The sequence below is a fragment of the Bufo gargarizans genome, chromosome 2 (assembly GCF_014858855.1).
Source record: "Bufo gargarizans isolate SCDJY-AF-19 chromosome 2, ASM1485885v1, whole genome shotgun sequence".
Classification (NCBI taxonomy): domain Eukaryota; kingdom Metazoa; phylum Chordata; class Amphibia; order Anura; family Bufonidae; genus Bufo; species Bufo gargarizans.
In genome coordinates, this window is record NC_058081.1 from 6,806,577 (window position 1) to 6,878,665 (window position 72,089).

The window sequence follows — 72,089 nt, forward strand, 5'->3', positions numbered from 1 at the left end:
GTCATAGCAGAGAATGAGGCTTCACGTCAGCCACCACTGCAACAGTCCATTGGCATATATTTAGGCACAGCACCCAGGCAGAGGAGAGAGGTCCCGTAACAGAGGATCTGGCTTCATGTCAGCAGAGAATCAGTCTGCATGTCATAGCAGAAAATCAGGCTTCACGTCAGCCACCACTGCAACAGTCCATTGTCAGATATTTAGGCCCAGCACCCAGGCAGAGGAGAGAGGTCCCGTAACAAAGGATCTGGCTTCATGTCAGCAGAGAATTAGTCTGCAAGTCATAGCAGAGAATCAGGCTTCACGTCACCCAACATTGGAACAGTCCATTGGCATATATTTAGGCCCCGGCACCCAGACAGAGGAGAGGTTCATTCAACTTTGGGTAGCCTCGCAATATAATGGTAAAATGAAAATAAAAATAGGATTGAATGAGGAAGTGCCCTGGAGTACAATAATATATGGTTAAGGGGAGGTAGTTAATGTCTGATCTGGACAAGGGACGGACAGGTCCTGTGGGATCCATGCCTGGTTCATTTTTTTGAACGTCAGCTTGTCCACATTGGCTGTAGACAGGCGGCTGCGTTTGTCTGTAATGACGCCCCCTGCCGTGCTGAATACACGTTCAGACAAAACGCTGGCCGCCGGGCAGGCCAGCACCTCCAAGGCATAAAAGGCTAGCTCTGGCCACGTGGACAATTTAGAGACCAAGAAGTTGAATGGGGCCGAACCATCAGTCAGTACGTGGAGGGGTGTGCACACGTACTGTTCCACCATGTTAGTGAAATGTTGCCTCCTGCTAACACGTTGCGTATCAGGTGTTGGTGCAGTTAGCTGTGGCGTGGTGACAAAAGTTTTCCACATCTCTGCCATGCTAACCCTGCCCTCAGAGGAGCTGGCCGTGACACAGCTGCCTTGGCGACCTCTTTCTCCTCCTCTGCCTTGGCCTTGGGCTTCCACTTGTTCCCCTGTGACATTTGGGAATGCTCTCAGTAGCGCGTCTACCAACGTGCGCTTGTACTCGCGCATCTTCCTATCACGCTCCAGTGCAGGAAGTAAGGTGGGCACATTGTCTTTGTAGCGTGGATCCAGCAGGGTGGCAACCCAGTAGTCCGCACACGTTAAAATGTGGGCAACTCTGCTGTCGTTGCGCAGGCACTGCAGCATGTAGTCGCTCATGTGTGCCAGGCTGCCCAGGGGTAAGGACAAGCTGTCCTCTGTGGGAGGCGTATCGTCATCGTCCTGCCTTTCCCCCCAGCCACGCACCAGTGATGGACCCGAGCTGCGTTGGGTGCCAACCCGCTGTGACCATGCTTCATCCTCATCCTCCTCCACCTCCTCCTCGTCCTCCTCGTCCTCCAGTAGTGGGCTTTGGCTGGCCACATTTGTACCTGGCCTCTGCTGTTGCCAAAAACCTCCCTCTGAGTCACTTCGAAGAGACTGGCCTGAAAGTGCTAAAAATGACCCCTCTTCCTCCTCCTCCCCCTCCTCCTCCTCCTGGGCCACCTCCTCTTCCATCATCGCCCTAAGTGTTTTCTCAAGGAGACATAGAAGTGGTATTGTAACGCTGATAACGGCGTCATCGCCACTGGCCATGTTGGTGGAGTACTCGAAACAGCGCAACAGGGCACACAGGTCTCGCATGGAGGCCCAGTCATTGGTGGTGAAGTGGTGCTGTTCTGTAGTGCGACTGACCCGTGCGTGCTGCAGCTGAAACTCCACTATGGCCTGCTGCTGCTCGCACAGTCTGTCCAGCATGTGCAAGGTGGAGTTCCACCTGGTGGGCACGTCGCATATGAGGCGGTGAGCGGGAAGGCCGAAGTTACGCTGTAGCGCAGACAGGCGAGCAGCAGCAGGATGTGAATGCCGGAAGCGCGAACAGACGGCCCCACTTTATGCAGCAGCTCTGACATGTCGGGGTAGTTGTGAATGAACTTCTGCACCACCAAATTCAGCACATGTGCCAAGCAAGGGATGTGCGTCAAATTGGCTAGTCCCAGAGCTGCAATGAGATTTCGCCCATTATCACACACCACCAGGCCGGGCTTGAGGCTCACCGGCAGCAACCACTCGTCGGTCTGTTGTTCTATACCCCGCCACAACTCCTGTGCGGTGTGGGGCCTGTCCCCCAAACATATGAGTTTCAGAATGGCCTGCTAACGTTTACCCCGGGCTGTGCTGAAGTTGGTGGTGAAGGTGTGTGGCTGACTGGATGAGCAGGTAGAAGAAGAGGAGGAGGAAGCCGAGAAGGAGGAGGTGGCAACAGGAGGCAAAGAATGTTGCCCTGCGATCCATGGCGACGGAAGGACGTGCGCTAAACAGCTGCCACTACATTTACCCATTGTGCAGTTAGGGAGATATAGCGTCCCTGGCCGTGCTTACTGGTCCACGCATCTGTGGTTAGGTGGACCTTGCTACAGATGGCGTTGCGCAGTGCACACTTGATTTTATCGGATACTTGGTTGTGCAGGGAAGGCACGGCTCTCTTGGAGAAGTAGTGCCGGCTGTGAACAACATACTGTGGGACAGCAAGCGACATGAGCTGTTTGAAGCTGTCTGTGTCCACCAGCCTAAATGACAGCATTTCATAGGCCAGTAGTTTAGAAATGCTGGCATTCAGGGCCAGGGATCGAGGGTGGCTAGGTGGGAATTTACGCTTTCTCTCAAATGTTTGTGAGATGGAGAGCTGAACGCTGCCGTGTGACATGGTTGAGACGCTTGGTGACGGAGGTGGTGGTGGTGTTGGTGGTACATCCCCTGTTTGCTGGGCGGCAGGTGCCAACGTTCCTCCAGAGGCAGAGGAAGAGGCCGAGGCGGCAGCAGCAGAAGAGGTAGCAGGGGGAGCCTGAGTGACTTCCTTGTTTTTAAGGTGTTTGCTCCACTGCAGTTCATGCTTTGCATGCAGGTGCCTGGTCATGCAGGTTGTGCTCAGGTTCAGAACGTTAATGTCTCGCTTCAGGCTCTGATGGCACAGCGTGCAAACCACTCGGGTCTTGTCGTCAGCACATTGTTTGAAGAAGTGCCATGCCAGGGAACTCCTTGAAGCAGCCTTTGGGGTGCTCGGTCCCAGATGGCGGCGGTCAGTAGCAGGCGGAGTCTCTTGGCGGCGGGTGTTCTGCTTTTGCCCACTGCTCTCTCTTTTGCTACGCTGTTGGCTCGGTCTCACCACTGCCTCTTCCTCCGAACTGTGAAAGTCAGTGGCACGACCTTCATTCCATGTGGGGTCTAGGACCTCATCGTCCCCTGCATCGTCTTCCACCCAGTCTTGATCCCTGACCTCCTGTTCAGTCTGCACACTGCAGAAAGACGCAGCAGTTGGCACCTGTGTTTCGTCATCATCAGAGACATGCTGAGGTGGTATTCCCATGTCCTCATCATCAGGAAACATAAGTGGTTGTGCGTCAGTGCAGTCTATGTCTTCCACCGCTGGGGAAGGGCTAGGTGAATGCCCTTGGGAAACCCTGCCAGCGGAGTCTTCAAACAGCATAAGAGACTGCTGCATAACTTGAGGCTGAGACAGTTTCCCTGGTATGCATGGGGGTGATGTGACAGACTGATGGGGTTGGTTTTCAGGCGCCATCTGTGCGCTTTCTGCAGAAGACTGGGTGGGAGATAATGTGAACGTGCTGGATCCACTGTCGGCCACCTAATTGACTAATGCCTGTACCTGCTCAGGCCTTACCATCCTTAGAACGGCATTGGGCCCCACCATATATCGCTGTAAATTCTGGCGGCTACTGGGACCTGAGGTAGTTGGTACACTAGGACGTGTGGATGTGGCAGAATGGCCACGTCCTCTCCCAGCACCAGAGGGTCCACTAACACCACTACGACCATGTCCACGTCCGCGTCCCTTACTAGATGTTTTCCTCATTGTTATGGTTCACCACAACAACAAAAATATTATTTGGCCCAATGTATTGTATTCAAATTCAGCTGAATATAAATTTGAGGCCTAGTATTTAGGCGCTGGGTGACCGGTATGGATTTAGTGACAGAATTAGACTTGGAAATGCACAGTAGCGTGTGTGTGAAGTTATTCTGAATGACCCTATGTGCACCTTGAATATTATATACCCTTTTAGGGATAGATTTCAAATAGCTCTGATACAGCAGGAACCACTAAATTATGAAATTGCTAAATTGGGAATTGTATTTCAACCCAGAACAAAAAATGTGCTTTGACGGACACTAAATAACTTGCCCATCCACAACAGGACAGCGGTAACGACAGATTTAGCGGGATATAAATTTGAGGCCTAGTATTTAGGCGCTGGGTGACCGGTATGGATTTAGTGACAGAATTAGACTGGGATATGGCCAAAAAATAACCACACTATTGCTGGTTAAATGCACTTGGTGTGACAGCTTGACCAACCACACTACTGAGGGTTAAATGCACTTGGTGACGGGCGCAGCTTGCCCCTGATGTAGTATATGGCCAAAAAATAAACAGACTATTGCTGGTTAAATGCACTTGGTGTGACAGCTTCACCCTGATGTAGGCTTTAGCCAAAAAACAACCACACCATTGAGGGTTAAATGCACTTGGTGACAGGCGCAGCTTGCCCCTGATTTTGTATATGGCCAAAAAATGAACAGACTATTGCTGGTTAAATGCACTTGGTGTGACAGCTTCACCCTGATGTAGGCTTTAGCCAAAAAACAACCACACCATTGAGGGTTAAATGCACTTGGTCGCAGCTTGGATGCACTTGGTCGCAGCACCGCACAAGACACAAAATGGCCGCCGATCACCCCAGAAAAAAGTAACTGACAAACGGTCTGGGCAGCCTAAAAACAGTGAGCAATTGAATTTCAGCAGCTCAATGATCCACAGCTGCAGATCGATCGATTAATCAAGTCCTTTGGAGGAGTTAATCTGCCTAATCTCGCCCTATCGTCACGGCTGCAACCTCTCCCTACGCTAATCAGAGCAGAGTGACGGGCGGCGCTATGTGACTCCAGCTTAAATAGAGGCTGGGTCACATGGTGCTCTGGCCAATCACAGCCTTGCCAATAGTAGGCATGGCTGTGACGGCCTCTTGGGGCAAGTAGTATGACGCTTGTTGATTGGCTGCTTTGCAGCCTTTCAAAAAGCGCCAAGAAAGCGTCACAAAAGCGCCAAGAAAGCGACGAACACCGAACCCGAACCCGGACTTTTACGAAAATGTCCGGGTTCGGGTCCGTGTCACGGACACCCCAAAATTCAGTACGAACCCGAACTATACAGTTCGAGTTCGCTCATCCCTAGTTAGTATATAAAATGAGAATGCTCAGACTGGGAGAAAACATCTGTATGTGGGTAAGTAACTGGCTGAGTGATAGAAAACAGAGGGTGGTTATTAACGGTACACACTCAGATTGGGTCACTGTCACTAGTGGGGTACCTCAGGGGTCAGTATTGGGCCCTATTCTCTTCAATATATTTATTAATGATCTTGTAGAAGGCTTGCATAGTAAAGTATCAATTTTCGCAGATGACACTAAACTGTGTAAAGTAATTAACACTGAAGAGGACAGTATACTGTATATATACTACAGAGGACAGTATACTGTATATATACTACAGAGGACAGTATACTGTATATATACTACAGAGGACAGTATACTGTATATATACTACAGAGGACAGTATACTACTACAGAGGGATCTGGATAGATTGGAGGCTTGGGCAGAGAAGTGGCAGATGAGGTTTAACACTGACAAATGTAAGGTTATGCACATGGGAAGGAATAATGCAAGTCACCGTACATACTAAATGGTAAAACACTCGGTAACACTGACATGGAAAAGGACCTAGGAATTTTAATAAACAGCAAACTAAGCTGCAAAAGACAGTGTCAGGCAGCTGCTGCCAAGGCCAATAAGATAATGGGTTGCATCAAAAGGGTGATGAGAACATAGTCCTACCACTTTACAAATCATTAGTCAGACCACACATGGAGTACTGTGTACAGTTCTGGGCTCCAGTGAACAAAGCAGACATAGCAGAGCTGGAGAGGGTCCAGAGGAGGGCAACTAAAGTAATAACTGGAATGGGGCAACTACAGTACCCTGAAAGATTATCAAAATTAGGGTTATTCACTTTAGAAAAAAGACGACTGAGAGGAGATCTAATTACTATGTATAAATATATCAGGGGTCAGTACAGAGATCACTCCCATCATCTTTTCATTTCCAGGACGGTGACTGTGACGAGGGGACATCCTCTGCGTCTGGAGGAAAGAAGGTTTGTACACAAACATAGAAGAGGATTCTTTACGGTAAGAGCAGTGAGACTATGGAACTCTCTGCCTGAGGAGGTGGTGATGGTGAGTACAATACAGGAATTCAGGAGGGGCCTGGATGTATTTCTGGAGTGTAATAATATTACAGGCTATAGCTACTAGAGAGGGGTCGTTGATCCAGGGAGTTATTCTGATGCCTGATTGGAGTCGGGAAGGAATTTTTATTCCCCTAAAGTGAGGAAAATTGGCTTCTACCTCACAGGGTTGTTTTGCCTTCCTCTGGATCAACTTGCAGGATGACAGGCCGAACTGGATGGACAAATGTCTTTTTTCGGCCTTATGTACTATGTTACTATGTTACTATGTTACCCCCTGCTTTGTAACTGGAAAAAAATATTGAAATGGAAAATCTGGCAAAAAAATTAAATTTTGAAATTGTATCTCTATTTTCCATTAATTCTTGTGGAACACCTAAAGGGTTAACAAAGTTTGTAAAATCTGTTTTGAATACCTTGATGGGTTTTGTTTCTAAAATGGGGTCACTTTTTTGTAATTTCTACTCTAGGGGTGCATCAGGGAGGCTTCAAATGCAACATGGTGTCAAAAAACCAGTCCAGAAAAATCTGCCTTCCAAAAACCGTATGGCATTCCTTTCCTTCTGTGCCCTGCCGTGTGCCCATACAGCTGTTTACAACCACATATGAGGTGTTTCTGTAAACTACAGAATCAGGGCCATAAATACTGAGTTTTGTTTGGCTGTTAACCCTTGCTTTGTAACTGGAAAAAAAATATTAAAATGGAAAATCTGGCAAAAAAAAGTGATATTTTGAAATTGTATCTCTATTTTCCATTAATTCTTGTGGAACACCTAAAGTTTTAACAAAGTTTGTAAAATCAGTTTTGAAAAACTTGAGGGGAGTAGTTTATAGAATGGGGTGATTTTTGGGTGGTTTCTATTTTGAAAGCCTCACAAAGTGACTTCAGACATGAACGAGTCCTTAAAAAGTGGGTTTTAGAAAAATTTTGAAAAAATTCAAGATTTGCTTCTAAACTTCTAAGCCTTGTAACATCCCCAAAAAATAAAATATACCAAATATGTTTGCTTTTCTATTTATTTATTTTTTACAATTTTATGTGGGGTCTTTTTGGGAAAGGGGCGTTTTTTTATTTTTATTTTTTTACTTTATTTTACTTTTTTTTTTGTCCCACTCTGAAACTTAAACTTCTGTGGTTCTGATACCCTCTGCAATGCATTACAATACAACCTGTATTGTAATGCATTGCATGTTAGCTTGTATGCTGACAGCCTGCCTGTGAGACCCAGCCTATGGAAGGCATCGGGCTACCTTCTCTGCATCGGGTCAGAGGAGGGCACTCAAACCCTCCGCAAACTCCGTGCATGCTGCGGTGAGCTATGACCGTGGCAGACAAGGGGTTAATATGTCGGCATCGGTGTTTTCACCGATGCCGGCGTATGCAGCAGGGGTCCGGCTGTCAGCAACTGCCACACCCCTGCTGCTGATCAGGCGGACGCAGCACCTGCACCTGCCATATCAGCCCGCCGCACATGTACATCGCTAATACTTAAGTCACGTCCACCAGCGCCGTACATGACCTTAAGGGGTTAATGGGAATCAGAGGATCAGAAAAGCCAAAAGCTATTAGTCAACTAATTGTTTCTTTAATGGCTTTCATAATGTCCTTATTTCTCATACTGTATATTATGGGGTTTATGAAAGGAGTCACCACAGTGTATATCAGAGATAGGACTTTACTGATGGTCGATGATTGTCCACTTGTTGGAACAACATAGACACTGAACAAAGTGCAATAAAATATGGAGACCACAATGAGGTGGGAGCTACAGGTGGAGAAGGCTTTTTGTCTACTGATATTGGATGGAATGTTATATATTGTGACAATAATATTACTATATGACACTATTATTATTATGAGTGGGATACAAAGTACAGGGGGTCCTAGTGCAGAAACTTCTAACTCCACAAACTGAGTACCTGAACAGGCAATTTCTAGCAATGGAACAAGATCACAGAAAAAATGGTCAATAACATTTTTTCTACAAAACTTTAGCATTAATAATGTTACAGTGTCCATAGCTGCTATGAACAAAACTGCCAACCAACAGGATATAAGTAGTTTTACACAAAATTCACTTGTCATGATAGAGGAGTAACGGAGGGGATTACAGATGGCCACATATCTGTCATAAGACATCACCGTAAGGAGTAGACATTCAAATGCTTCCGAAGTGCAGAAAAAATAAAATTGAATGATACAATCAGTAAAACCAATGGTCCCCCCATTGTTCAGTAGAATGTGGAGCATAAAGGGGACAATAACTGTTGTCAATAACATGTCATTGATGGACAGCTGTGAGATGAAGAAGTACATTGGAGTGTGGAGGTTCTTGCTGGTGGACACCAGGGTGATGATCAGGAAGTTTCCACATAGTGTGCAACAGTTAACCCAGAGAAGTAGACAAAAAAGCAAAATTCTTAAATCTTGGCTGACTTGAAATCCCAAGAGGGAAAATTCTGTGATGGCAGTAACATTGTTCTCCTGCAAGAAGATCAAAACGTATTGAAAACTGAGCTGATGCCAAATTAACCCATTTTTTTTTAAAAATTGCATTCCAAGAGCTAGAACTTTTTGTTTTTTTTTATAAATGTACTTGTATGAGGTCTTATTTTTTGCAGAACAAGTTATAGTTTTTAATGCACAATTTTAAGTGCATGTAATGATTGATTAAAGCCAGCCATTTAGCTAAAACCCCCTTTGTTTATGTCAGTAAAAACACATATGGGTGGTCACTAAGGGGTTAAATTCTTATACATTATAGGGGTTGTTCTGTCTCAAAATCCTCTTCACTGTTGATTTCTGACTTCACTGCTGACTTCTGATTTTGTGTGGTAAGAGTCGACAATCTGTCATTCTTCCCCAACCCTTTTCCTGTATTGCATCAGAGGAAACATTTGGGAAAAGGGGGGATCTGAGACAACAAGGTGCAATCAGAAGCTATAGCATTTTTTGCTTTGGAAAGGGGGAGACAAAATGTCACTCATGAGCTCAGTTACTAAACAGACACACTGAAGGAGGAGGAATACGTGGTGGAGTAGCAGAAGGCTGATGATGATGATAACACCGGTCATGATGAACAGTCATTTTAGTGAAAGGCAGAGCTGGAAAGAACTGGGTCCTTGGGCACGCAGGCCCGAATGGCAAGCTGATTGCTTGCTTGATTACTTAATGACCGCTGTGTCCTTACCGTCAAGCAATCTGATGAATACCCAATAGCATGCTTTAGACCCTCGCCATCAAAGCAAAATGGGGGAATGTTTCCATGTTGCCAAAACGGAGGCCAAATAAATGTATTACCAGGGAACACTGGGTAAATAGATTCCTGCCATCTCTGCTTCCATAAGCAGCAGAAGCAGCAGCAGAAAGTTTAGTATTATGAACATGATGGGATTATTTTATTTTTATGTGCCGCACCATGTTGGTGCAAATCTGGAAACACTCAGGTACAGTCCTACCTAGACTCTGGCCTTTCACAAGTGCATACTGTGTTTCTTGACCCCATGGGCATCTGGGCAGGCAGATTGAAACAGTGGCCTGAACTGGCTCAGAATGCTCTCTCTGTTCTCTCTTGGCTTCCAGTGTCATCTCAGAGAGGGTTTTCAGAGCTGCAGATGCCATTGTGAAATGGATCCGTGAAGACTTTCACACTTCTCCAGCTGAGGCCAATGAATAGATCTGCCCTTGCTGACATATTCTACGGTCGCTGTCTGCCTACCTGCCATCATGTTCTGTACCATATGTTTGCTCCTGCTGCCATCATGTTACTGCCGCCGTTTGATTGCCTACCATCATGCTCCATAATGTATGGCTACTACTGCTGCCGCCACCACTGCAGCTGCTACTCCCACTTCCATTACTGCTACACAGCCACCACTACTACTATTACTAGGAAATTAGGTGCTGGGGTAGAGTTTGACGAGATGTCTGACGGATTGGTATGCCTCAGTGTCTTTATTATCTTATTTAACACTCTGTCTAAGACTTTGGTAAAAAGTTATCATTTTGTCAAATTGAGAGAAAATAGGAGAATTAAGTGTAATTACACAAACTTTTACATAGCACGCTAGTGTCCCCTTGTGGTGGTGGTGAGTAAGAGAGAAGTGGCAAAGTGAGGCACTATGATCTCATTAGTCACGTGAAAGACCAAACCAAGCCCGTATTATGAATAAATATTTCTATGGCTAATTAGTTGCCTAATATACAAACAGAAATGTATATTACACCAGAAATTCAGGATTTATCTGTCTGGAAGAAATCAGTGTCAAGGTTCAGAAATGAAGTAAGATCAGTTCCTATGTTTCCTCTGATCTCTCCTCCTTTCTCTTGTGTGTCTCTATCGTCTTGTTGTGGCCTTCTGGATTGATCTCATATCCCCCTTGCTGGCTCCTGCTAACTTTTATCCCCCCCTGGAAGGTGGGCTTGTTTTTTTTCTTTATTTTTTGCTTTTATCCCCCATAAAAGTTGTTTGCCCTATCCCATCACAAACATCTAAAGTATAATTACTGTACATAGTGAGTCGATTATCTTAGTTTATATCACTCTATATGAATATACATCTAGAATAATGTTTTACTTACCTTGTAGAATCCTGGTATTCCACACTGAGTATTCTAGGAGGCTTATGGCCTTCCTTGTGATCCTTGTTTCTGCAACTCTGTCCATCCTGGAATTTCCAACCTACACACGTATAAGGCCTTATTCACACAGTCTTTGTTCGGTCAGTGATTTCCATCAGTGATTTTGAGCCAGGTGCAGCTCTAAAGACAGAACAGGTGCAGATCTTTCCCTTATACCTTGTGTCTGTGGAGTCTCCGATCCTGGTTTTGGCTCACAATCACTGACCAAATACTAACGTGTTAATAAGGCCTTAATGTGAGTTCTCAACTAGTTTTCAGCATTTAATTTGCCCTCTCTCTCCCAGTATACCTTTAGTAATGATTATATTTTTTCATCAACGGGATTGTGGCAATGAGAGATAGGAATCTCAATATACCATACAAACCATATTATTAACATTAGTGGTACACCGGCGCTTGCACTACGATTGAACTAACGCAGCAGTACTGCAACGGTATCGCCCCCGTTGAAGATCAAATAAATGACGTGTAATATATATGTGTTCGATACTGCGCGACGTATACCCCTTTTATGCTCTCCCTGCCTGTTCAGTACTATAAAGGCCCACAGTATATGATACAGTAACTCCCAGAGTAATAGAATACCTTATCTTTGATGTTTCAGCTGCAGAGCCTGTTCCTCTGTGTCCTTCTTGTTTTTTCTTTTTTCTGTCTTTTCTTCTTTTAGGTGCCGTCCAGGATGGGGAAAGGTTTGAGGGGTTAAACCCTAATTGTTATTTGTGTTTTTTTTTTGTTTTTTATATAAAATTTTATATAAAAAAAAACAAAAAACACAAATAACAATTAGGGTTTAACCCCTCAAACCTTTCCCCATCCTGGACGGCACCTAAAAGAAGAAAAGACAGAAAAAAGAAAAAAACAAGAAGGACACAGAGGAACAGGCTCTGCAGCTGAAACATCAAAGATAAGGTATTCTATTACTCTGGGAGTTACTGTATCATATACTGTGGGCCTTTATAGTACTGAACAGGCAGGGAGAGCATAAAAGGGGTATACGTCGCGCAGTATCGAACACATACAAAATTTTAACATGTCTTATATTGCATATCGAAGGTACATCTGAGGGTTCCATGAAGTTCTCCACCTCCTTGTTTAACATAACCCCAATGGACTTTATCTGCTTCTTGATGCCTTGTTCCACCAATACAGACGTCCTCTAGTTAGTTTTACGTATGTATTTCTTATATATGTTTTTGTAATATGCATTATACACCACTATCGTATGTATGGCATTTCACATTGTCCCCTGATGAACCATTGCCTAATGTGTTGGGACTTTGGAGTAGGGTACTCAAAATTTCTGTAGATTTCTGTAGATTTACTGCAAGCACCCAATCACCATGTTACTTGTAGTTATTGTGGTTTATATATTAAATGTATACTAAAATAAATGTGCCCCAGTGTCCCAAAAACATGGAAACATGGGTCTGTGAAAACCATTGACAGGGCACAGATTGCATTCATGTTCTGTCCGTGGTTCTCACTGACCATTGGTAGGAGATGCACTGTAAATCAATATCCAGCCTAGCAGTGCACATGGACTAGGGATTGTCACAGTGGACTATGTCATTTTCATATGATTTTGTATATATATCTTGTCAATGTGTTTCTTCTATTAGTCAGTGTGTGTTGTATTACATAGTGGGGGTTGTAGTGATGGACGTCACATCTCCCTGGTACCAGAGATAAGGTAAGCTTATGATCTCTCTAACCCTCAGGAAATATTAGGTATGGGAACTCTACACTTCTACAAGGGCCTGGCCATGCTTCAAAGCATTCCTCTCCACAGAGGTGAGGGCGGGGATGTGTTTCTGGATATCTCTGAGACTGGAGGTAGTCAGATGTTGGGAGATGTGAGAACAAGCTGAGGCGTTCTCTCCTCCTGGATTTGTTTCAGTATGGGAACTTGGAATATCTTTAACTTTACCTGCAATTTCATGTGTGACCTCCAATAGACGGCTCACTGATGACAACTCCTATTGCTCAGTGCCTATCTTCATCAGTCACAAGCCGATTTTGTGACTGGGGTGACACACGGAGGTCAAGTAAGTGACTTTTGCAACAAACATGGACCTTTCACAGACATCTTGACAGAAGAAACACTAACATCATTATGGACATATGAAAGAGTCAGCAATATTTACTGATAGATGAATCGAAAAGTAAGTGAACACCTAAAAGAGAAAGGAGAAATCCAGCATCTAAATGCAGTATAAAGGGGCAGAAGCCATGAACAAGGGCAATGTTATAGCATTAATTTATAATATGTTGAAACATTTTTGATATCTGTGTCCTTGGGTTTCCATGGTGAAACAATATTTGGGAGCAGATCCTGCACCTATCTATTGGAGCTACTTCACTGTGATGTTCTTCAGGAAGATGATTTCATGTGAGAAGATTGTGAGTGACATGAATGCTCACCTCAGCTTTATCTGTCTTGTGTAGAACATTCATGCTGTACAAGTGGAGATAAAAATCTATAATAATCTTAAAACCTTGACGCATAAATCATTTCAACTAATATAAAAGAAAGAGCTCTCACACGTAGAGGTGCAGAGCGCAGCCAGTGGAATATTCAGATAATTAGATAAAGCTTCTTAATACGGACATTTTATACCTTCATGTGAGGAGAGATTTACATCTGGAGGTTCATGAGAGGCTCCTCAGCTTCCCCTGTGAATAGATTTAGTTAATACTAAATTCAGTTTAATTATTCCTTTGAGACATATTGTAAAAGTGCTTCACTATTCTTGTTATTGAAAGAAGAATATGTAGTAACATCAGACATTACAGAGGAACAAGCAAATTCAAGAACCGGAACAAGATCAGAGACAGAAATGGTCAATAATATTTTTCCACTAAACTTTAGCCTTAAAGGGAACCTGTCATCAACTTTATGCTGTCCATACTAACGGCAGCATAAAGTAGAGACAGGTGAGTTGATTTCAGTGGTCTGCCATTTAAAAGTTAAAAGTAAGTGGTTGCCGAGAACCAACATCACAATCATTGCAGACTGGGCTTGGAAAAAAGTCACGGCCACCTGAGAATTGTCCTGGTTATTCATAATTTCCTGCTCTCCTGCCCACCTGCTGATGACTGACAGTCTTCTACCTAGTTTTCTACCTTTCTCTCTAGAAGAGAACTGCCAATCATCAGCAGATGGGTGAGAGTGCAGGAGATTATGAATTACCATGACTCTTCTCAAGTAGATTTGACACTTTTCATGACCTGGGCTGCAATGATTATGATACTGGTTCTAGGACCACTTACATTTAGCTCATGAGTGACACATCCATGAAATCAGGATTTCTTTCACTATTTGATGCTCTCAGTGAGGTCAGCATAAAGTTTATGACAGGTTCCCTTTAAGAATATTAATGCTTTCTTGGGGGGCGGAGCTAGCGCCTGTGCTGATTGGCTGCATTCGGCTGAAGCTCCTGCTTTCAACCTGCTGTGGGGACGACATTCTTAAGCCAACAGATCGCAAAATGGTCAAATACGGTGGACCTAAGCATAGGGATCCCAGCCCACAAGCTAAAATATCACCCGCTGTGTCAGATATGACCAAATTCTTAAAAAAACAACAAGCAGCCGGACCGACCAAGGATCCCAAGATGCCCGCGGCTCTCAGCAGTACTGCGTGTTCCCGCGCACCAGGCCAATCCTAATGTGAAGATGATTCAGGAGAACCCGGTGAGTCCCAGAACCTCCAGATCTACTGTCGCTTTAGCAAACAAGCCCTGCAAGAGGCTTTACACCTCATTTACTCCAAGCTGCAAGAGGTGGCCCATAAAGTCCAACGGATAGGCCACAGGGTAGACTCACTAGAAACCTTGCAAGCTGCGACCCTAGATCACAGAGCTGCGGTCACGCAATCCCTCTCAATATGTCAAACACATATAAACCACCTCTATGCATCCCTGGAAGACCAGGAGAACCGTGGCAGGCGAAACAACCTCAGTTTCAGGGGGATCCCTGAATCGGTCACAGCCACTGACATCCCAGCCGCTATCATGAAGATAGACGCATCCCTACTAGGGGACTTTGATCCTTCCATGCTAATTATTGAAAGGGCACACCGAGCACTACGCCCGCGTCCTAAAGAAAATGATCCTCCAAGGGACATTATTAGCCATTTCCTGAATTTTCAGGATAAAAATGCGATTCTAAAAGCGGCCAGAGCTGCGCCATCCATCCTCCTGGACGAGGTCCCTATCCAGATCTACCAGGACCTATCTCCATCCACCTTACAAAAAAGAAGAATCTTAAGGCCTCTCACATCTCTCCTTAAAGAGAAACAGATTCCCTACAGATGGTCCTTTCCATTTGGACTTTCATTTATTGTCTCCGGTAAAAGGATTACCATCTTCTCCTTTTCGGATCTCCCAGAGGCTTTCAACGCGCTAGATACTTCTCCGTTGGATATACCAGACTGGGATAAAGTACAAGGCATTTCTTCCTTGCCACCTCTTCCAGTCCTTCAACCTTGGGAACTTTCTACTACTCCAAAGAAGCAAAGGTCAAAGAAGAACAAGGACTCAGCAACTCCCAAGAAGCCGCATACTTCTCATGACGGTCCCTGATTTACCCTCATCTGAATCAGTATTCAATCTCATCAGGATTCTCTAATCTGTCTTGATTCTACCTCTGTCCACCTCCTCTATATACCATTGCTGGGTATACAGTGGGCAATATTTCCCTATCCTTCCTCCTTTTCTCTGCTACCCTCAGCATTTCTTTCCTTCCTAACTGTTCCTTTCCACCTACGTCCACTTACTACCATCTTGGTTTCCCCATTGCCTTCTTTTCCAATCCCCACTTTGTGATATTTTATCTTTTATGATTACAATTCCCCACTTTGCTGCAGGTTGCATGCAACTTATTATTCACTTTCCCCCTAATAGTCTCTTATTAATTGTGCAATCATTTACTATGGTACTAACCTCTTCAATAAGGTTATCAGTTTTAGTTTTTATTTTCTTTAGTTATAATGTTGGGCTATCCATAATTGCCACAATACCTATTCTCAGCTTTGTCTTCTGCCTTTACCCAGACAAGTCATGACAGACTTAAATGTAGTATCCTATACTGTAAAGGGTCTAAGGTTTCCCTCTAAACGCTGCCAAATATTCTCCCTTCTATGGAAGGAAAAATGTTCAGTAGTATTCCTCCAAGAAACCCACTACAAACACAACAACTACCCTAACCTTTCCTTTTCGAAATTCCCAACATGGTACCACTGTGGTGCTAATGGTGCAGCCTCTAGGGCAGTCAGCATTGGGTTTCGCAGAGGTATCCCCTTCACATATCTAAACCATATTCATGACCCAGAGGTCCGTTACATTATCCTGAAAGGCCAAGTAGGCCAGACGCTCTATACTTTTGTTAACGCCTATGCACCCAATGCTGACCAACTTCGATGGATTGCTGAACTTCTCTCTTTAGTGGAGATACATAGGGAGGGCATCCTTATCTTGGCAGGCGATCAAAATGTAGCCCTTAACCCTCTGATTGATACCTCGTCAAAGAAATCTGCCCTATCATCTAGGGCGATCCGAGCTACTCTGGCTAGATTGTTTAACCTAGGGCTTGTTGATATATGGAGATGCTTGAATCCTAATGTCATTGATTATTCTTTTTATTCCTCAGCTAACAATTCCTACAGCAGAATTGACTATATACTAGTGTCGAAGGAGCATCTGCAACTCTGTTCCTCAGCACGAATAGGGGCTATGACGCTTTCTGACCACTCACCCATCTTCTGCACCCTCCGCCATCCCTCGGGATCGGGTAAGAAATCCTGATGGAGGTTCAATGAGTCCATTCTGGGTAACAATCTACACAAAAACCGTATAACATCTCTCCTGAAAGAATATTTCACCATCAATCAAACCCCCTCCACCTCCTCTAACGTACTATGGGATGCACATAAAGCCTATACAGGTCCTTCTAAAAAAATTAGCATATTGTGATAAAGTTCATTATTTTCTGTAATGTACTGATAAACATTAGACTTTCATATATTTTAGATTTATTACACACAACTGAAGTAGTTCAAGCCTTTTATTGTTTTAATAGTGATGATTTTGGCATACAGCTCATGAAAACCCAAAATTCCTATCTAAAAAAATTAGCATATCATGAAAAGGTTCTCTAAACGAGCTATTAACCTAATCATCTGAATCAACTAATTAACTCTAAACACTTGCAAAAGATTCCTGAGGCTTTTAAAAACTCCCAGCCTGGTTCATTACTCCAAACGGCAATCATGGGGAAGACTGCCGACCTGACTGCTGTCCAGAAGGCCATCATTGACACCCTCAAGCAAGAGGGTAACACACAGAAAGAAATTTCTGAACTAATAGGCTGTTCCCAGAGTGCTGTATCAAGGCACCTCAGTGGGAAGTCTGTGGGAAGGAAAAAGTGTGGCAGAAAACGCAGAAGAGGTGACCGGACCCTGAGGAAGATTGTGGAGAAGGACCGATTCCAGACCTTGGGGGACCTGCGGAAGCAGTGGACTGAGTCTGGAGTAGAAACATGCAGAGCCACCGTGTACAGGCGTGTGCAGGAAATGGGCTACAGGTGCCGCATTCCCCAGGTCAAGCCACTTTTGAACCAGAAACAGCGGCAGAAACGCCTGACCTGGGCTACAGAGAAGCAGCACTAGACTGTTGCTCAGTGGTCCAAAGTACTTTTTTCGGATGAAAGTAAATTTTGCATGTCATTCGGAAATCAAGGTGCCAGAGTCTGGAGGAAGACCGGGGAGAGGGAAATGCCAAAATTCCTGAAGTCCAGTGTCAAGTACCCACAGTCAGTGATGGTCTGGGGTGCCATGTCAGCTGCTGGTGTTGGTCCACTGTGTTTTATCAAGGGCAGGGTCAATGCAGCTAGCTATCAGGAGATTTTGGAGCACTTCATGCTTCCATCTGCTGAAAAGCTTTATGAAGATGAAGATTTTCAGCACGACCTGGCACCTGCTCACAGTGCCAAAACCACTGGTAAATGGTTTACTGACCATGGTATTACTGTGCTCAATTGGCCTGCCAACTCTCCTGACCTGAACCCCATAGAGAATCTGTGGGATATTGGGACGAGAAAGTTGAGAGACGCAAGACCCAACACTCTGGATGAGCTTAAGGCCGCTATCGAAGCATCCTGGGCCTCCATAACACCTCAGCAGTGCCACAGGCTGATTGCCTCCATGCCACACCGCATTGAAGCAGTCATTTCTGCAAAAGGATTCCCGACCAAGTATTGAGTGCATAACTGAACATAATTATTTGAAGGTTGACTTTTTTTGTATTAAAAACACTTTTCTTTTTTTGGTCGGATAAAATATGCAAATTTTTTTAGATAGGAATTTTGGGTTTTCATGAGCTGTATGCCAAAATCATCAATATTAAAACAATAAAAGGCTTGAACTACTTCAGTTGTGTGTAATGAATCTAAAATATATGAAAGTCTAATGTTTATCAGTACATTACAGAAAATAATGAACTTTATCACAATATGCAAATTTTTTGAGAAGGACCTGTATATGAAGCCAATTAATTAATTTAGGCTCTTATCTAAAGAGAGAATCTGAAAAAAAGCTAAACTCCCTCCTTTCAAGGATTAACTCCTTAGAAAAAAAACATAAAATATCTCTACTTCAGCTCCACCTGTCTGAGTTAATATCCCTTAAATCTGAATGAAAGAATATGCTCAATGAGCGTTCTGCTGAGTTCTAATTATCCTCTCAACAAAAAAATTTCGCCCATGAAGACAAAGCCACATAATACCAAATGCAGAGAATCAAACATAGAAAACTTGCAAATTACGTACAGAGCATTACTGCCCCTTCTGGTTCTGCACTGTTTCGATCAGAAGATATCGCAGAACAATTCAAGCTCTACTACGAATCCCTCTACAACCTCCCCTCTCCACCTCTCCCCCTCTCCCAGACCCTCGGTATGGCAAAGAACACAATATCTCCTCCTTCCTCAAATCAATAGATCTCCCAACTCTCTCACCCTCACAACAAGACTTGCTTGCGATCCTTTTACCTTGTTAGACCTATTGGAGGTGCTCAAATCTTCCCCAACAGGGAAATGTCCAGGCCCAGATGTCCTACCACTGTCTTACTAACGATCCTTTTCAGACACACTCCTACCTCATTTTCTCCCAGTCTGCAACAGAGCCCTCCTTAACACTCCTATTTCAGCTGACATGACTAGAGCCACTATAACAATCATCCCCAAACTTGGCAAAGACCCATAATTCTGCTCTAATTACCGTCCCATCTCTTTACTAAACACTGATCTTAAATTATTGGCTAAAATATTAGCTAATAGGCTACAGCAGTTCCCCCCCTCTTTAGTTCACCCAGATTAGGTAGGATTTGTAAAAGGGAGAGAGGGGAAAAACAATGTAATGAAAATTTTGAATGCTCTATACTTTTCATCCCAAAAGGCGGTTCCACTAGTCATGTTTGGCACAGATGCCGAAAAAGCTTTTAACAGAATTGACTGGTCATATATTAACCTTACCCTTGCTAAGTTTAACAATAAAAATTGTTAATAAAAAAAAAATATTAATGCTTTCTATCCAGAGGTGTTGCGATGAAGGCGAACTTCACCCCCAGCCTTGCAAATCTTTTTATGGCATTGTGGGAGGGAGAGAGCATTGACCAAATCCTGAATAGAAGGGAGGAATGTGGAGGGCTTATTGTTTGGCGTCGTTATATTGACGACTGTCTGCTTTTTTGGAGGGGTGAAAGAGACGGTATGGAAAGCTTCCTGGAAGACCTTAATAAAAACTGTTGGAACCTTAACTTTACGAATAATATCAGCTCCACTTCGGTTAATTTTTTAGGTTTAATCATCTTTGTAGAAGATGGTCATTTCAAGACAAAAACATTTTTTAATACCACCAACGTCAACGCGTATATCGACATAGGTAGTTGTCACTATGTCCCATGGCTTAACAACATCCCAAAGTGACGGTTTAAAAGAATTTACAGAAATTGTATGGAAGCGAAGGATTATAGCCAGTTGATTAAGGGTAGATTTTTAGAGGAGGGGTATACTGAAGAGAATTTAGAAAAATGTAGGGTGGAAATAGAAGCAGGTATAGATAAACAGGGAAGAAGAAATAATGCAGAACATCAGAAAGACTTTAGATTTATGTTTATGACACAGTTTAACACCAAAGCGGGTTTATAAATAAATATGATCAAGAAGCACTGGAATGTTGTCAAAAATGATCCTATAATAGGTAAAGAGATTCCCAACCAGCCAATGATAATTTTTTAAAAAGCAAAAAATGTGCGGAATATTCTGGTACATATTATGGGGCCCACTACCACAAAGATACAGACTAATAGTCAAATTAAAAGCAAATATACTTGGTGTGGGTTCTGTATACCTTGTAATACGTACTGGAGTGTCCGTGTGGTCTCCAGTACGTTGGAAGAACCACCCGCAGTATAAAAAACAGGATACAGGAACACATCCACAACATAAAAAAAGATCTGGAGACGCATAGTGTGTCTTTGCATTTCAAAAAGGTACACCAAAAGAACCCTAGAGGATTGTGATTTATGGGGGTGGAGAGTGTGAAAGTTCCGGTGTGGGGTGGTAACCCTGTGGCTAGAATTAATAGGTGAGAAGTCGAATGGATGTATAGGTTGGGAACTCTTCAACCGAGTGGTTTGAATATAGAGTGCAATATTAGACAATGTATTGCTTGTTCTTACCGGTTTACAGACCATTTAGGTAACACATAGGTAGGTTGGATAGAGGACCTTTATGTGGGCGGGGCAATTCTGTGAGTGGTTACCATTTCCATGTGATCGTGGCCATGTAAACTAAATTTTGGGTCACAGAGGTCCGGTCATGTGATCCAGTATGTGGTGGTTGCATACAAATTAATTAACTAGTTTTATAAAAGAAGTTTAAAGTTTTTAGTGGTTTATTTTATCAATTTTTGTATTATGTATTGATAGTATTAGAATGTTACACGCTGGAATGCTGGGAGAGGGAGGGATAATGAATGGATTAAGAACAGCCGTGTTGTAGGCTAAGCAGACGCCCCTGGCGAAGCTCAAGCCCGAAACCCGGGTCGGACAGCGTGGAAGTTTTAGATTTGTGACATGCTGATTACAAGTACAAAAAACCTTTTTATGGGATATATATGTGAAAGTGCTTCACTATTCTGCGACCCCTTGGTTTTTATAGGTTTTGGGTGAGGGGAGGAATATTTATGTGCACTACATTCCGTCCTATGTCTGGATTTGTTGATGTATAACCGCATTATTGTGAAAAAGGACTTCAGGAGTATTTGCAGCACAATCCTATTTCGTACTATCATTGTAATCTATGATGCTGTGTACTCCCGTGTGCACGATGTATGCCTCTCCGGGACATATGGCCTGCTCACGGACTGTATGTCTTGGAGGACATATGGTCGTGTGCATAAGCCCTTACAGTGAGCAAAGGCTCTGTACTTTGTCCTTTTATATTCCAAGAAATTATTTGGTGTGAATAAGGCTCTATATTATGTTTTCTTTTTCATAATGTTTTGCCGTTTGTTTAACCCCTTCAGGACGCTTCCGTTTTTCACCTTAAGGACCAGGCAGTTTTTTTAAAATTTGACACGTGTCATTATATGTGGTAATAACTTTATGTGGTAATAACTTTGGAATGGTTTTACTTATCCAGGCCATTCTGAGATTGTCTTCTCGTGACACATTGTACTTTATGATAGTGGTAAATTCCAGTCAATATTTTTCCTTTTTATTTACCAAATTTACAAAAAAAATTGAAAAATTAGCAACTTTTCAAATTTCTATTTCTTTGCTTTTAAAACAGATAGTGATACCTCATAGAATAGTTATTACTTTACATTCCCCAAATGTCTACATGTTTGGATCATTTTGTAAATCACATTTTATTTTTTGGGGACATTAGAAGGCTAAGAAGTTTAGAAGCAAATCTTGAAATTTTTCGGAAAATTTCCAATACCAACTTTTTAAAGACCAGTTTGGGTCTGAAGTCACTTTGTGAGACTTACATAATAGAAACTACCCATAAATGACCCCATTTTAGAAACTACACCCCTAAAGATATTATTTTGGCAGATTTTTCATTTTAATTACATTTTTCCAGTAACAAAGCAAGGTTTAACAGCCAAAAAAAAAACACAATATTTATTAGCCTGATTCTGTAGTTTACAGAAACACCCCATATGTGGTCATAAACTGCTGTACGGCCACACGGCAGGGCGCAGAAGGAAAGGAACGCCATATGGTTTTTGGAGGACAGATTTCACTGGGATAATTTTAAGTTGCCATGCCACATTTGAAGACCCCCTGATGCACACCTAGAGTAGAAACTCCAAAAAAGTGACCCCATTTTGGAAACTACAGGATAAGGTGGCAGTTTTGTTGATACTATTCTAGGGTACATATGATTTTTGGTTGCTCTATATTAAACTTTTTGTGAGGCAAGGTAACAAAAAATCGCTGTCTTGACACTGTTTTTCTTTTTTGTTATTTACAACGTTCATCTGACTGGTTAAATCATGTGCTATTTTTATAGATCAGGATGTTACGGACACGACAATACCAAATATGACTAAATTTTTGGGTTGTTTGTTTCAATTTTACATAATAAAGAATTTTTGAAAAAAAATAATTTTTTTTAGAGTCTCCATATTCTAAAAGCCATAGTTTAATTTTTATTTTTGGGGCGACTGTCTTATGTAGGAGCTCATTTTTTCCAGGATGAGATGACGGTTTGATTTGTACTATTTCAGGGTGCATATGAATGTTCGATCGCTTGGTATTACACTTTTTGTGATGTAAGGTGACAAAAATGGCTTTTAAACACAGTTTTAATTTTTTTATTTTTACGGTGTCCACCTGAGTGGTTAGCTCATGTGATATTTTTATACAGCAGGTTCTTATGGACGTGGCAATATCTAATATGTATACTTTTTTTTATTTATTTAAGTTTTACATAGTAAAAGCATTTTTAAATCAAATCATGTTTTAGTGTCTCCATATTCTGAGAGCCATAGTTTTTTTTTTGGGTGATTGTCTTAGGTCTCATTTTTGCGGGATAAGATGACGGTTTTATTGGTACTATTTTGGGGGGCATACACCTTTTTGATTATTTGGTGTTGGATTTTTAGTGATGTAAGGTTACAAAAAAAAATTGTTTAGCACTGTTTTGTACTAAAAAAAAATTGCCGGTATTCACCTGAGGGTTAGGTCATGTGATACGGACGTTACGGACGCAGCGATACCAAATATGTCTATTTTTCAAAAATGTTTTCTATTTTATTTTACTGTTTTATTTTGTGAAAGGGGCATTTTTTTTTTACTTGAAACTTTATTTATTTTTTATGGAAAACCCTTTATTTTTTAACTTTTTTTTTTCGTCACACTCTGCGACTTCAACTTCTGGGGGTCTGATCCCCTCTGCAATGCATTACAATACAACCTGTATTGTAATGCATTGCATTGCATGACAGCTTGTATGCTAACAGCCTGCCTGAGAGACCCAGTCTAAGGGTCTGGATCTCACAGGCTTCCATAGAAGGCAAGCCCCGATGCCTATGGTAGGCAGTGCAGGGACCCGATGGGGAAGCGAAGGGCACACGTACCCTCCACAAAACCTCAAGCATGCTGTGGTCAGATTTGACCGTGGCATACAAGGGGTTAATACGCTGGCATTGGTGTTTTCACCGATGCCGGCGTATGCAGCAGGGGTCCAGCTGTCAGTGACTGCCATGTTCGTGCCGCTGATCGGGCGGGCGCAGCACCTGCACCCTCCCCATCAGCCCGCCGTACATGTAAAGCACTGGCCCTTAAGTCATGTCCACCAGTGCTGTACATGTACGGCACAGGTCCTTAAGGTGTTAAAGGGAATCAGAGGTTCAGAAAAGCCAAAAGCTATTAGTCAACTAATGGTTTCTTTAATGGCTTTCATAATGTCCTTATTTCTCATACTGTATATTATGGGGTTTATGAAAGGAGTCACCACAGTGTATATCAGAGATAGGACTTTACTGATGGTCGATGATTGCCCACTTGTTGGGACAACATAGACACTGAACAAAGTGCAATAAAATATGGAGACCACAATGAGGTGGGAGCTACAGGTGGAGAAGGCTTTTCGTCTACTAATATTGGATGGAATCTTATATATTGTGAGAATAATATTACTATATGACACTATTATTATTATGAGCGGGATACAAAGTACAGGGGGTCCTAGTGCAGAAACTTCGAACTCCACAAACTGAGTACCTGAACAGGCAATTTCTAGCAATGGAACAAGATCACAGAAAAAATGGTCAATAACATTTTTTTTACAAAACTTTAACATTAATAATGTTACAGTGTCCATAGCTGCTATGAACAAAACTGCCAACCAACAGGATATAAGTAGTTTTACACAAAATTCACTTGTTATGATAGAGGAGTAACGGAGGGGATTACAGATGGCCACATATCTGTCATAAGACATCACTGTAAGGAGTAGACATTCAAATATTTCCAAAGTACAGAAAAAATAAAATTGAATGATACAGTCAGTAAAACCAATGGTCCCCCCATTGTTCAGTAGAATGTGGAGCATAAAGGGGACAATAACTGTTGTCAATAACATGTCATTGATGGACAATTGTGAGATGAAGAAATACATTGGAGTCTGGAGCTTCTTGCTGGTGGACACCAGGGTGATGATTAGGAGGTTTCCACATAGTGTGCAACAGTTAACCCAGAGTAGTAGGCAAAAAAGCAAAATTCTTAAATCTTGGCTGACTTGAAATCCCAAGAGGAAAAATTCTGTGATGGCAGTAACATTGTTCTCCTGCAAGAAGATAAAAAAGTATTGAAAACTGAGCTGATGCCAAATTAAATTCTTATACATTAAAGGGGTTGTCCGGTCTCAAAAACCTCTTCACTGTTGATTTCTGACTTCACTGCTGACGTCTGATTTCGCACTGTCGACTCAGTCTGGTAAGAGTCGACAATATGTCATACTTTCCCCAACCCTTTTCCTGTATTGCATCAGAGGAGAAGGATCTGAGACAACAATTTGCAATCAGAAGCTATAGCATTTTCTGCCTCGGAAAGGGGGAGTCAAAATCTCACTCATGAGCTCAGTTACTAAACAGACACACTGGAAGAGGAGGAGGAATGGGTGGTGGAGTAGCAGAAGGCTGCTGCTGCTGATAATGATGATGACACCGGTCATGAAGGCCAGAGCTGGAAAGAACTGGATCCTTGGTCACACTGGCCCAAAGGGCAAGCTGTTTGCTTGCTTGCTTATGCAATGACTGATGTGTCCTTATCATCAAGCATTCTGATAAATACCAAATAGCCATGATTTTAGACCCTCGCCATCAAAGCAAAAGGGGGAAAGTTTGCATGTTGCCAAAACGGAGGCCAAATAAATGTATTACCAGGAAACACTGTGTACGTAGCTTGCCTCAACTTTCAGTAAGCAGATTCCTGCCACCTGACATCTCCGCTTCCATAAGGAGCAGCAGAAAGTTTAGTATTATCAACATGATGGAATTTTTTATTTATGTGCTGCACCATGCTGGTGCAAATCAACAAACACTCAGATATAGTCCTACCTAGATTATAGCCTTTCTCAAGTGCATACTGTGTTTCTTGACCCCATGGGCATCTGGGCAGGCAGATTGAAACAGTGGCCTGAACTGGCTCAGAATGCTCTCTCTGTTCTCTCTTGGCTTCCAGTATCATCTCAGAGAGGGTTTTCAGAGCTGCAGATGCCTGTCACGGCTGAGGATGGGGGAAACCCTCAGCCGTGCGATGCCAGATGTTGTAGTGGCTACTCGGCCATGAGAACAGGATAGGGAGCAGGTCACCTCCTACAGCGTCCCTACCCTGACCCTAACTCCTAACCTGCATGGGCCGACCTTTAAGGTAGGAGGACCCATGCGCAGGAACCTCGGAGCCCTGTCTTACCCTCCGCAGATCCCTGAGCTAGGAGCTGGGTAAGACGACCTACTCCTCCTTGGCACGGAGGAGCAGAAGTCTCAATGGCCAAGCTGTTGGGAAAAGGGGAACACAAACAGCTATACGGGAATGGCAGGCGAACGAGAAGTTCCACCAACCTGCCACAGCCTTGCTGACTGGATCCCTAAGCAAACAGGAATCCAGAACCGTATGCTGCACCAAAACATATAGGAAGGTCCCAACAGCACATAACCTAAACATCACATACAACATCATACACATAAAGACATCTAGATAACGACAATTCTTTATGACCACAGGGGTGGCTCTCACTGGCAAGGAAGATGGAGTTCACAGGAGGCTGCTCCAGCAAGCATGGCTGAAGCAACCTACTGAGCCATGCCAAACACGCAGGCTATATAGGCCAAGAAGCCACACCCCACAGTCGGACACACCCAGTGACATCACACACACACACTGGGAAGGGAGTTAACCCTTCCAGGACCACAGAAGGGAAACTCACAACTTAAAGGGAAAGTGTCCAAACAATCTGTGTTAGTGAGCACTTCTCCTTTGCCAAGATAAACCATCCCACCTCACAGGTGTGGCATATCAAGGTCTGATTAGACAGCATGAATATTGCACAGGTGTGCCTTAGACTACCCACAATAAAAGACCACTCTGAAATGTGCAGCTTGATCACACAGCACAATGCCACAGATGTCACAATGTTTGAGGAAGCATGCAATTGGCATGCTGACTGCAGGAATGTCTACCAGAGCTGTTGCCCGTGCAATGAATGTAAATTTCTCTAACATAAGCCATATCCAAAGGCGTTTCAGAGAATTTGGCAGTACATCCAACCAGCCTCACAACTGAAAACCACGTGTAACCACACCAGCCCAGGACCTCCACATCCAGCATGTTCACCTCCATGATCGTCTGAGACCAGCCACCCTGACAGCTGCAGGAACAATTGATTTGCATAACCAAAGAATTTCTGCACAAACTGTCAGAAACCATCTCAGGGAAGCCCATCTGCATGCTCGTCGTCCTCATCGGGGTCTGGACCTGACTGCAGTTCGTCGTCGTAACCAACTTTAATGGGCAAATGCTCACATTCGATGGCATCTGGCATGTTGGAGAGACATTCGGTTCACTGAGGAGTCCCGGTATTCACTGTTCATGACAGATGGCAGACAGCGTGTGTGGCGTTGTGTGGGTGAGTGGTTTGCTGACGTCAACGTTGTGTATCGAGTGGCCCACGGTGGGGTTATGGTATGGTCAGGTGTATGTTATCGACAATGAACACAGGTGCATTTTATTGATGGCATTTTGAATGCTCCACAGGCCGCAATCAACAACCTGATCAACTCTATACGACGGAGATATGTTGTACTGCGTGAGGCAAATGGTGGCCACACCAGATACTGACCAGTTTTCTGACCCCCCCCAGTAAGGCAAAACTGTGCACATTTCAGAGTGGTCTTTTATTGTGTGCAGTCTAAGGCACACCTGTGCAATATTCATGCTGTCTAATCAGCACCTTGATATGCCACACCTGTGAGGTGGGATGGATAATCTCGGCAAAGGAGAAGTGCTCACTAACACAGATTTAGACAGATTTGTGAACAATATATGAGAGTAATGGGTCTTTTTTGTGTATGTAGAAAATGTTTCAGATCTTTGAGTTCAGAGCTCATGCAAAATGGGAGCAAAACTGAAAGTGTTACGTTTATATTTTTGTTCAGTGTATATAGTTGACATATAATTGTATAATCTCCAGAGAACTGATTTTAGTTTTAGTCAATGGTCTGGTTAAATATATACACTCACCTAAAGAATTATTAGGAACACCTATTCTATTTCTCATTAATGCGATTATCTAGTCAACCAATCACATGGCAGTTGCTTCAATGCATGTAGGGCTGTGGTCCTGGTCAAGACAATCTCCTGAACTCCAAACTGAATGTCAGAATGGGAAAAAAAGGTGGGCTACAACAGCAGAAGACCCCACCGGGTACCACTCATCTACACTACAAATAGGAAAAAGAGGCTACAATTTGCACAAGCTCACCAAAATTGGACTGTTGAAGACTGGAAAAATGTTGCCTGGTCTGATGAGTCTCGATTTCTGTTGAGACATTCAAATGGTAGAGTCCGAATTTGGCGTAAACAGAATGGGAACATGTATCCATCATGATTGTTACCACTGTGCAGGCTGGTGGTGGTGGTGTAATGGTGTGGGGGATGTTTTCTGGGAACACTTTAGGCCCCTTAGTGCCAATTGGCCATCGTTTAAATTGGTTTCTTGAACATGACAATGAGTTCACTGTACTAAAATGGCCCCCACAGTCACCAGATCTCAATCCAATAGAGCATCTTTGGGATGTGATGGAACGGGAGCTTCGTGCCCTGGATGTGCATCCCTCAAATCTCCATCAACTGCAAGATGCTATCCTATCAATATGGGCCAACATTTCTAAAGAATGCTATCAGCACCTTGTTGAATCAATGCCACGTAGAATTAAGGCAGTTCAGAAGGCAAAAGGGGGTCCAACGCCGTATTAGTATGGCGTTCCTAATAATTCTTTAGCTGAGTGTATATGAAATAAAAAAGGTGAAAGTCTAACTTGACTTTGAATCATGAATATCTGTTGGCTGGGAGAAATCAAGTGTCAATTTTGAGTTTCCGTTGTTTCCTGTTATTACTAAGATATCCGATTCATTGTTGATTATATCTTTATTCTGTAAGTCATATTGTTTTTCCAATTGATTGCATATAATTGATTATTATTCTTGAATTGTCACCAATTTTATATTGCATTATATTTTCTTCTTTTAGCACTAAAATATTATTAATAAATATATACTGTATATTGTACACAACTGTCTTCCCTTTTTGTGTTCAACTTAGCGCATATAATGAGCTCTCGTTTGCTCTTGTCTTTATTTGTGGAAATAAGTTGGAATGTCCTCTATTATAGATTCTAGCTTGTCTTTCATAAATGCTTTCTCAGAGCAGTAAATCTTCTGACAACGTCACTGCATTCAATAGCTTAGGAATGGGGGGGGGGGGGAATGCAAAAAAAAAGTTGTTTGCACTATCCCATCACAAACATCTAAAGTATAATTACTGTACATAGTGAGTCGATTATCTTAGTTTATATCACTCTATATGAATATACATCTAGAATAATGTTTTACTTACCTTGTAGAATCCTGGTATTCCACACTGAGTATTCTAGGAGGCTTATGGCCTTCCTTGTGATCCTTGTTTCTGCAACTCTGTCCATCCTGGAATTTCCAACCTACACAAGTATAAGGCCTTATTCCCACAGTCATTGTTCTATCAGTGATTTCCATCAGTGATTTTGAGCCAGGTGCAGCTCTAAAGACAGAACAGGTGCAGATCTTTCCCTTATACCTTGTGTCTGTGGAGTCTCTGATCCTGGTTTTGGCTCACAATCACTGACCAAATACTAACGTGTTAATAAGGCCTTAATGAGAGTTCTCAACTAGTTTTCAGCATTTAATTTGCCCTCTGTCTCCCAGTATACCTTTAGTGATGATCATATTTATTCATCATCAGGATTGTGGCAATGAGAGATAGGAATCTCAATATACCATACAAACCATATTATTAACATGTCTTATATTGCATATCGACGGTACATCTGAGGCTTCTATAAAGTTCTCCACCTCCTTGTTTAACATAACCCCAATGGACTTTATCTGCTTCTTGATACCTTGTACCACCAATACAGACGTCCTCTAGTTAGTTTTACGTATTTATTTCTTATATATGTTTTTGTAATATGTATTATACACCACTGTCATGTGTATGGCATTTCACATTGTCCCCTGATGAACCATTGCCTAATGTGTTGGGACTTTGGAGTAGGGTACTCAAAATTTCTGTAGATTTACTGTAAGCACCCAATCACCATATTACTTGTAGTTATTGTGGTTTATATATTAAATGTATACTAAAATAAATGTGCCCCAGTGTCCCAAAACATGGAAACATGGGTCTGTGAAAACCATTGACAGGGCACAGATTGCATTCATGTTCTGTCCGTGGTTTTCACTGACCATTGGTAGGAGATGCACTGTAAATCAATTTCCAGCCTAGCAGTGCACATGGACTAGGGATTGTCACAGTGGACTATGTCATTTTCATATGATTTTGTATATATATACAGTACAGACCAAAAGTTTGGACACACCTTCTCATTCAAAGAGTTTTCTTTATTTTCATGACTATGAAAATTGTAGATTCACACTGAAGGCATCAAAACTATGAATTAACACATGTGGAATTATATACATAACAAAAAAGTGTGAAACAACTAAAAATATGTCATATTCTAGGTTCTTCAAAGTAGCCACCTTTTGCTTTGATTACTGCTTTGCACACTCTTGGCATTCTGTTGATGAGCTTCAAGAGGTAGTCACCTAAAATGGTCTTCCAACAGTCTTGAAGGAGTTCCCAGAGATGCTTAGCACTTGTTGGCCCTTTTGCCTTCACTCTGCGGTCCAGCTCACCCCAAACCATCTCGATTGGGTTCAGGTCCGGTGACTGTGGAGGCCAGGTCATCTGGCACAGCACCCCATTACTCTCCTTCATGGTCAAATAGCCCTTACACAGCCTGGAGGTGTGTTTGGGGTCATTGTCCTGTTGAAAAATAAATGATGGTCCAACTAAACGCAAACCGGATGGAATAGCATTCCGCTGCAAGATGCTGTGGTAGCCATGCTGGTTCAGTATGCCTTCAATTTTGAATAAATCCCCAACAGTGTCACCAGCAAAGCACCCCCACACCATCACACCTCCTCCTCCATGCTTCACGGTGGGAACCAGGCATGTAGAGTCCATCCGTTCACCTTTTCTGCGTCGCACAAAGACACGGTGGTTGGAACCAAAGATCTCAAATTTGGACTCATCAGACCAAAGCACAGATTTCCACTGGTCTAATGTCCATTCCTTGTGTTCTTTAGCCCAAACAACTCTCTTCTGCTTGTTGCCTGTCCTTAGCAGTGGTTTCCTAGCAGATATTCTACCATGAAGGCCCTATTCACACAGTCTCCTCTTAACAGTTGTTCTAGAGATGTGTCTGCTGCTAGAACTCTGTGTGGCATTGACCCGGTCTCTAATCTGAGCTGCTGTTAACCTGCGATTTCTGAGGGTGGTGACTCGGATGAACTTATCCTCCGCAGCAGAGGTGACTCTTGGTTTTCCTTTCCTGGGGCGGTCCGCATGTGAGCCAGTTTCTTTGTAGCGCTTGATGGTTTTTGTGACTGCACTTGGGGACACTTTCAAAGTTTTCCCAATTTTTCTGACTGACTGACCTTCATTTCTTAAAGTAATGATGGCCACCCGTTTTTCTTTACTTAGCTGCTTTTTTCTTGCCATAATACAAATTCTAACAGTCTATTGAGTAGGACTATCAGCTGTGTATCCTCCTGACTTCTCCACAAGGCAACTGATGGTCCCAACCCCATTTATAAGGCAAGAAATCCCACTTATTAAACCTGACAGGGCACACCTGTGAAGTGAAAACCATTTCAGATGACTACCTCTTGAAGCTCATCAAGAGAATGCCAAGAGTGTGCAAAGCAGTAATCAAGGCAAAAGGTAGCTACTTTGAAGAACCTAGAATATGACATATTTTCAGTTGTTTCACACTTTTTTGTTATGTATATAATTCCACATGTGTTAATTCATAGTTTTGATGCCTTCAGTGTGAATCTCCAATTTTCATAGTCATGAAAATAAAGAAAACTCTTTGAATGAGAAGGTGTGTCCAAACTTTTGGTCTGTACTGTATATGGTCAATGTGTTTCTTCTATTAGTCAGTGTGTGTTGTATTACATAGTGGGGGTTGTAGTCATAGACGTCACATCTCCCTGGTACCAGAGATAAGGTATGCTTATGACCAGGGGCGTAGCTAAAGGCTCATGGACCCTGGTGCAAGAGTTCAGCTTGCCCCCCCCCCCCCAATAAGACCTCCATATCAGACCTTAGATAAGACTGTAAAATAATAAAATAACTTACCTCTCCTGTCTCCTGCCGCCACTCTCCTTGTCGTGGTTCTCTTATCAGATCCCGAACTGCACAGTCATCTGACCTCCTGCAGCGTCAGATCAGAGTGCGCTCTGTACGTCCTGACACTGCAGGCAGCCAGGACACAGCAGTGTGGGACCTGATAATAGTAAGCAGGAGGAGGGGTAAATACAGCACTCGCAGGGCTTCACCCCCGCCTCCTCCTTCTACATAATAGTTAGCGCTTCCATTATGGAAGTGCTCATTAGTATTACCTTTATAGGATGCACTGCTTAGGAGCTCAGTCGCAACTGCGACCGCTGAGACTCCTATAGCTATGCCACTGCTTATGACCTCTGTGACCCTCAGGAAATGTTAGGTTTGGGAACTCTACACTTCTACCGGTGTCTGGCCATGCATCAAAGCATTCCTCTCCGCTGGAGTGAGGGTGGGGATGTGTTTCTGGATATCTATGAGACTGGGGGTAGTAGTCAGATGTTGGGAGATGTGAAAACAAGCTGAGGTGTTCTCTACTCCAGCATTTGCTTCAGTATGGGAACTTGGAATATCTGTAACTTTACCTGCAATTTAATGTGTGACCTCCAATAGACGTCTCACTGATGACAACTCCTATTGCTCAATGCCTATCTTCCTCAGTCACAAGCCGATTTCGTGACAGGGGTGACACACGGAGGTCAAGTAAGTGACACTTGCACCAAACATGGACCTTTTACAGACATCTTGACAGAAGAAACACTTACATCATTATGGACATGGACATATGAAAGAGTCAGCAATATTTACTGATAGATTAATCTAAAAGTAAGTGAACACCTAAAGGAGAATGGAGAAATCCAGTATCTACTGAACATGCAGTATAAAGGGGCAAACATTTTTGATATCTGTGTCCTTGGGTTTCCATGGTTAAACAATATTTGGGAGCAAATCCTGCACTTATCTATTGGAGCTACTTCACTGTGATGTTCTTCAGGAAGATGATTTCATGTGAGAAGATTGTGAGTGACATGAATGCTCACCTCAGCTTTATCTGTCTTGTGTAGAACATTCATGCTGTACAAGTGGAGATAAAAATCTATAATAATCTTAAATCCTTGAAGCATAAATCATTTCAACTAATATAAAAGAAAGAAATCTCACACGTAGAGGTGCAGAGCGCAGCCAGTGGAATATTCAGATAATTAGATAAAGCTTCTTAATACGGACATTTTATACCTTCATGTGAGGAGTGATTTACATCTGGAGGTTCATGAGAGGCTCCTCAGCTTCCCCTGTGAATAGATTTAGTTAATACTGAATTCAGTTTAATTATTCCTTTGAGACATATTGTAAAAGTGCTTCACTATTCTTGTTATTGAAAGAAGATGTAGTAACATCAGACATTACAGAGGAACAAGCAAATTCAAGCACCGGAAACAAAATCAGAGACAGAAATGGTCAATAATATTTTGTCTACTAAACTTTAGTTTTAAAGGGAACCTGTCATCAACTTTATGCTGTCCATACTAACGGCAGAATAACGTAGAGACAGGTGATTTCAGTGGTCTGTCATTTAAAAGTTAAAAGTAAGTGGTTGCCGAGAACCAACGTCACAATAATTGCAGACTGGTCCTGGAGAAAAGTCCCGGCCACCTGAGAAGAGTCATGGTTACTCATGAATTCCTGCTCTCCTGCCCACCTGCTGATGACTGACAGGCTTCTACCTAGTTTTCTCTCTTTCTCTCTAGGAGGGAACTGCCAGTCATCAGCAGATGGGCAGAAGAGCAGGAGATTATGAATAACCAGGACTCTTCTCAAGTAGATTTGACTCTTTTCAAGCCCTATGCTGCAATAATTATTAAGCTTGTTCTCGGCAACGACTTATGTTTAGCTCATGAGTGACACATCGATGAAATCAGCATTTCTGTCTCTATTTGATGCTGCTCATAGTGAGGTCAGCATAATTTGATGACAGGTTTCCTTTAATACTATTATTGCTTTCTACACACTCAGATTGGGTCACTGTCACTAGTGGAGTACCTCAGGGGTCAGTATTGGGCCCTATTCTCTTCAATATATTTATTAATGATCTTGTAGAAGGCTTGCATAGTAAAGTATTACCGTATTTATCGGCGTACAACACGCACAGGCGTATAACACGCACCTTCATTTTAAGAGGGAAATTTCAGGAAAAAAAGGGTAGCTCAGAACTTTTTTTTAATTAATATTATTACCACTTATAAGGTAAATAATGTAAAAGGATGACACTTATGGGGCTCTGTGGATGACACTTGTGTCATCCACAGATCCCCATAAGTGTCATCTACAGATCCCCCATCAGATGGATCAGTGTGGAGAGAGGAGGCGGGGACACTCATGGCGGGGCCCGGTGCAGTGACTCTACTCTAATACACCGGGCCCCGCAACTGTTAAACATTCAATCTGATCTCTTGTAGACGCGCTGTACGGTACTTACTGTAGTACCAGAGGTATAACATTAAGACGGCGCAGACCGGCATCTCCCTCGGTCATGCACCGCCTGTCTCAGCTCCCTCCTGATGCGCTGCCTGCCCCAGCTCCCTCCTCATGCGCCGCCTGCCTGCTTATCTCACTTTATGAATGAACAGGCAGGCGGCGCATGACAGAGTGAGCTGGGGCAGGCGCCGCATGACAGAGGGAGCTGGGACAGGCGGCGCATGAGGAGGGAGCTGCGGCAGGCGCTGCGCTGTCTTAATGTTATACCTCCGGTATGTAAAAACATGGCATCTTAACATTATATTGGCGTATAACACACATACATCATTTTCCCCCTATTTTCAGGGGGAAAAAGTGCGTGTTATACGCCGATAAATACGGTAATTTTCGCAGATGACACTAAACTGTGTAAAGTAATTAACACTGAAGAGGACAGTATACTACTACAGAGGACAGTATACTGTATATATATACTGCAGAGGACAGTATACTACTACAGAGGGATCTGGATAGATTAGAGGCTTGGGCAGATAAGTGGCAGATGAGGTTTAACACTGACAAATGTAAAGTTATGCACATGGGAAGGAATAATGCAAGTCACCCGTACATACTAAATGGTAAAACACTCGGTAACACTGACATGGAAAAGGATCTAGGAATTTTAATAAACAGCAAACTAAGCAGTTAAAACCAGTGTCAGGCAGCTGCTGCCAAGGCCAATAAGATAATGGGTTGCATCAGAAGGGGCATAGATGCCCGTGATGAGAACATAGTCCTACCACTTTACAAATCCCTAATCAGACCACACATGGAGTACTGTGTACAGTTCTGGGCTCCTGTGAACAAGGCAGACATAGCAGAGCTGGAGAGGGTCCAGAGGAGGGCAACTAAAGTAATAACTGGAATGGGCCAACTACAGTACCCTGAAAGATTATCAACATTAGGGTTATTCACTTTAGACAAAAGACGACTGAGGGGAGATCTAATTACTATGTATAAATATATCATGGGTCAGTACAGAGATCTCTCCCATCATCTATTTATCCCCAGGACTGTGACGAGGGGACATCCTCTGCGTCTGGAGGAAAGAAGGTTTGTACACAAACATAGAAGAGGATTCTCTACGGTAAGAGCAGTGAGACTATGGAGCTCTCTACCTGAGGAGGTGGTGATGGTGAGTACAATAAAGGAATTCAAGAGGGGCCTGGATGTATTTCTGGAGGGTAATAATATTACAGGCTATAGCTACTAGAGAGAGATTGTTGATCCAGGGAGTTATTCTGATGCCTGATTGGAGTCGGAAAGGAATTTTTTATTCCCCTAAAGTGGGGAAAATTGGCTTCTATCTCACATTTTTTGTTTTGTTTTTTCCCTTCCTCTGGATCAACTTGCCGAACTGAATGGACAAATTTTTTCCCTTCCTCTGGATCAACTCTGGACAGGCCGAACTGAATGGACAAATGTCTTTTTTCGGCCTTATGTACTATGTTACTATGTTACCCAGAGGAGTTTCCGTTTTCGTTTTGTGCTGCCTTCCCAAAGCCATAACTTTTTTTTTTTATGAGGCTTGTTTTTTGCGGGACAAGTTGTACTTTTCAATGCCACCATTTAATATTGGATATGATGTAGTGGGAAGCAGGAAAAAAATAATCCAAATGGATTTAAATTGGAAAAAAAAAGCTATTCCGCCAGTTTTACAGTTCATATTTTTTTTTTTTTATGACTTATGATAACGAAATGATAAAACTGACCAGTTATTTCATTATCTAGGGCAGTGTTTCCCAACCAGTGTGCCTCCAGCTGTTGCAAAACTACAACTCCCAGCATTCCCGCACAGCCAAAGGCTGTCAAGGCATGCTGGGAGTTGTAGTTTTGCAACAGCTGGAGGCACACTGGTTGGGAAACACTGGTCTAGGGCAGTACAAATCCGGCAATACCTTATTTGTGTATATATTTTTTTTTGCATTTTGATACTGATAAAATAATAAAAACCTTGAAAAAAAATCTGTTTTATTTTTTCAGCACCATATTCTGACAATAACCTTTTTTTAGTTATGCATTAACATTGGAGTATATGAGAAATGTACAAGTTTCCTATGGAGCCCTGCCACAGACAAGGAAACACTATGCAGCAGCCTCCTGTCATTCTATTGACATGGGCTGCTGCAAACACGCTTCGCCTTCTCTGATCGCCGCCGGAAGGAGCAGGAGTATTCCCATAAGCACCCCATAAGCACCCAAATTTTCATGTCAGGATTGACCACGGCATCCAAAGTGTTAAATGTCCGCCACCAGCATTATTGACGGTCACAACGTCCATGGGTGTCTGCTGTAGAAAACAGCAGGCATCACTTGGTCATCTTTAAAGACCCGGCCATTCAGAAAGAGGTTAAATATATTGTCTGGTTTCATGATATTGATGACCTATCCTCAGGATAGGTCATAAATAGAGATGAGCGAAGGTATCAAAAATTTGGCTGCTTCACCGAATTTCACAAAGAAATGTTATTTGTTACGAATTACTTTGCCAAAAATAACATTCCATTGTGTGTAGCGGGCACAATAATGTGGAACAGTGGTTGCACTGCCCCCTTAGATGCCGCGTTCATCGCTGATTGCGGCATCTGACTTTAAACAGAGAAACATACTAACCTTCTCCGTTTGCTCGCGGAGAGGCTGTCGAGGGCACCTTGATTGAAGAAACAACACAAAATCTAGCACCGTGATGTGATGACATCATCACATCATCTTGCTGGCCAGGCGTAGTGACGTCATTACTGATGACATCACCGTGCCCACCCAGCGTGCTGACGTGGTGACATCACAAGTCACTACATACAAGATTTTGCACAGTTTCTTCAATCGAGATAACTTTGCTCTGATAGCACATGGCACAGTATTATCTTGGTTATCTCGTGACAAAAGCCATTGAAATCCATTAAATAGTAAGTTATCATTTTCTTGCCATCAAGTTTAGATTGGCTGCACCTGTTTTTTATTTATTTAATTTTTTTGCCATTTTAGGAAAAATAGATTTGTCACCACGAAGCGCAAGGAAATTCAGATTTGTGGCAAATCCAATGTTTCCTAAAGTTCTGATCGAATTCCATGAGTTTCACTTTGATTCACTCAACACCAGTGATGAATATCATATTGATGGATCAGTGATACCTCTTCAGTGTTTCCCTCCACACCGTCTACTTTGCACTGGCAATGCAGTGTAATTACAGCTTCCTTTCCCATTCAGATGCCACGGTCACCATCTGAGGAGTTAGACAGAGGGTAGGGTCTCACTTTGACCTCTGTGTGGCACCCTCAAAATGCAACCACAGGGTTCTGATCATTGCAATGGCAGCTGGGGGTCCTCTGAAGAGCCCCTGACCTGCCATGTTCCTGATCCTATTACACCCTATGCCTGGCAAGGTGTAACACAATGACAGCAAAATTGCTATAAAGTTAGATCAACTTTTGTAAAAATATAAAAATTTGAGGTTTAAACAACTTGCAAAAAATGACTCCTTCTAACCTCCCTCAAAGAAAAAGGTGTCAGAATATGGAAACACAACACAAAGATTTTTTTTTTTTTAGAAAGGGTTTTAATTGAATTAAGTATTAAAACATAATAACAACTATATAAATTTGGCTTAGTTGTCATCTTATTCACACTTGCGTTCGGGGCTTCGCTTGTGAGTTCCGTTTGAAGGCTCTCACAAGCGGCCCCGAACGGATCCGTACTGCCCTAATGCATTCTGAGTGGATGCGGATCCGCTCAGAATGCATCAGTCTGGCACCGTTTGTCCTCCGCTCCGCTCAGCAGGCGGACACCCGAACGCTGCTTGCAGCGTTCGGGTGTCCGCCTGGCTGTGCGGAGGCAAACAGATCCGTCCAGACTTACAATGTAAGTCAATGGGGATGGATCCGTTTGAAGTTGACACAGTATGGCTCAATTTTTAAACGGATCCGTCTCCCATTGACTTTCAATGTAAAGTGAAAACGGATCCGTTTGCAATATCATGAACATTTTGCATTATAGGTGCGGATCCGTCTGTGCAAATACCAGACGGATCCGCTCTGAACGCAGGTGTGAAAGTAGCCTTACTGACCCAAAGAATAAGGTCGACATATTATTATTACTGGGAAGTGACTTGGCCCCTTGACTGCTGTGGCCAGTTCCAGCACATGTGACCGCTAAAGCCATTGATTGGCTACAGTGGTTACCAAGACCAAGCCATTTTGGATCTGGTGAGGACCGGAAGTATCCAGGAATTGGGCAGCAGCATGGGAACTGCAGTGGGTCCATGAACAGATGAGTTGTTCTATTTGTGTTTATTGGTAGTAGTCATCTACTAGACTGGACAATCCCTTTTAAGGGCTTTTCTGGTCTGTATACATATTTTATCTAAGCTCTAAGGCCTGTATCGCTTATTGACATTTCTATATTTCCCCGCTCCCCGCCATTCTTGTCCTGTGTGTTCCATCTCATTTGTCTATCTTCTGGTCCCCAATAACTGGCTTTTGCGGTGATGTGTGAAGAGTATAAGGGAATGAATTAGTGGACTGTGTTACGTGGTCTACAGGTGAGGCGATGAAATTTGTATGGGTTTCCTCCTGTCTGAATCTATGAATCTAGAGAAATATTATCTCTCTGCTACATGGCTATCAAGTAGTCATCAGACTGCTTGATGTCAATGAAACACCTTTCACTGCGTAAGCAAGCGAGCATACAGGTCGCTATTCTGACCAGCATGCTCAAGGAGCTAGTTCTTTCCACCTCCTCCTCCTCTTGCAGTGACAGGCTAAGCTCCTCATCCGCATCTTCCTTATCCTCATTCTTCTGCTCCAAGGCAGATTCCCTTTGTGCGTTCCTAACAGCTGTAGGAAAGACAGCACGATGCATTAGTTGTTCTTCCGCCGTTGTTCCCTGCTGCATGAGTGTTCTGTTCTAAGATAAACAGGAGCGGGATGACATCGTCCCTGCAGCAGTTGTCCCTGCTGACAAACTTTGTAGCCTCATTGCAACGCGCCGCAGCCCCCCCCCCCCCCCCCCAGGGCCCCATCGCGTGGAATGCTGAGTGATGTGGAGCAGCCCTTAATAGTCTCTATGTGTCATGGTTTTCCTACATGGATAAAGCGGGACAGCAGGCTTAGACTCCGAAGCAAATAAAGGGGGATAGTTGAGTTAGGGGATGAAGAATACCTTGAGTCCAGACCTTGCTAAACTTTAACAGCAGCTTTACTTGGGTAAACTTGATTCCAGACAATATTCAGGTTTTCATGCTTTCTCTTGGTTCCAGGAGGCTTTGGCATAAACTGACAGGCAAACTTGATAACTCTGCTTTTTTTCTTCCTCTGCTGGGCTAAAAGGAAAGCTTAATAACGCTGCTTTCTTTCTCTCTGCTGTGCTAAACTCTGCTTGGGTCTGGTTACAGGTCTTTCGGTCGGTTCTGGTATCCTTAGATTGGGTTGCATTGGGCTGTTATCCCCCTCCTGACACTTAGTAAAGTAAATTAGCATGGAGTCCGGGTGCTCTACAAGCTACTTCCCTTTTGTGGCTCCTGCTCCAGCTGAAGAACAATTTCCTCTGGCTGCTACGTACATCTTTCAGGTCTTCTCCGCTCCAATATGTCTAAACTGGAACCAACTAGAACTGCAACTCCTCTTTCTGGTAGTAAGCAGGACCAGCCCACCTCTGACCAAAGGGGGGAGAATGGAATGGTGAGTTTCATTCTATTTAAGTATCTGTCTCTCTCTGCCATATACACTGCCACCTGCTTGTGAACCAGACATAGTACATGAACATAACAGTTTCATGATAATAAGATTATGAATGCACAGAGACAAAGGACCTGGAAATAAATACAAAGATGACATTTATGTTAACCATTAGATACAGTAGCGGAGTGCAGAAATGGTAATACCACTCCTGGGTATTACATCTTCAAAGGGCTTCAGCACCTGACAGGCATCTCGGATGAGCAACACATGTTCCCTGCTGCTGAGGCAGTTTGATGCAGGACAAAGTCTTCATGGCTTTCCGCTGCTCGTACAGATGCTCCAGCATCTGCAATGTTGAATCCCAGCAACTTGGCACATCACAAATTAAGAGGTGTGATGGCAGGCCATTCTGTCTCTGCCAGTCTAGGAGAGTGTTCCTCACCATGTAAGAATGACTGAAGTGCTTGGACAGTCTCCTAGACCTAGCCAGCACCTTGTGCAAGTGCCACTGTACTTATATAAATAGTGTTGCACGACTAGGATGATGACGTGCACCATTGAGGGAGTGTCACAACCAGTCTTTCAGAACCTCCTCCTTGACTTTGTTGTGGTATTCAGTTTCTCATCTCGTTAGCCTCTCTCAGCTGTCATGTGTTGGACTAATTGCTTCCCTTTAAATTCCTCCCCAGAATGCTTTTCTGGGCGGCTTATATTTCTTCCTGGAGTGTGTGTGCACACTGGTCTTGTTCTCCTGTCTGCTACAAAAGCTAAGTGTTGAACATTTATCTGTTACTTTCTGTTTGCTGGATCCCAGGTGACCCTGACTCCCTCCGTATCTTGTGTAGGGAGCCGGTGGTCGTGTCCCCTCACTATCTTAGGGTGCTAAGGGGTTATATAGTCAAGGTACGTGGATATGCAAACCTCCACCATTCGGATCTTTGCATAGGCTGAGCAACCAGGGAAAGTGCCAGGTCTTCTGCAGGGGTCCCCCCTTGGTTCCTTAGTTTTTGGATCCAGCAAGTCATTTATGCATGTTGCTTTGCCTTGTTTCCTGTACACCGTCCGTGACATTATAAGCCGCCCAAACCGTCTCAAGCATGGATCCGGTTTCACTTTTGGCTGAACGCTTCCAGGGTCTTTCATTGGAGGTAGCTGACCTCCGTAAGACTTTTTCTCAGCTTCAAGTGACCGGTTCAGCTTGCGTTCATGGAGCTTGTTCTGAGCCTAAGATCTCGCTCCTGGATACGTTCTCCGGGGGTAGTGAGAATTTTGTGCGTTTTAGAGAGGCTTGCAAACTCCATTTTCGCCTTCTTCCCCATTCCTCTGGAGATGAGGAACGGAGGGTGGGGATCATTATATCGCTGCTCAGAGGTAACGCTCAGTCCTGGGCCTTTTCGCTGCCGGTGGGGGCACGGCCTCTCCGTTCAGTGGATGAATTCTTTTTAGCCCTGGGTCAGATATATGATGATCCGGATCGTATTGCTCTGGCTGAGTCTAGACTACGTCTATTATGCCAGGGTAAACAATCCGCAGAAATATACTGCTCAGAATTTCGGAGATGGGCAGTTGATACTGGTTGGAATGATGCTGCACTCCGAAGTCAATTTTGCCATGGTCTTTCAGAGGGATTGAAAGATGCATTTGCCTTTCATGAGAGGCCTATTTCTTTGGACTCTGCTATGTCTCAGGCCGTTCGTATTGACAGGCGTCTTAGAGAGAGAGGAGAGATGTCTCCTTCCTGTCATACGCAGTCCCAGGACAGTGCAGCGGTCCCATTCTGTGCGCAGGGGTCTCAGTCGCCGTCAGCCCTTCTGAGCAGGAGCCCATGCAGCTGGGGTTGATTGCTTCTAACAATAGAAGATTCAGCTCGCATGGGAGGGTTTGTTTTTGTTGTGGAGGTACAAATCATTTGGCAAATATTTGTCCCTCTAGGAGATTCAGGCAGTTTTCTGGGAGTAATAAAGAAACAAACAGGAAAAAATCTTTCAAAAATGTTCCGTCTGTTACTATTGTCAGGGTTGAGGCGGAAATTGAAGGTTTTCCATTTGCTTGTAGTTCCCGTTTTGTCCTGCCGGCTAGGGTGGCGCTAGAGAGCAAGAACATTTTTTGTGAGATTTTTGTGGATAGTGGAGCAGCGGTCAATCTCATTGATAATCAATTTGCGATAACTCATGGTTTCCAGGTGCGCACTTTGGGAAAGGATATTCCTGTTTTTGCTATTGATTCCGCTCCACTTTCTTAGAAATCATTAAAGGGCATAGTTCATGATATCCGTTTAATTGTGAGTGATGCTCATGTTGAGGATGTGTCATGTTTCGTCCTTAGCGGTTTGCCTACCCCTCTGGTGTTGGGGCTGCCCTGGCTCACTAAGCATAACCCCACCAATGATTGGCAAGCGAGGCAAATAAATGGTTGGAGTGACTTTTGCAGAGAGAATTGCCTCATGACATCTGTTTCTGAGGTTGCTACTAAGACTGTACCATCTTTTCTCTCTGAATTTTCGGATGTCTTCTCTGAGAGTGGAGTTCAGGATTTGCCCCCGCACAGGGAGTACGATTGCCCTATTAATCTCATCCCAGACGCCAAGCTGCCTAAATCTCGTTTATACAATCTTTCCCAACCTGAGAGGATCGCTATGCGTGCTTATATCTCTGAGAGTCTGAGAAAAGGACACATACGACCCTCTAAGTCACCTGTTGCCGCTGTTTTTTTCTTTGTTAAGAAAAAAGATGGTTCTTTAAGACCTTGTCTGGATTTCAGGGAGCTGAACAGTATCACAATTCGTGACCCTTATCCGCTTCCTCTGATCCCGGACCTGTTTAACCAGGTTGTTGGGGCTAAAGTCTTTTCCAAATTAGATTTAAGAGGGGCATACAACCTGGTCAGGGTCAGAGAAGGGGACGAATGGAAGACGGCCTTCAATACCCCTGAGGGCCATTTTGAAAATTTGGTTATGCCTTTTGGTTTGATGAATGCCCCAGCCGTTTTTCAGCATTTCGTGAACAGCATTTTTTATCATTTGATGGGAAAATTTGTATTGGTGTATTTGGATGACATTTTGATTTTTTCTCCCGATTTCAAAACTCATAAGGAACATTTACGTCAGGTCTTGCTCATCCTGCGGGAGAATAAATTATATGCGAAACTGGAAAAATGTGTGTTTGCGGTTCCAGAAATTCAATTTCTGGGGTTTCTTCTCTCCGCTTCTGGTTTTCGCATGGACCCCGAGAAGGTCCGCGCTGTGCTTGAGTGGGAGCTTCCTGAGAATCAGAAGGCGCTGATGCGTTTTTTGGGCTTTGCCAATTATTACAGGAAGTTCATTTTGAATTATTCTTCTATTGTTAAACCACTCACTGATATGACCAGAAAGGGGGTAGATTTTTCTTCTTGGTCAGTAGAGGCGCGTAAGGCTTTTTCTGATATCAAGGAGAGTTTTGCTTCCACTCCCATCTTGGTGCAATCTGATGTTTCTTTACCCTTCATAGTTGAGGTTGATGCTTCTGAGGTGGGCGTGGGGGCGGTCTTGTCTCAGGGTTCCTCTCCTGCCAATTGGCGACCGTGTGCCTTTTTCTCAAGAAAACTCTCCTCCGCAGAGAGAAATTACGATGTGGGAGATAGGGAATTGTTGACCATCAAGTTGGCTTTTGAGGAATGGCGCCATTGGCTAGAGGGAGCCAGACACCCTATTACCGTATTTACTGACCATAAAAATCTGGCCTACTTGGAGTCAGCCAAGCGTCTGAACCCGAGACAGGCCAGATGGTCTTTGTTCTTTTCTAGGTTTAATTTTGTTGTCACGTTCCGCCCTGGAGTTAAGAATGTGAAGGCAGATGCCCTGTCACGTTGTTTTCCGGGAGGCGGGAATTTTGAAGACCCGGGTCCCATTTTGGCTGAAGGTGTGGTGGTCTCTGCTCTTTTTCCTGAATTGGAGGCAGAGGTGCAGGCAGCCCAGTCAGAGGCTCCTGATCTTTGTCCTCCTGGGAGGTTGTTTGTGCCTCTCGCTTTAAGACACAAGATTTTTAAAGAACACCACGATACGGTCCTTGCTGGGCACCCGGGGGTAAGAGCCACACTGGATCTCATCGCTCGGAGATTCTGGTGGCCTGCGCTTCGTAAGTCGGTTGAGGGTTTTGTGGCAGCCTGCGAGACTTGCGCTCGTGCCAAAGTCCCTCATTCACGGCCATCAGGTCCTCTCCTTCCCTTACCCATTCCTTCCCGTCCTAGGACACATCTGTCTATGGACTTCATAACGGACCTGCCTCGTTCCTCGGGGAAGACTATGATTCTGGTGGTGGTGGACCGTTTTAGCAAAATGGTGCATTTCATCCCTTTTCCTGGTTTGCCCAATGCTAAGACGCTGGCGCAGGCATTTATTGATCACATTGTCAAATTGCACGGTATTCCTTCAGACATAATCTCTGATAGGGGCACGCAGTTTGTTTCCAGATTCTGGAAGGCTTTCTGTTCTCGCTTGGGGGTTCGGTTGTCATTCTCTTCTGCATTCCACCCGCAGTCGAATGGCCAGACAGAGCGCGTCAATCAGAATCTGGAGACATATCTGCGCTGTTTTGTGGCGGAGAATCAAGAGGATTGGTGTTCTTTTTTGTCCCTTGCTGAGTTTGCTTTAAATAACCGTCGTCAGGAGTCCTCTGATAAGTCACCATTTTTTGGTGCATATGGGTTTCATCCGCAGTTTGGGACTTTCTCGGGAGAGGGGTCTTCTGGTTTACCTGATGAGGACAGATTCTCCTCGTCTTTGTCATCTATTTGGCAAAGGATTCAGGATAATCTAAAGAGCATGAGTGAGAGATATAAGCGTGTGGCAGATAAGAGACGTGTGCTTGGTCCGGACCTGAATGTTGGTGATCTGGTGTGGTTGTCTACCAAGAATATCAAATTGAAGGTTCCCTCCTGGAAGTTGGGTCCTAGGTTTATTGGGCCTTACAAAATCCTGTCTGTCATCAATCCTGTTGCATACCGTCTTGATCTTCCTCAGACTTGGAAGATCCATAATGTTTTTCATAAGTCCTTATTGAAACCTTATGTTCAACCCATTGTACCCTCGCCTTTGCCTCCTCCGCCGATTATGGTTGATGGGAATCTTGAATTTCAGGTCTCTAGGATTGTGGATTCTCGTCTTGTCCGCGGTTCTCTTCAGTACCTTGTTCATTGGGAGGGGTATGGTCCTGAGGAGAGGATGTGGGTCCCAGTGACGGACATTAAGGCCTCTCGTCTCATCAGGGCTTTCCATAGGTCCCATCCTGAGAAGGTGGGTTCTGAGTTTCCGGAGTCCACTCGTAGAGGGAGGGGTACTGTCACAACCAGACAGCTGAGAAGCTCTGACAGAGGTCTTTCAGAACCTCCTCCTTGACTTTGTTGTGGTATTCAGTTTCTCATCTCGTTAGCCTCTCTCAGCTGTCATGTGTTGGACTAATTGCTTCCCTTTAAATTCCTCCCCAGAATGCTTTTCTGGGCGGCTTATATTTCTTCCTGGAGTGTGTGTGCACACTGGTCTTGTTCTCCTGTCTGCTACAAAAGCTAAGTGTTGAACATTTATCTGTTACTTTCTGTTTGCTGGATCCCAGGTGACCCTGACTCCCTCCGTATCTTGTGTAGGGAGCCGGTGGTCGTGTCCCCTCACTATCGTAGGGTGCTCAGGGGTTATATAGTCAAGGTACGTGGATATGCAAACCTCCACCATTCGGATCTTTGCATAGGCTGAGCAACCAGGGAAAGTGCCAGGTCTTCTGCAGGGGTCCCCCCTTGGTTCCTTAGTTTTTGGATCCAGCAAGTCATTTATGCATGTTGCTTTGCCTTGTTTCCTGTACACCGTCCGTGACAGGGAGCCTGTGTTATTTTGCCCAGGTTCAGGGTGGCCAGGATGTTGTGCCCATTGTCTCTGACCACCTTGCCCATTTGGAGTCAGCGAAGTGACAGCCAGCGGGATGTTTGCTGCTTGATCTACTTCAGTATCTGTGGCTACTCTGGCCAAGGCCGATCAGCTGCAACACAGCCTGGCAACGCTTGACCTGACACGTGATAGGAAGGAGGTGTAGTGCAAGCAACCCTGTGCCCTGCTGTTGGGGATGGGCCAGAGTCCCTGGAGGAGGAGGTGGATAAGTGCCTGGTGTGATAGAAAAGCTGACACAATTGTGATGAGGGGTCAAAAGGACATGGCCTCGCTGCCAGGGTGCTGCCACAAAAAACCTTGACCCAGTGGGCCGTGAAAGACATGTACTGTCCCTGCCCATAACAGCTGCTTCAGGTGTCCACCGTGGCGTGAACCTTGCCGTACAGCAAGAAACGTTGTCCCGTTGTCCGACACGTGAGAGTACAAGGCAGAGATGGCTTTTTAGGAGAAATAATGCCTGCTATGAATCTTCCAGCGAGGCTGAGCCTACGCCATTAGTGTCCTAAAAGCAGCAGTCTCAGCTTAATGGTACTACAGCAACTGCACTGCCAGCAACTTGGCCAGGTGGGAATCAAGCTTGCGCACCATTGGATTACTGGGTATGTAAAGTTGTTTCCTGGCCACATGCTCTGTTAACAATGGCTGACGATGGAGCGGGATGGAGTGGGAGAAGTGGAAAGGGATGAGGATGATATAAAAGACACCTTGCTTCCACCACGGGGACCGGGAGAAGAAGGGAACTCAAGTGGAGATAGTTGGCTGCCACCTTTGCTTGCCAACAGGATGGGTTGATGCCACTTCATGTGGTTCAATAGAGCTGTGGTGCCTACATTTATGTTTGCCTGCCCACGTCTTATTTTGTTCATACACAGCTTGCACAAACAAGCCAATGCTTTTGTCTTCTGACAGCATGAACAAAAAATTCCAGACGGGAGATACTCGTGCAGAGATAGAGGCAGCCAAGCTCAGTTTTGCTCTGGCAATTTTTGGGCCTAACCCACCCACAGCATCCATGACAGCACCAGATCTCAAAGCAGACGTGGCCCTGACTGTTCTTTTGTCACGGCTGAGGATGGGGGAAACCCTCAGCCGTGCGATGCCAGATGCTGTAGTGGCTACTCGGCCATGAGAACAGGATAGGGAGCAGGTCACCTCCTCACGCATCCCTAACCTGACCCTAACTCCTAACCTGCATGGGCCGACCTTTAAGGTAGGAGGACCCATGCGCAGGAACTCTGGAGCCCTGTACTTACCCTCCGCAGATCCCTGAGCTAGGAGCTGGGTAAGACGACCTACTCCTCCAATTGGCACGGAGGAGCAGGAGTCTCCATGGCCAAGCTGTTGGGACAAGGGGAACACAAACAGCTTTACGGGTAATGGCAGGCGAACGAGATAGTTCCACCAACCTGCCACAGCCTTGCTGACTGGATCCCTAAGCAGACAGGAATCCAGAACCGTATGCTGCACCAAAACACATAGGAAGGTCCCACAGAACATAAACATCACATACAACATCATACACATAAAGACATCTACAGTAACGACAATTCTTTATGACCACAGGGGTGGCTCTCACTGGCAAGGAATGGAGGTCACAGGAGGCTGCTCCAGCAAGCATGGCTGAAGCAACCCTACTGAGCCATGCTAAACACCCAGGCTATATAGGCCAAGAAGCCACACCCCACAGTCAGACACACCCAGTGACATCACACACACACTGGGAAGGGAGTTAACCCTTCCAGCACCACAGAAGGGAAACTCACATAAAGGGAAGTGTCCAACAGTAGCAACACACTGTGGTTGTTGCCGCTGGCAACGACATGGGTGGCAACCGTGTCCTGGGAGATAGCCCAGGAGGCCGGGACACTGCCACCACATGTACAGACAGCCAGACGTTGCCACGGGCAACCACAGTGCAGGAAGAGTGTCAGTGCACACCACACATACTATACAAAGTGCACACAGACATACAACACAGTGAACACAACACACAGACACCTAACATAGAAGTTGCTAGGTGCAACCGCATGCACAGCAGGAAAGCTGCCACATACATACGTTGTCAGCGGCAACCACAGGTGAGGCAAATACCACTGCCCTCACCTGTGATTGACAACAAAACCAAACCGCTGACAATCGCATGCGGTTGAGAGTCACGGTCATAGCCATGGCCGTGACACTCCCACCCCTCAAAGCCCCCCCACCGAAAAAAAAAAAACGAAACTGGTGAGGAACTCACACAGGGGATGGGAGAAGGAGACGTCCACTCTCAGGACATGGTTCCCAAGGAGGTCACTGTCAGCTGCATCCTCTCCCAGCACAACACTAGCCAGTCCGACGAGGCCTGCAGCCCGCACCAGCGACACAGGGATGGAACCACAGAGAGTGGACGAGGGGACTCTCCACTAACGTCCCCACTCCAGTCGCTGCCAGCAGACACTCCTAACCAGCACGCAGCCGGACCACTTACGGAGTGCTGCCAGCAAACGACCAGAGATGGGAACATGGAGAGGGACGAGGGACCACCAACACGGACACGGAAGGTACGGTGGCGGGGAATAAGCCACCAACCGTGCCGTTAACGGTGATCCCCCCGGGACGTTCTCCCTCCGGAGAACGCACATGCAGGCCACAAGGGGATGGCACTGCATGCTGCACCCTCTTCCGAAGGTGTGCACACCGCACACCAAACAACACCACGTGCAAGAAATCAGGGGGACGCCAAACGAGGCAACGGTGAAGGGAAGGCGAGGAAACGCCACTCACCGCGCTGTCAGAGGCAAAACCCCCATGACGCTCTCCCTCCGAAGAGCGTGCATGCACCCCATCCGCAGATGGCGGTGCATGCTTTACCCTCTTTCGAGGGATCCGCCACGCGAGGAGCCGCTGTGGTCATACAGTCACGGCTGAGGATGGGGGGAAACCCTCAGCTGTGCGATGCCAGATGCTGTAGTGGCTTCTCGGCCATGAGAACAGGATAGGGAGCAGGTCACCTCCTCACGCATCCCAAACCTGACCCTAACTCCTAACCTGCATGGGCCGACCTTGATGGTAGGAGGACCCATGCGCAGGAACCTCGGAGCCCTGACTTACCCTCCGCAGGTCCCTGAGCTAGGAGCTGGGTAAGACGACCTACTCCTCCTAGGCACGGAGGAGCAGGAGTCTCAATGGCCAAGCTGTTGGGAAAAGGGGGACATAAACAGCCTTACGGGAATGGCAGGCAAACACCAAGTTCCAGCAACCTGCCACAGCCTTGCTGACTGGATCCCTGATCAGACAGGAATCCAGAACCGTAAGCTGCACCAAAACATAGGAAGGTCCCAACAGAACATAACATAAACATCACATACACATCATACACATAAGACATACGTACGACAATACTTTATGACCACAGGGGTGGCTCTCACTGGCAAGGTAAGATGGAGGTCACAGGAGGCTGCTCCAGCAAGCATGGCTGAAGCAACCCACCGAGCCATGCCTAAACACCCAGGCTATATAGGCCAAGAAGCCACACCCCACAGTCAGGACACACCCAGTGACACACACACACACTCGGAAGGGAAGTCAACCCTTCCAGCACCACAGAAGGGAAACTCACATAAAGGGGAAGTGTTCAACAGTAGCAACACACTGTGGTTGTTGCCGCTGGCAACGACATGGGTGGCAACCGTGTCCTGGGAGATAGCCCGGAGGCCGGGACACTGCCACCACATGTACAGACAGCCAGACGTTGCCACGGGCAACCACAGTGCAGGAAGAGTGTCAGTGCACACCACACATACTATACAAAGTGCACACAGACATACAACACAGTGAACACAACACACAGACACCTTACATAAAAGTTGCTAGGTGCAACCGCATGCACAGCAGGAAAGCTGCCACATACATACGTTGTCAGCGGCAACCACAGGTGAGGCAAATACCACTGCCCTCACCTGTGATTGAAAACAAAACCAAACCGCTGACAATCGCATGCGGTTCAGGAGTCACGGTCATAGCCATGGCCGTGACATCTTTGGGAGGTACATATGTGACCTCTGCTCTTTATTTCTGCAGTCATCACATTAACCTCCTCTGATGTTGCCATGCTCTGCATTTGCCCCGACTGCCACTGTCGCTACCGCCAATGCCAATACCACAGCTACATATGCCACTACTACCACCACCACCAACAAGGCTATGCTTAGGATTGGCAGGCTTATTCTCTATGCTGCTCCTGAACCTCCTCCTCAGAACAGTCCAAACACTGATTTCTCTTACACAGGTCTTCAACAGGGAGACTCTGTTGACCATCTGCCATAAGGCGTGGTGTGATTTTAAAGCCATTTCTTAGCAAAAAGGAAGGTTTCCTACTATGAAGGGGCAGAGAAGACTGAGAGGACTCCACTGAAAGCCTTCTCTAGGCTGCAAGGAAGAGGAGCAGGAGGAACTCTACAACACCAGTCTCCATGGCACGTTGTCAGACTCAGAAGTCACCCCCAGCTCCTGCTGTGACTGAGAAAAAGAGTGAGTAATCCAATCCACAATCTAATCCTCTTTCTCCTCAATGATAGGGTCAGTAGTGCATGTATTAGGAGGAGAAGAAGAGAGGAGCCTGGAGACTTCTTCTTTTGCAACTGGGTCAAATGTGGAGAGTGAGTCAGAACAAATGAGAGGGAAAGGGTCTGGGGGGTTATGGAATCAATGACACCTATAGGCTAAGAGATGCATTTCTGCCAGATATTTTCAAGTTTTTCTTTCAGGTAGGTGGCCAGATCAGCAGCACAGAGTTCTGTACTAGGCGCCTGCAATTTTGGACTAAGGAGGGAGTGAAAAGTGCCAAAGAGTTTTTTCAGAATATTCGCTACTGAGGAGATCAAGGTGATAAAGTAAGTCTGCGTGGCGAGAACAAGGGCAGAGTTATACGTTGTCAGCATAAATTTGTAATGGAAGAAAGCTTCTGGAGCATCGCTGGAGTAGTAAAGTTTGAGGCGTAAACCAGGGTTGTCTTTGTCTCTATAGAACCAAACAAAGAAAGCCTCACTATAACACCATAATGTAGGGCAAAGGAGAAAAACAACCATATAAACCTAAAGTGTTGTTAGACAAACAACAAATGAATGCCTAATGTATTAAAAAATATATACTTTATATATTTATATATACACTGCTTTTCCAAGGCTGCTATACTAAGTGCTGATCTACAAGTGCATTGAAGATATTCAGGAGATACTCAGGAGGTAATCTGGAGGTGGATACAATCTAAAAAAGTAAGATTTGTTTGTTTAAAATCTATCCCCTCTTTAAAATGGCAGACCTGGTTTTGTGCAGGAATTTTTGTGCTTTTATTTCAGGTTCCACTCTTCAGAGGTTTGGATACTGTCTGATCTGTAGACAGCTCTCCATAATGCAGCAGGAAATCGCCTTTTTGAAATATGAGATTTGTAAATTAACCATTAAATAAACTCAGGCTGAGAACATTGCAATGCCACTGCCACAGAGGCCCCCTAGAAATGGAAGATGGGTTACTGTAGGTTCTGGAAGACTGAGAGTTGTGGATAGAAGACATGTCTCACAGTCTGTGGCTCTCCATAATTCATTTGCAGCACTTTCAGAGTGCAAGAGCAACATGGAGGATGGCTCAAGCACAGTGGGTGAGAAACAATCATCTCCCATGCCTAAAGTATGTAAGACTGCAGCCAAAGACAAAAAGGAGAAGGGGAGTATTGATAGTAAGAAGCTGTTGGTGGGCGATTCCATCATAATAGGTGTGAAGTTTGAGGAGAATGGTGTTGTGAGATGTCTCCCTTATGCTACCGCTAGCAGGGATAGACGACTGATCCTTAATATTGTTAGGCAAGCAAAGCAGGAAAGGGAAGTGGATGCTATTGTCCATCTTGGGACAAACGATCTGGCTTGCAATGAGGTTTCAAAGGTGAAAGAAGCTTTTCACACACTTGGAAAGGATATACGGGAGGTTGCATCAACTGTTTCCTTCTCTGCAGTTTTGCCTGTGCATAACCTTCAGCATGACAGGATGATGCGCATTGAGGAATTCAATGTATGGCTTGGTGAATGATGTCTGAACCAAGGGTTTGGCTTTGTGTCTCATGTTAGCTCTTGTTGGAATGGAAAAGAACTGTACAAGAAAGATGGTTTGCATCTTTCTCTCAAGGGAACGAATGTCCTCTGTGAACAGTTCCAAGTATTTGCTAAGGAGCATTTAAACTAGGAAAGGGGGGCAAAAGAGTGATAATCCAGCAGTCCAACTGCCAACCCGGAAGGAGGCCATTTTAGATTTAGTTTTCACAAATGGGAATTTGGTATATGATATTACTGTAGGGCAAAGCTTGGAATCTAGTGATCACCAGTCAGTGTGGTTTACTATAAGTACAGTGACTGAGTCACACCACACAAAAACAAAAGTTTTAGATTTGGAACAGTTTCATTGGAGTCCAGGAGAAATGGGACTACTTAAAAGTGGCACTATTGAAGGCAACAGAAAATTGCATTAGGCTTGTCAGTAAAAGCAAAAAAGGAAGAGACCACTGTAGTATTCAGCAGAAGTGGCCAAAATAATTAAAAACAAAAAGATAGCATTTAGGAATTATAAAATTTTTAAAAAAAACAAGGATGAATGTCAAATTTTTAAGATTAGGCAGAGAGAGACCAAACAAGTTATAAGAGCTTCTAAAGCACAGGCAGAAGAGAAATTAGCTCAGTCAGGAAAAAAAGGCGATAAGGCATTCTTCAGATACATAAATGAAAAAAGGAAACTAAAACAAGGAATTACAAAATTAAAAACAAAAGGAAGGAAGGTATATGGAAGAAGATACAGAACTAGCTGACTGCCTCAATGAATACTTCTGTTCAGTTTTTACAAAGGAAAATGAAGGAAAAGGACGTCAGTTAGGAAAGAAGATGAATTAATCTTTTGATGCATGTGTCTTTACAGAGGAAGAGGTTCTAAGTCAGCTGTCTAAAATGAATACAAATAAGTCACAGGGGCCTGATGGGATACACCCAAAGCTATTAAAAGAGCTCAGCGGTGAACTAGCAAAACCATTACCAGATTTATTTCAACAATCACTGGCAACAGGAGTCTTCCCAGAAGATTGTAAATTAGCAAATGTTGTGCCCATTCACAAGAAAGGTAGTAGGGACGAATCGGGCAACTATAGGCCAGTAAGCCTGACATCAATAGTGGTGAAATTAATGGAAACCATACTTAAGGAGAGGATTGTGGAACATCTAAAATCCCATGCATTGAAAGATAAAAAAACAGCATGGGTTTACTTCAGGGAGATCATGTCAAACTAATCTTATAGATTTTTTTGATTGGGTGACTAAAATAATAGATGGAGGAGGTGCAGTAGACATCGCCTATCTAGACTTTAGTAAGGCTTTTGATACTGTCCCACATAGAAGGCTTATCAATAAACTGCAGTCTTTGGGCTTGGACTCCCATATTGTTGAATAGATTAGGCAGTGGCTGAGGGACAGGCAACAGAGGGTTGTAGTCAATGGAGTATATTCAGACCAAGGTCTTGTTACCAGTGGGGTACCTCAGGGATCTGGGACCCATATTGTTTAATATCTTTATCAGCGAAATTTCAGATGGCCTCAATGGTAAGGTGTGTCTTTTTGCTGATGACACCAAGATTTGTAACAGGGTTGATGTTCCTGGAGGGATACACCAAATGGAAAAGGATTTAGGAAAACTAGAGGAATGGTCAAAAATCTGGCAACTAAAATTTAATGTTGATAAGTGCAAGATAATGCACCTGGGGCGTAAAGACTTAAAGGTAGGCAGACAATGTCATAGAGCAGCAGGAAATGCTAGCAGAATGCTTGGGTGTATAGGGAGAGGAATTACCAGTAGAAAGAGGGAGGTGCTCATGCCGCTCTACAGAGCACTAGTGAGACCTCATTGGGAGTATTGTGCTCAGTACTGGAGACCATATCTCCAGAAGGATAGTGATACTTTGGAGAGAGTTCAGAGAAGAGCTACTAAACTGGTACATGGATTGCAGAATAAAACTTACCAGGAAAGATTAAAGGACCTTAACATGTATAGCTTGGAAGAAAGACGAGACAGAGGGGATATGATAGAAACTTTTAAATACATAAAGGGAATCAACAAGGTAAAAGAGGAGAGAATATTTAAAAGAAGAAAAACTGCTACAAGAGGACATCGTTTAAAATTAGAGGGGCAAAGGTTTAAAAGTAATATCAGGAAGTATTACTTTACTGAGAGAGTAGTGGATGCATGGAATAGCCTTCCTGCAGAAGTGGTAGCTGCAAATACAGTGAAGGAGTTTAAGCATGCATGGGATAGGCATAAGGCCATCCTTCATATAAGATAGGGCCAGGGGCTATCCATAGTATTCAGTATATTGGGCAGAATAGATGGGCCAAATGGTTCTTATCTGCCGACACATTCTATGTTTCTATTGACAAATTAGAGATAGCAAAAAAGTTTGAAGAGTCAGCAAAAAACCGGATGCCACAGTCCCCTGGCCAGTGTCTCTGCAAACCGCCAAAAGATGGAACACATGTCAGGTATGTATATATTATGCAGTAGGGTGATTCACAGGAAAGTGGCATACGATACTAGCCACTCAAGTATAATTACTGTGATCCTCACTCTAGTGCATAGCCACTAGATGAGTCTCAAACACTAAATCCTAATAATGCACAAATAAAAAAATGTGAGGTATGTATATGTGAAATTCTCAAATAAGAGAGACCCCACACACCAAACCTTCTAATGAAGGCTATAAACAGAGCTCATCTATAGGCACCTGATGATGAAAAATTGCAACATACCATAAGACATGATGGAGGGTAGAAACAGCAGGCACAGGACAGGCTGGAAACCTCAATGCGCTTTTCGCCTCAGCTTCGTTGCACAACAGTCATTACATATAATGTGCCTGGTTGTCCAGCAGGTAGCAGTGTATCTGGCAGAGAGTACCTTTAGATAGAATGGAACTTACCATTCCATTCTACCCCTTTTGGGCAGATGTGGGCTAGTCCTGCTTCCTACCAAGGGAAGGGTTGGATGAATATATATCTGCTTCTTCTCCCGCTCAGACTCCTTCCTCTTCCTCATTGTCCTCCACTCCATCATAAGACATCCATAACGGAATGTGTGGCTATGTGGCCTATTATTGACCAGCAATAAGCTTGTCTATAAGCTGAAATATTTTCTGGCCAAGTTGCTGGTGGTGCAGTTGCCGCTGTACCACTTAACTGTGGTAATGATGGTGCTGCACTTCACCAACATTTCATTCTGCTCTATGATATTCATACTTCTGCCCAGCCGTTTAATTTTTTTTCAAAACAATTGTTTAAAATTACAGTTCTCACTGTGTAGCAATGTAAAGGACCAGCTGTTATGGGCAGGTACAGTACATGCCTTTTGTGGCCCTTTGGGTCAATGTGTTTTTGCCACAGCAGCAAGGTAGCACTCCAGCAAGAAAGCCAGGTCCTATTGATACCTCCACACGTGTTTCATGCTGGTTCCCACACCAGGTGCTTATCCACCTTCTCCTCCATGGACATCCTCCTGTCCCTAACAGCAGCAGGGTAAGTTGCAAGGAACAACTCAAATGGAGGATAAAGATAAGAAGGATGAGAAGCTGCTACTGGAAGAGGAGTCTGAGGTGGGAAAACAGGAGGATGATGACTTCGACCAATTGTCTCAATGGGGGTGGGGCCAGAAAGAAGTGACTCATTGGCCATGCTGGCCAGAATAGCGAGCTGTATGCTTCCTAGGAGGCAAAGGAGGCATGGTGACACCTAAACTGAAAAAGTTATCCTCTGCCAGTGTCCAAAACATCACTTTTGTCAAAATGAACCAGACATGGATCTCGGAGGATTTTCACACTCCTCCGCCTGAGGCCTATGAATTGATCTGGCCCTGCAGACAGTGCCCCATCTTGCCACTGTTGCTATCTGCCTACTATCATGTTGCCTGCCTATCATCATGTTCCATACTGCTGCTGCCTTCATGCCACTGCCACCGTCATGCCACTGCTGATGTAGTCCCCTACTGTTGCCACTATTAATGCTACACGTCTGCCACTATTACTACTACTGCTACTACTACTATTCCTATTACTACAACTACTACTATTCCTATTACTACTACTACTACTACCCATAAACAGCCTTTTATGGTCCATGCTCTGCTACTTCTGCTGCTACTAATGTTGTGGCCAAATGCCACTATTACCTAACTTTTCCATTCTGTACTGCTGCTGCTCTCAAATAAAAGGAAGAAATGTTATAGACTTTTTTAAATTGATAATTAACACTTGTGTGTGCATTCTGCTCCGTTGAGGCATAATATTTGGTGGCTAAGTCCCAATGAGCCACTTTTTCTTCTGACAAGTAACACTTGTACATGTTACATGGGCAGGCATTTTACCTCCATGAAGGCATAATAAAGCCACTTTTTTTTTTCCATAACCCATATGTGTTTATACACTGTTAAGGAACAATTTTTGGAAGCTGTGGAATAAGAAAAAGCATAATGCATGCAACGGTGGGGTGTGTTTTTAAACATGCTCTTAGTTAATGCCGCCAAACATGCCTTTCCCCATAGCTATATATGTTTGTGTTAACCATAGAAAGCAGCTTTTCATGTTTTGTTCATATTTTGCTAAATGTTAGGCCTTATGCACATATGTTAGACCTTATGTTTTCCTCGACCTGCGTTCCGTTTTTTTTTTTTTGCGGATAGGATGGGGACCCATTCATTTCAATGGGTCAGCAAAAAAATGCTGATAGTTCATCCGTTTGTGTTCCGCGTCCGTTGTCCGTGTTACCCTTCAGCCCAAAAAATAGTGCATGTCCAACTTTTTTCACATTTGCGGGATAGGCATTGTAATAGGGATTTATTACAAGGGATCTGTGGAAAAAAAACTGATCCTCCCAAAAAAACAGATGCCGCATCTGTTTTTTTTTGCGGACGCACAATTTGCGGACGCAAAAAACAACTGTCGTGTGCATGTAGCCTTATGGGTTTTCTTTCTTATTCCCTTTTCAATCCTGTTTAAGTGTTGTAGGGATGACATTTGTCAAATACATATTCTTTCCAGTCGGTCACCTAAAGTACTACTTAAACATAGTCAGGGTAATATTACATGATTATAAGGTAAAAAAAAAAAAAAAACTGTTAAAATTAATGAAAAGTATATTTGTTTACTATTTTTTCAGTTAATAAAATTAAAAAAGTCTTAAAACAAAACAAAACAAAAAAAAACATAAAAATTATGTAAGAAAAATGAATTAGTAGAAATTTGACTTTGGTACGAAATGAATTTTTCCTTAAATTCAGATCGGGTTCCACTTCGCCAACTTCAATTTGCTCATCTTTACGCTCATCTTTTGAAAACAAGGAAGATGGACAATTTTTTTTTTTTACACAAGGCCATTTCTCTAACTTGCCCAAAACATAATTAAACATCAAATCCCAGCCAGTCCCCTAAATGTCCCCACATAGTAATTATTTCTCCTTTATGCCACTGCACAGTATTTATGCCAACATTGTGCGCCTTCACAGGTTATGTCCAGATATGTGTCCCCTCACAGTAGGATGCCCAGCTGTGCCCCCTCACAGTAATATGCCCAGCTGTGCATCCTTTACAGGATTATGCCCATCATTGTGCCCCCTTTACAGGTTATGCCCAGCTGTGCCCCCTTACATAATTATGTCCAGCTGTGCCCCCTCACAGAATTATGCCCAACATTGTGGCCCCTTCACAGGAATGTAAAAAAAATAAACTCCACATACCTTGTCCCTAGCAGCAGGATACATCGGCTGTTCTGCACGTGATGGAGCCGAGGCAGACTGCCGCCCCTGTCCTCCGCACAGACCTGCAGTGAGGAGCGCCGGCAGAGGGAGGAATGATGAAGAAGGGAGCCGACCGCTCTTTGCTTCATCTTTAGAGGCAACTGTCTCTGCTTCCTTTGCAATCCGGGACTGTCCTGCCGTATCCCGGACGGTGGGGAGGTATGTGTCAGTGTCACTCAGACATCATTTATTATTGCTGTCATTGTGCTCAAGAGCTTGGGGAAGGGGAAAAAAAATAATCACAAAAAAATAGTCCCAGGAGGCTAGATGGTGTTATATACCAATTTCCACTTGGTGTGGGTAGTTCGCACATGTGTGCACTCGTACAGTTGTGTTCAAAATTATTCAACCCCCAATGCTGTAAAGGGTTTTAGGGAATTTAATGTACATTTGTAATGGTGTTCAGAATGAAATCTTACAAGGACTTTTTAAAGAACCAAATGCAACTAAAATCACATCAATTGTTTTTGTAATACAGTATTCATATTTTTTTTTTGTGATTTCTTCATTGACACAATTATTCAACCCCTTAACCCCTTAAGGACACAGGGCGTACATGTACGCCCTGTGTATTTTCGATCACCGCCGCGTGGCGGGCATTGATCGGAACCCCGTGCCTGCTCAAATCATTGAGCAGGCACTTGGGGCAAATGCGCCGGGGGGTCCGGTGACCCCCCCCATGTATGCGATCGCAGAAAACCGCAGGTCAATTCAGACCTGCAGTTTTCTGCGTTTCTGGGTTATTCGGGTCTCTGAAGACCGATAACCCGGAACAGGATGGTGATGGTGGTGTGATTTCACCCCACCAATCACCATCCAGCGATCCTGAGTGGTGATGGTGACATCACCACTCAGGATCGCTTTCTGATTGGTCTGTGGTTGGTCCGGCGGCAGATTCAAAAGGGGCAGGCGCTCCTCTCCTCCTCCTTTTGTGTTCCGGCACCGGAGGAGAGAGGAGCTGCCTGCACGTGTGTCCGCCATCGCTGCCAGCACCCCTAGGACCCGATATCTGCCCCTAGGACCCGATATCTGCCCCCAGGACCCGATCTCTGCCCCAGCACCCCCCATCAGGTACATAGGGACAGCATAGGGAAAGTTTGGTTTAGGCAGGGAAAAAAAAAGGGAAAGTTAGTTTCTGAACTTTGATTGCATCACCCTAAGTTAGAGTGTCTGGAGTCCACAGCAGAGCAGTGTGACCCTAGACCCCCCAGGGGTGCTGCCACTTTTCAAATTTTATCCCCATTTGCCAATAACTCTTGTGCAACACCTAAAGGGTTAACGACGTATGTAAAATCAGTTTTGAATACCTTGAGGGGTGTAGTTTCTTAGATGGGGTCATTTTTGGGTGATTTCTATTATGTAAGCCTCGCAAAGTGACTTCAGTCCTGAACTGGTCCCTAAAAATTTTGTTTTTGTAAATTTCAAAAAAAATTCAAGATTTGCTTCTAAACTTCTAAGCCTTATAACATCCCCAAAAAATAAAATATCATTCCCAAAATAATTAAAGCATGAAGTAGACATATGGGGAATGTAAAGTCATCACAATTTTGGGGGGTATTACTATGTATTACAGAAGTAGAGAAACTGAAACTTTGAAATTTGCTAATCTTTCCAAATTTTTGTTAAGTTAGGTATTTTTTGGTGCAAAAAAAATATTTTTTTTTACTTCATTTTACCAGTGTCATGAAGTACAATATGTGATGAAAAAAAATCTCAGAACGGCCTGGATAAGTCAAAACGTTTTAAAGTTATCAGCACTTAAAGTAACACTGGTCAGATTTGCAAAAAATGGCCTGGTCCTAAGGTGTAATAAGGCTGTGTCCTTAAGGGGTTAAAGACTACCACTCTTAAGAACAGAGGTTTATTCAAGTGTTTTCGATCAGGTATTGAAAACACCTGTGGATGTCAAGGAGCAGTGTTGAGGAAGGGTTGAGACGTATGCATATATATCCATGCATGCCTGCAAACACGTGCGGGCATGTATGGTATATATGTGCATACATTAACCACAGCATCATGGGACGATGTGCGCAGATGTGCCCAGCATCTGCGCACGTCTGCCCATGGTGATCCCCAGGGGCTCATGGTGGCCCCTGTGGGAAATATGTGCCTCCTTTAGACCGTGTCCCTTATAATATATATATGGCTGTGGCCCCTTATGACATATATATATATATGCCCCTTATATATGTGTATATATATTATCAGGAGGACATATATATGTATCTGCCCCTTTATAGATGTGGATATATATATGTACTATGTATATGTGTATAATTGTGCATATGTGCGTATATACATATATATATTGGCCCTGTATGGCCAGAGGGGGGAAGGTCATAGTGTTATGTCTGTATATGTGGATATGTCTGTATGCTGCACACATGTCCATTTATACTTACATTAGAGTTGGGTATATATAGATATGCCCCAATTGTCTTATATGCATGTGGCAAGTTATGTCCCCCAGCCATGGAGCCCCCCTGCCTACCTGCGGGTGATGGCAACAGATGGCTGGATTGTCCAGTTTCTGGTCACTTCAGAAGATGAATAGAGCTCTTTAAAACATGCCCAGCAGGGCTCCCCCACCTTCTGTCTAGGGACTGTTTATGACATGGGTGTGTGTGTTTGTGGTGCCATGGTGTCTTTGGCTGTACAGATTGTGAGCCTCAGGGGGCCAGCCAGTTGTCTGCTGCAATCTGAGTGCATGCATTCCGTCACACGCACACGATGATGTCACACCCCTGGAAAGGGGGGGGGGGTGAGAGGTACTTATATATCAGTCCAAGACAAAGGAACAGGCCCCTCTTTTGCAACCAGACTAGATTCAGAGACACATGGGAGAGAGCTGCTCCATGATGACCGTCTGGAAGAGGCCTACTAACGCTGGAAGGATTAAGTATATCCCCTGACCCCCGACCGCTATATCTCTCCCCTGGTTAACCCACACCCCTGGTCCTGTAACCCCTATATTTGTGTCCCTGATGTGCACCTTGGGCCAACCCTTGCCCCTGATGTGCACCTTGGGCCCTGATTACTGGACACCCTGACCCCCCAAACCCTTGCCTTATTGTATCCTTGTTTGTACCCCTGATCCCACTGGTTCCCCTAATTGTATTTGTGGTTACACCCCCCTGATGACCCCCACTGTATCTCACCCCATTGTTAACCCTTTGTGTTTGTGGTCGGCTTACACCCCTGTAAGGCCACCGTTAACCCTCGACGTACCCCATAGGGATAGTATATAGTGCCAGGTGGGTGGGCTGTTGATATTTTATGTGTGAATTGTCTAGATAGTTTATGGGTGGAATTGGGAACGTGTAATGTAGTGGAGTACTGTGTATTTAGTGCTGTGTATTGTTAGTGTATTGCGTGCTTAGTGTGTTAAATAAATACCGTTATATTTGTACCCTTTGTGTAGCGTGTACTTGTTAGCGGTAGCGAGTTAGTAAGGCGCATGCAGCTAGCATTAGTGATTAGTGTAAAGCATAGCGAAAGTATTGTGTTGTTATTATATAAAGGCATAAATAGGCGGAGTCATCACTAGACGGCTCCTCCTATTTAGGAATATTAATTATCGATATTCGCATAATATTGGTGATTAGTATTCCCCCTTTACATTGGCGAGTCAGGCCCACTGCTTAGATTTTGAAATCTGTGTTTGGTTTTGAGGCTAGAGGTCGGTTGTCCTGTGAATGGTCAGGCAGGAGAGACGTGGTCAACGGTCTGAGCGTCTAGGAGAGACGTGGTCAGCGGTCTGAGCGTCTAGGACCTGATAATTCGGACAGGAAACGCGACTCTTCCTCACAGCACCAAACACAGATCAAAATCTTTAGCAGAGAATCTATGTTCTATCTGTGAATTAATATTTTGCTATTTGCTTTGCACGGTCACTACATCGCTCGAGTGATTGCGAGGGAGAAGAGGACACGTCACTGGAAGAGATCCATCTTCGTGGGAGCAGCGTACAAAGTCAGGCTGGTCGGGAAGAGGCGATCCGGGAAAATGGACTTCTTCCAAGCAGCTGCGAGGAGGTACGGCCCCAAGGAGAAGATGGACGCTCATCCAACGGTGAGTATGGACTTCCCCACACTGCAACACTTGAGCAGACACAGCACATTCAATCCCATCCTCCCCACCACATACAAGTCAGCGGAAATGCTGTGGTCCGATTTGTTGGCACAGGCTTGTAGTTATGACAAGCTTTGTGTTAACAAACGGACGGTGTTGAATAAGGCCACTAAACGGCTTCAGATGCTAGCCAAACTCGTTCATACGTTTGAGGCTGGCATCTGTAAGCCAAATGAAGTGGCGCTGGTGTCTCAGTCAACAGAGACAATTCCTCCGGCTGTTCACTGCCAGTGCTGTGCCAATAGTTCCGACCAGGTTTCGGCATTGCGGGCACAGCTGGCGGAGAATGTGCAGTCTACTGTTGACCGAGATGCGCAGGTGGCTATGATACAGTCACAATTAGTGGAGCTGCAGAAGCAGAAGGAGGAAATTGAGGCTAAGTTGACCCAGTCTTATACTGAGGTCAAGGCCTTCAAGGAGCGGACTGCCTCTACTAATGTGACGGTAGCCAAATTGAAGGCTCAGGTTGCTGTAAGCTCCCAGATAATGACTGGCATGCAACAGGTCATCACCAAGTTGGTGCCGGCCCTTTCTTTTCCCATAAAGTCAGGGTCGGAATATCCCAAAACTTTGCCCTATACAGGGCAAATAGGGGGGAGAGTAGTCTGTGACAGGCCAAATCACCAGACCAAGCCTGTCCAGACTAACAGATTTTTCCCTGACTTTGGGGAAAAGAAACATCGTGAAAAGTGCCTCCCTGAAAATGGAACAATTCAGGGAGCGCGGTTGCAGTGTGGACGGACCTAGGCCACACCAGGCAAACATCAAATGCTTTGCTTGTGGTGGCTTGGGTCATATAGCGAAGCACTGCAAAACACACAGGACAGTAAGCCCAATCAGGTGCTTCAGGTGTGGGAACAAAGGACACATTGCAAGGAATTGCCCTTGTGCAAGTAATTGCAATGTGTCCAGTGATGGGATTCAGTTAGCAAATGGTGCAGCGGGGTCTAGTCAGCTTGGCCATAAAGGGGTTACCTCTCGGCAGCACCATCTGCTGCTGAGGGGCCAGAGTGGCCAAGCTAGGCTAGGCAACATTTGACACCCCTGTACTATTTGTTACACCGTTTGTTCCCTATACATGTCCATGTTGTGTGTTTTTGTTGTCCATTGTAACGTTCTTTTTGATGTTGATGGTGGTCCTTGTCTATGAGTGTGTTCCACCAGGCTGATTTATGTAGTGTTGTAATGTCCCGTCTGCTGTCTTGTTTCATTCTGTGTCCCCTTGGAGTGGAGCAGTGTTATACTGTGGATCGAGAACGTATAGGGTAGCCAGCAGATAATATCACACAGGAAATCCTGCTGGTCGGGAGAAGGCATAAGGACCTTCTTCATGCAGCACACAAAGGATGATGTGATATTATTCTGGGCAACCAGGGTCTCGGATCGATACAGATAACACTGTTGTGCTCAAGGTTTTCGGTAGGGCTGTGTTGCGCTGGGGACTGGGGCGGACAGACAACATTGGTGTAATGTTGTGCTGCGCACTTAAATCTAGTCCGAGCAGGTAACACAGCTCTGATAGGGATTGGACGCAGAGTGTTTGGCAGCAGAGTGTGGACTGTGTTCTTGTGTTGTGGGGTCCTGGGGAGCCGGGGCATGCCTATGCCGTTGGTTCCGCGGGCCTCCACAAGATGGGATCACAGGGGGAAGTCAGCCTGGGTACACATGAGTGGACAGGGATGCGGTGCCATCAAGATGGTGCTTTGTCCACAGAACTCCAGTTATCCTAACCTAGTAGGGAGGCCATCCTTATCTGTTGGTGCAGAGGGATGTGTAGCAGAGGACACGCTCCTCTGAAGGTAGGGTGTTCAGACACCAGTGTTGGGATAATGAGGAGTCCTGTGAGACAAAGGGCAGCCCAATACCTTTCTCTACCCATGGGTCAAAGGTATTGGTGCTGGGATTTTTGACATCTAACTGCACCGTTAGGGGAGATATTCTCCTGGGAGCACCTGGTATTTTCTTCTGCCATAGGTTTTATATGGAGCGGAAGAAAAACCCAGGAGAGGCCACGGAAGAGGCCAGCTATTCCCCCTGACGCTCTTGGGAGACTCCAGAGGATCCCACTGGATTTTGGCAACCAAGCGACCTCTGCCTAGAGGTGTTTTAGAGATGGAGGACTGTGCCACAATCCAGCGGGAGCATTATTTAAGGCTCTGGGGGAAGATTTGGAGACGTTCGGGTGGAAGAGCATATCACTTGTTTCACCCAGTGAAACTTCTTCTGGTTCTGGTGATCGTCGGAGGGTCAAGGGACTTATTGACCAAAATACACCAGAACCAGACAGAACTGTACAGAACTATCCGGAGGAGGAGGCTCAGGACATAACCAAACATGGTTCCTGTAGCCAAATATTATTGGATGGACACGTTTTGTTTTCAATGGGGGTTCGGGACGTATAACATGTACTACCCTGAAACCCCATAGCACATTGTATTGGATTTTGTTTGTCGGTCGACGGTGTACCCATAGACACTCTAGGTACAAATGTGACAGCCCAAAACTCGCCCAACACACTGCGGTGAGCTATCATTTGACTGTACACATTTGTATCCTATAGTCGTTTCCCATTGACAGAGGGGTCTACGACCTATCTGTGTCTTTGGATGTAGAGAGGAATGCCAGGTTGCATGAGTCTCTATGGGTACACACATGTAATGGAATTTGGTGGTGTTGGGAGGGACATAACATGTATTTTGTGTGAATGGGGATAAGGTTAGGTCTCGATAGGGACAGGCATCATTCATTTGCCACCTTGAACCCTGGAACGGTGAAGTTCTTAAGGGAAGGGCTGGATGTGTAGTGTGGCGGAGGTGTTCTCCGCAGTAGAATTTAGGTACTATGACATCACCGCTTAAGAGTCTGACCTGCCTTGTAAAGACCTATTAATCTGTCCACGGAAGAACCGCACCCGTCAAGATGGAAACAGACGTTGGAAAGTTGTGATAGAAGAAAGTTGGGACTGAGACTGTGAGGGTGAACCCGCTCCAGATTCCTTGGAGGCGGGCCATACCGGAAGATCGGCATAACTACCGAGAGACTGTGGGGGTGTGGTCACTCCAAAGTGGGGGTGGCTGACACCAAGAGACGGATAAAAGAAAGGCCAGTTAAAGACTGCAAGGGTGAACCCGCTCCAGATGCCTTAGAGGCGGGCCATACCTGAAGATTGGCAGAACTCCCGAGAGACTGTGGGGGTGTGGTCACTCCAAAGTAGGGGTGGCCGACACCAAGAGACTGATAAGGAAAGGCCAGTTAAAGACTGTAAGGGTGAACCCACTCCAGAATTGGGGGGGGACGAAGATACCTGAAGATCGGCAGAATTACCGAGAGACTGTGGGGGTGTGGTCACTCCAAAGTGGGGGTGGCCGACACTAAAAGACTGTTAAAGAGATTGTGGGTGTGTGGTATCCTAAAGATGTCAAGAAAGTTCCAGCGAGAAGAAGACGGTGTATCCTGTGGATGGAGGAGTGGGTTACGGTGAAGGGCAGGTCGGAGGAAGCTGGATGAGGGATGTTTAAGTACCTAAAGATCAGTGTGCACTACAGTTCTTCCTGAACTTCCACCAAGGATGGGGTTGAAGGGGGGGGCAAATATATCTCAACCCGTTCCCCCAATATATTGTCGTATTATATAGTCCGACAACAGGGGGATTGTTGAGGAAGGGTTGAGACTAGAGTTGAGCGAACACCTGGATGTTCGGGTTCGAGAAGTTCGGCCGAACATCCCGGAAATGTTCGGGTTCGGGATCCGAACCCGATCCGAACTTCGTCCCGAACCCGAACCCCATTGAAGTCAATGGGGACCCGAACTTTTCGGCACTAAAAAGGCTGTAAAACAGCCCAGGAAAGAGCTAGAGGGCTGCAAAAGGCAGCAACATGTAGGTAAATCCCCTGCAAACAAATGTGGATAGGGAAATTAATTAAAATAAAAATTAAATAAATAAAAATTAACCAAAATCAATTGGAGAGAGGTTCCATAGCAGAGAATCTGGCTTCCCGTCACCCACCACTGGAACAGTCCATTCTCAGATATTTAGGCCCCGGCACCCAGGCAGAGGAGAGAGGTCCCGTAACAGAGAATCTGTCTTCATGTCAGCAGAGAATTAGTCTGCATGTCATAGCAGAGAATGAGGCTTCACGTCAGCCACCACTGCAACAGTCCATTGGCATATATTTAGGCCCAGCACCCAGGCAGAGGAGGGAGGTCCCGTAACAGAGAATCTGTCTTCATGTCAGCAGAGAATTAGTCTGCATGTCATAGCAGAGAATCAGGCTTCACGTCAGCCACCACTGCAACAGTCCATTGGCATATATTTAGGCCCAGCACACACACAGGCAGAGGAGAGAGGTCCCGTAACAGAGAATCTGGCTTCATGTCAGCAGAGAATCAGTCTGCATGTCATAGCAGAGAATGAGGCTTCACGTCAGCCACCACTGCAACAGTCCATTGGCATATATTTAGGCCCAGCACACACACAGGCAGAGGAGAGAGGTCCCGTAACAGAGGATCTGGCTTCATGTCAGCAGAGAATCAGTCTGAATGTCATAGCAGAGAATCAGGCTTCACGTCAGCCACCACTGCAACAGTCCATTGTCATAAATTTAGGCCCAGCACCCAGGCAGAGGAGAGAGGTCCCGTAACAGACAATCTGGCTTCATGTCAGCAGAGAATTAGTCTGCATGTCATAGCAGAGAATCAGGCTTCATGTCAGCCACCACTGCAACAGTCCATTGGCATATATTTAGGCCTAGCACACAGGCAGAGGAGAGGTTCATTCAACTTTGGGTAGCCTCGCAATATAATGGTAAAATGAAAATAAAAATAGGATTGAATGAGGAAGTGCCCTGGAGTCCAATAATATATGGTTATGGGGAGGTAGTTAATGTCTAATCTGGACAAGGGACGGACAGGTCCTGTGGGATCCATGCCTGGTTCATTTTTATGAACGTCAGCTTGTCCACATTGGCTGTAGACAGGCGGCTGCGTTTGTCTGTAATGACGCCCCCTGCCGTGCTGAATACACGTTCAGACAAAACGCTGGCTGCCGGGCAGGCCAGCACCTCCAAGGCATAAAAGGCTAGCTCTGGCCACGTGGACAATTTAGAGACCCAGAAGTTGAATGGGGCCGAACCATCAGTCAGTACGTGGAGGGGTGTGCACACGTACTGTTCCACCATGTTAGTGAAATGTTGCCTCCTGCTAACACGTTGCGTATCAGGTGGTGGTGCAGTTAGCTGTGGCGTGTTGACAAAAGTTTTCCACATCTCTGCCATGCTAACCCTGCCCTCAGAGGAGCTGGCCGTGACACAGCTGCCTTGGCGACCTCTTGCTCCTCCTCTGCCTTGGCCTTGGGCTTCCACTTGTTCCCCTGTGACATTTGGGAATGCTCTCAGTAGCGCGTCTACCAACGTGCGCTTGTACTCGCGCATCTTCCTATCACGCTCCAGTGCAGGAAGTAAGGTGGGCACATTGTCTTTGTAGCGTGGATCCAGCAGGGTGGCAACCCAGTAGTCCGCACAGGTTAAAATGTGGGCAACTCTGCTGTCGTTGCGCAGGCACTGCAGCATGTAGTCGCTCATGTGTGCCAGGCTGCCCAGGGGTAAGGACAAGCTGTCCTCTGTGGGAGGCGTATCGTCATCGTCCTGCCTTTCCCCCCAGCCACGCACCAGTGATGGACCCGAGCTGCGTTGGGTGCCACCCCGCTGTGACCATGCTTCATCCTCATCCTCCTCCACCTCCTCCTCATCCTCGTCCTCCTCGTCCTCCAGTAGTGGGCCCTGGCTGGCCACATTTGTACCTGGCCTCTGCTGTTGCCAAAAACCTCCCTCTGAGTCACTTCGAAGAGACTGGCCTGAAAGTGCTAAAAATGACCCCTCTTCCTCCTCCTCCTCCTCCTCCTCCTGGGCCACCTCCTCTTCCATCATCGCCCTAAGTGTTTTCTCAAGGAGACATAGAAGTGGTATTGTAACGCTGATAACGGTGTCATCGCCACTGGCCATGTTGGTGGAGTACTCGAAACAGCGCAACAGGGCACACAGGTCTCGCATGGAGGCCCAGTCATTGGTGGTGAAGTGGTGCTGTTCTGTAGTGCGACTGACCCGTGCGTGCTGCAGCTGAAACTCCACTATGGCCTGCTGCTGCTCGCACAGTCTGTCCAGCATGTGCAAGGTGGAGTTCCACCTGGTGGGCACGTCGCATATGAGGCGGTGAGCGGGAAGGCCGAAGTTACGCTGTAGCGCAGACAGGCGAGCAGCAGCAGGATGTGAACGCCGGAAGCGCGAACAGACGGCCCGCACTTTATGCAGCAGCTCTGACATGTCGGGGTAGTTGTGAATGAACTTCTGCACCACCAAATTCAGCACATGCGCCAAGCAAGGGATGTGCGTCAAATTGGCTAGTCCCAGAGCTGCAACGAGATTTCGCCCATTATCACACACCACCAGGCCGGGCTTGAGGCTCACCGGCAGCAACCACTCGTCGGTCTGTTGTTCTATACCCCGCCACAACTCCTGTGCGGTGTGGGGCCTGTCCCCCAAACATATGAGTTTCAGAATGGCCTGCTGACGTTTACCCCGGGCTGTGCTGAAGTTGGTGGTGAAGGTGTGTGGCTGACTGGATGAGCAGGTGGAAGAAGAGGAGGAGGAAGCCGAGAAGGAGGAGGTGGCAACAGGAGGCAAAGAATGTTGCCCTGCGATCCTTGGCGGCGGAAGGACGTGCGCCAAACAGCTCTCCGCCTGGGGCCCAGCTGCCACTACATTTACCCAGTGTGCAGTTAGGGAGATATAGCGTCCCTGGCCGTGCTTACTGGTCCACGTATCTGTGGTTAGGTGGACCTTGCTACAGATGGCGTTGCGCAGTGCACACTTGATTTTATCGGATACTTGGTTGTGCAGGGAAGGCACGGCTCTCTTGGAGAAGTAGTGCCGGCTGGGAACAACATACTGTGGGACAGCAAGCGACATGAGCTGTTTGAAGCTGTCTGTGTCCACCAGCCTAAATGACAGCATTTCATAGGCCAGTAGTTTAGAAATGCTGGCATTCAGGGCCAGGGATCGAGGGTGGCTAGGTGGGAATTTACGCTTTCTATCAAATGTTTGTGAGATGGAGAGCTGAACGCTGGCGTGTGACATGGTTGAGACGCTTGGTGACGGAGGTGGTGGTGGTGGTGTTGGTGGTACATCCCCTGTTTGCTGGGCGGCAGGTGCCAACGTTCCTCCAGAGGCGGAGGAAGAGGCCGAGGCGGCAGCAGCAGAATAGGCCGAGGCGGCAGCAGCAGAAGAGGTAGCAGGGGGAGCCTGAGTGACTTCCTTGGTTTTAAGGTGTTTACTCCACTGCAGTTCATGCTTTGCATGCAGGTGCCTGGTCATGCAGGTTGTGCTCAGGTTCAGAACGTTAATGCCTCGCTTCAGGCTCTGATGGCACAGCGTGCAAACCACTCGGGTCTTGTCGTCAGCACATTGTTTGAAGAAGTGCCATGCCAGGGAACTCCTTGAAGCTGCCTTTGGGGTGCTCGGTCCCAGATGGCGGCGGTCAGTAGCAGGCGGAGTCTCTTGGCGGCGGGTGTTCTGCTTTTGCCCACTGCTCCCTCTTTTGCTACGCTGTTGGCTCGGTCTCACCACTGCCTCTTCCTCCGAACTGTGAAAGTCAGTGGCACGACCTTCATTCCATGTGGGGTCTAGGACCTCATCGTCCCCTGCATCGTCTTCCACCCAGTCTTGATCCCTGACCTCCTGTTCAGTCTGCACACTGCAGAAAGACGCAGCAGTTGGCACCTGTGTTTCGTCATCATCAGAGACATGCTGAGGTGGTATTCCCATGTCCTCATCATCAGGAAACATAAGTGGTTGTGCGTCAGTGCATTCTATGTCTTTCACCGCTGGGGAAGGGCTAGGTGGATGCCCTTGGGAAACCCTGCCAGCGGAGTCTTCAAACAGCATAAGAGACTGCTGCATAACTTGAGGCTGAGACAGTTTCCCTGGTATGCATGGGGGTGATGTGACAGACTGATGGGGTTGGTTTTCAGGCGCCATCTGTGCGCTTTCTGCAGAAGACTGGGTGGGAGATAATGTGAACGTGCTGGATCCACTGTCGGCCACCCAATTGACTAATGCCTGTACCTGCTCAGGCCTTACCATCCTTAGAACGGCATTGGGCCCCACCATATATCGCTGTAAATTCTGGCGGCTACTGGGACCTGAGGTAGTTGGTACACTAGGACGTGTGGATGTGGCAGAACGGCCACGTCCTCTCCCAGCACCAGAGGGTCCACTAACACCACCACGACCATGTCCACGTCCGCGTCCCTTACTAGATGTTTTTCTCATTGTTATGGTTCACCACAACAACAAATATATTATTTGGCCCAATGTATTGTATTCAAATTCAGCGGGATATAAATTTGAGGCCTAGTATTTAGGCGCTGGGTGACAGGTATGGGTTTAGTGACAGAATTAGACTTGGAAATGCACAGTAGCGGGTGTGTGAAGTTATTCTGAATGTCCCTATGTGCACCTTCAATATGATCTACCCTTTTAGGGATAGATTTCAAATAGCTCTGATATAGCAGAAACCACTAAATTATGAAATTGCTAAATTGGGAATTGTATTTCAACCCAGAACAAGAAATGTGCTTGAACGGACACTAAATAACTCGCCCAGCTACAGCACTAACGACAGATTTAGCTGGATATAAATTTGAGGCCTAGTATTTAGGCGCTGGGTGACAGGTATGGGTTTAGTGACAGAATTAGACTTGGAAATGCACAGTAGCGGGTGTGTGAAGTTATTCTGAATGACCCTATGTGCACCTTGAATATTATATACCCTTTTAGGGATAGATTTCAAATAGCTCTGATACAGCAGAAACCACTAAATTATGAAATTGCTAAATTGGGAATTGTATTTCAACCCAGAACAAAAAATGTGCTTTGACGGACACTAACTAACTTTCCCAGCCACAACAGGACAGCGGTAACGAGAGATTTAGCGGGATATAAATTTGAGGCCTAGTATTTAGGCGCTGGGTGACCGGTATGGATTTAGTGACAGAATTAGACTGGGATATGGCCAAAAAATAACCACACTATTGCTGGTTAAATGCACTTGGTGACAGGCGCAGCTTGCCCCTGATGTAGTATATGGCCAAAAAATGAACAGACTATTGCTGGTTAAATGCACTTGGTGTCACAGCTTGACCAACCACACTACTGAGGGTTAAATGCACTTGGTGACGGGCGCAGCTTGCCCCTGATTTAGTATATGGCCAAAAAATGAACAGACTATTGCTGGTTAAATGCACTTGGTGTGATAGCTTGACCAACCACACTACTGAGGGTTAAATGCACTTGGTGACGGGCGCAGCTTGCCCCTGATGTAGTATATGGCCAAAAAATAAACAGACTATTGCTGGTTAAATGCACTTGGTGTGACAGCTTCACCCTGATGTAGGCTTTAGCCAAAAAACAACCACACCATTGAGGGTTAAATGCACTTGGTCGCAGCTTGTGCTGGCGCACCACAAGACACAAAATGGCCGCCGATCACCCCAGAAAAATGTGACTGACAAACGGTCTGGGCAGCCTAAAAACAGTGAGCAATTGAGGATCAGCAGCTCAATGATCCACAGCTGCAGATCGATCAGTTAATCAAGTCCTTTGGAGGAGTTAATCTGCCTAATCTCGCCCTACTGTCGCAGCCGCAACCTCTCCCTACGCTAATCAGAGCAGAGTGACGGGCGGCGCTATGTGACTCCAGCTTAAATAGAGGCTGGGTCACATGGTGCTCTGGCCAATCACAGCCATGCCAATAGTAGGCATGGCTGTGACGGCCTCTTGGGGCAAGTAGTATGACGCTTGTTGATTGGCTGCTTTGCAGCCTTTCAAAAAGCCCCAAGAAAGCGTCACAAAAGCGCGAAGAAAGCGACGAACACCGAACCCGAACCCGGACTTTTACGAAAATGTCCGGGTTCAGGTCCGTGTCACGGACACCCCAAAATTCGGTACGAACCCGAACTATACAGTTCG

The 72,089-nt window shown here is 45.1% G+C and overlaps 2 protein-coding genes across 2 annotated transcripts; both read right to left on the minus strand.

Annotated features, from left to right (window-relative positions):
* Nucleotides 1-7,896: 7,896 nt before the first annotated feature.
* Nucleotides 7,897-16,744, minus strand: LOC122929319 (olfactory receptor-like protein DTMT). The gene is made up of 3 exons (XM_044282839.1): nucleotides 16,722-16,744; nucleotides 11,772-11,793; nucleotides 7,897-8,811 (listed from the first exon to the last, which is right to left on the minus strand). Exons 1-3 carry the CDS (start codon nucleotides 16,742-16,744, stop codon nucleotides 7,897-7,899), a joined length of 960 nt encoding a protein of 319 aa, XP_044138774.1.
* A 7,167-nt stretch (nucleotides 16,745-23,911) lies between these two features.
* On the minus strand, nucleotides 23,912-39,392 carry LOC122929323 (olfactory receptor-like protein DTMT). Its single transcript, XM_044282848.1, has 2 exons — nucleotides 39,204-39,392; nucleotides 23,912-24,826 (listed from the first exon to the last, which is right to left on the minus strand). Exons 1-2 carry the CDS (start codon nucleotides 39,390-39,392, stop codon nucleotides 23,912-23,914), a joined length of 1,104 nt encoding a protein of 367 aa, XP_044138783.1.
* Between the last annotated feature and the right edge of the window lie 32,697 nt (nucleotides 39,393-72,089).

Excerpts from the sequence above, each read along its gene's own strand:
- LOC122929323 (XM_044282848.1), bottom strand. The coding sequence starts at position 39,392 with ATGCAGCAGGGAACAACGGCGGAAGAACAACTAATGCATCGTGCTGTC. Across the intron at positions 24,827-39,203 it reads CTAGCTCCTTGAGCATGCTG|GAGAACAATGTTACTGCCAT; the intron begins GTCAGAATAGCG and ends ATCTTCTTGCAG.
- LOC122929319 (XM_044282839.1), bottom strand. The coding sequence starts at position 16,744 with ATGGCGGAGGGTGCAGAAGATGG. Across the intron at positions 11,794-16,721 it reads GCGGAGGGTGCAGAAGATGG|GTGCCGTCCAGGATGGGGAA; the intron begins GTGAGTGGTCAG and ends TTCTTCTTTTAG. Across the intron at positions 8,812-11,771 it reads GCCGTCCAGGATGGGGAAAG|GAGAACAATGTTACTGCCAT; the intron begins GTTTGAGGGGTT and ends ATCTTCTTGCAG.